The 69,992-nt window shown below is 51.8% G+C and overlaps 1 protein-coding gene across 3 annotated transcripts; it reads left to right on the plus strand.

Annotated features, from left to right (window-relative positions):
* Nucleotides 1–556: 556 nt before the first annotated feature.
* On the plus strand, nucleotides 557–51,658 carry LOC111144826 (HtrA serine peptidase 1). Of its 3 annotated transcripts, XM_022499334.1 has the most exons (10): nucleotides 557–892; nucleotides 941–1,094; nucleotides 27,471–27,570; nucleotides 27,988–28,192; nucleotides 44,320–44,514; nucleotides 45,503–45,535; nucleotides 46,908–47,051; nucleotides 48,111–48,151; nucleotides 49,503–49,598; nucleotides 50,949–51,658. In XM_022499334.1, the coding sequence occupies exons 1-10, from the start codon at nucleotides 617–619 to the stop codon at nucleotides 51,115–51,117; spliced, it is 1,413 nt and encodes a 470-aa protein (XP_022355042.1). In that variant the 5' UTR covers nucleotides 557–616; the 3' UTR covers nucleotides 51,118–51,658. The 3 variants fall into 3 exon arrangements, with proteins under 3 accessions (XP_022355042.1, XP_022355041.1, XP_022355040.1); XM_022499333.1 differs by having other exon boundaries at nucleotides 557–1,094; nucleotides 46,908–47,022; nucleotides 48,094–48,151; XM_022499332.1 differs by having other exon boundaries at nucleotides 557–1,094; nucleotides 46,908–47,022; nucleotides 48,094–48,151; nucleotides 49,500–49,598; nucleotides 50,949–51,653.
* Nucleotides 51,659–69,992: the final 18,334 nt, after the last annotated feature.

Consider the following 69,992-nt stretch of genomic DNA (forward strand, 5'->3'; position numbering starts at 1 on the left):
GGGATACGGGGGTCAATGCCAGAAAGGCGCCCGTCCCCCTCCTCTGGAGCGCGTGACCAGAGCCCGCGTTGGCACCTCCGCCCGCGGTCCGGGCAGCGGCCCCTCCCGCTCCTGGGGCGGGTCCCCAGTGGGTAATTTGGAGAAGTTTCTGGGGCCCGCACGCGCGGGGCCGCCGCAGGTTCCCCCTCGCAGAGTCTTTGGCTCGCGAGGGGCGCGAAAGAAACCGCGAACCGCGGAGAGGAGCGACGCGCAGACCGGGAGCCCGGGCCCCGCGAGAGGGCGGACACGCGCGCCGCCCCGCCCGCGCCGCCTCCCCGGCCGCGCCTTGCCCGGGCGCGCCCGTCCTGCCCCCGCCCTGCCCCTGCCGCGGGCGGTCCCCGCTCCAGCCGTCCCCCCCACCCCCGCCCCGCGCCGCCATCCGGCCGGCCCCCCCGTGGCCCCCCCCAGCCCGGCCGCCGTGCCCGTCCCCAAGGCGGCTCGTCACCGCCGCGAGGCCAATGGGCTGGGCCGCACGGTCGCGCGCACTCTCACCCGCTCCCACTAGTCCCTCCCGCGCTCTCCCCGGCGCCGCTCTCCGGTCCTCGCCCAGCCCGCTGCCGCCGCCGTCGGAGCCGCCATGCAGCCCCCGCGCTCCTCGTGCCTCCCGCTGCTGCCGCTGCTGCTGCTCCTCGCGGCGCCCGCCCAGGCGCTGCCGTCCCGGCCCGGAAGCTCGGCGCCTCCCGCCGCCGGGTGCCCGGAGCGCTGCGAGCCCGCGCGCTGCCCGCCGCCTCCGGGACACTGCGAAGGCGGCCGCGTCCGCGACGCGTGCGGCTGCTGCGAGGTGTGCGGCGCGCCCGAGGGGGCGGCGTGCGGCCTGCAGGAGGGCCCGTGCGGCGAGGGGCTGCAGTGCGTGGTGCCCTTCGGGGTGCCCGCCTCGGCCACGGTGCGGCGGCGCTCGCAGGCCGGCCTCTGCGTGTGCGCCAGCAGCGAGCCGGTGTGCGGCAGCGACGCCAACACCTACGCCAACCTGTGCCAGCTGCGCGCCGCCAGCCGCCGCTCCGAGAGGCTGCACCAGCCGCCGGTCATCGTCCTGCAGCGCGGCGCCTGCGGCCAAGGTACCCGCGCGCCCGAGCTCCCGGGTCTCTCCATCCCGCCCCAAGGGGTCCTGACGGGCGGGCCGGGCGAGCCGAGGGGCGGCGAAGCGTCGCGGGGCGCTCAGGGATCCCGCTCGCCGGGAAAGGGCGGGCACCGGCCCTCGGGGAGCAGCGTTCCGCGGGGGGTCCCCCTCGGAACCCAGCTTTGCGCCCAGCACGGGGCCTGTTCCGCGCCCGGCGGGGCGCCCCGCGCGCTCTGCCCTGCGGCCCCCCGCCGGGATGACGGGGCGTCCCGCCCGGTGCTTACCTGTGGGTGCCCCGCGGGGCGCCTCAGCGCGCCAGGGAGCGGGGGCAAACGAGACGGCGTGTGTGCGGGAGTTGAGAGGGACTGGAAAGGTGCTTTGTGCCGGAGGCGTTGGGACCACAAGGACTCATTTCGGTCACTTTGCTTCCCTTTACTTCCCCACGCCGCACCCCCGCCCCCCGCCATCCCTCCCCGCGCCTCTGGAGTTAACCAGGCGTTCGTTTTCTTCCGGACCCTGTGCGCGGAAACTTTAGGTAATTCGGTGTTTGAAAGGAACGGCGTTGCCCGCGGCTCGGCGGTTCCCGCGATGGTCCCCGCGGGACAGGCGCGGGGGGAGCCGCGCACACTCCGCAGCGCCGTCGCTGCCTGCCCCTTCCCGTGTTTGCAGCCAACCCTACAAAAACGAAAGTGGTTTTTTTGGAATAAGCTGAACGGGACTCCGGAGGGCGGAATCTGAGGCAGAGGGTGGGAGGCGGGTTAGGGATGAAGACGTGAACCCCTTCTCCTCTTTCGCATCTTTTCGGTATCGACAGGACCCGGCTTGGTAGGGGGGCGGCGGGGATGGGGCGAAGGGTGGAGATAGTGTCTCTCTCGCGGGACCTTCCAGGGGATGCTTCTGGTCTCCAGTCGGAGAGACCATGTGGAAAAACAGTACGGAGTTCGGCTGCGGCCAATCCAGCGGTGGAGGGACGGGCCAACCTCGCTTGGCAGAGCTCTTGGCCGCCGCCTCCTGCCGCGGGGCCGTGCACGGAGAGGGAGAGAGGGGGAGCCCAGCGCCAGGAGCTGGTCTAGATTTTCGTACTCAGAACAGGGTCCAGCATGACCATGGAGGGCCTGGCACAGGTTGGCTCACACGGAGAGCAAGGTGCCAGCGCTGTGTAGGAGAAATTCCAGCAACACAGGAGCAGGGAGCCGGACTGCTGCCCTCAGGAAAGAGCCTAGATAGGCGGTGCAGGAGACTTACCTTGGAGAGAAATGATCCAAGGGGGACGGAGGTATGGGTTGACAATGCACAGGTATGTGGGTGTGCTCTGTGCCCCAACCCTGGGGGCCACACGTTTTACCCATGTGACTTCACTCGGCTTCACAGCCTCATGAGGAGGGGGGCTTCTGCTATTATCCCCCCTTCACAGATAGGGGAACTGAGGTTCAGTGACTTGCCCACGGCCACTCAGCCGGAACTTGAACCCAGAAAGCTTTCTTCCCAGCCAGCCTTGTGCTCAACCCAAGACTGAGGAGAAGAGGTCAGGCAGGGTGAAGGAAATTTCTGGAGGGCCGGGAACAGTCTGGGCAAAGCCTGAGGCTTGCTTGGGAGCTGGCGGATAGATTGGTGTGGCTGGGAACATTTGGGGAGGGCAGCGAGAGTGACCCAGGCTGGTGGTACAGAGTCGCCGGCCCGAGGAGGCCAGCTGTGCTCTGATCTCAGAGGTTCTCGGACTGGGCAGCTCCGAGAAATCCCAGGGCAGGACTAACGCAGTGGCGGAGCGCAGAGCGCACCAGGTGTGGCGTTTTGGCGCCCGTGGTCATCTGGGTGTGAGGTGACTGCACGGGGAGAACATATTGCATATTGTTGTCAAAATGAGCCAGCTGTTACGTGTGTCGTCTTGCTGCACCGGGTTCTGAGTAACTGGTACCGTCTGGCTCCTAGTTTATTGCCCACGAGGTGGAGTCACTCAGTGAGCTTTGGACTTGGCAGAGGCATTCCTCGTCGCCGTGGGAAGAGACACAGGTCCTTGCCCATTAGCCATCAGTCCCACAGCAGGCCCCCAGAGAGCCAGCGAGGGGACAGCTGCGGGAGGGTGAGTGTGGCAGCTGAGAGGAGAGACAGAGACAGAGGAGCAAGGCTGTTCTCACCCTTTCCTCTCTCTGCAAATATTTACTGAGCGCCGCAGGGTGTCAGACACCGTGTGTTTCTCTGTCTGCCTGGCCCCCAGGAGCCACCTGATCGCTCCGCGGGTAGCTGATGAATGACCAGAAACCAGAGACACGGGGCCAGCCTGACTTCCCTCCACGGAAGGCTTTGCTTTTGCCCCCCTGCCCCGCCCCCTTCTCATCTAGCACTCCACCCTTGACTTCCCAGAGGTACCTCTGAGGGCCAGAGCCTGAGAGCCAAGACTTCATTCGGTCGCAGCCCGGCCCGTGAGCAGGTCACTTGACGTCATTGTTAAATGAGGTGAATTGGCTGCCGGCTCTGGCGAGACGGTTGGCAGGGATGCTGTTTGTGCTGGGGCGGACGCGGGAGGCCTGGAGCTGGAACGAGCCGTGCAAGGATGTGCAGAAGGAGCTCCCGGGAAAGGAGTGGGCTCCATCATGTCCAAGTTCCTAGGGAGGGTTTGCCCGGGGCAGAGAGCGAGGGGAAGGGAGCAGGAAATTGGAAATGGCCGAGGACCAGAGGCCCTGGGCAGGTGAGCGGGTCTTTGTGGTCATGGTAGATCTTCGGACGGCGGAACATGTCACCATTTAAAAGAAAGCACTTTGGGGGCGTCTGGGTGGCTCGGTCACGGTGGAGCATCTGACTTTGGCTCAAGTCACGATCTCACGGTCCTGGAATCGAGTCCTGCGTTGGGCTCTGCACTCAGCAGGATGTCTGCTTCTCTCTCCCTCCCTCTGTCCCTCCCCACCACTTGTGTGCTCTTTCTCAAATAAATAAATAAATAAATACAATCTTTAAAGAAAAAAGGATAAAAGAAAAGAAAGCACTTTCATCTGTACACCGTTTAATGAAAACTCCAGACAACCTCTCTTAAAAATGGTTCTGGAAATGAAGGCAGATCCTCTACTTCAGAAATCAGTGCTGTTGTCAGGGTTTGGACAGGCAAGGGTCCAATTACACTAGAGAACAAAGATCTCTCCTCTTCCACCATTAGCGGTTTGGATTAGTTTAAAGCAAAAAACTCTCTACTCTCAGGAAATAATAACAAAGAAAGGAATTGCAATGAATATAGCAGTATAAGAATAAAGGCCAACATGGGTTTAGTGCTGACTCCGTGCCAGGCATATGTTAACTCATTGGACCCTCCTAGAATCATATGAGGGGTGTTCTGGAATCTTCCCTGTGTCACAGCTGGGAGACAGAGTCACCGAGAAGTTCCTTGTCCAGGACTTGAACCCGTGTGTCTGGTCCAGGGCCCATTCATAATCACCACGCTGTGCTGTTGACAGAGAAGCTAAGGTTACACGCCAGCGTCTGCTAAGCTGCAGCTCATAGCTGGAATAAACAGTGCTCCAGATGGCCGTGGCCTTGAGATGAAATGTAGGACACCTCCCAGCTCTCATTCCACAGGCACGGGATTTGGAAGACACGGTTGTCCCCGGTTGCCATCGGGCCAGCTCTTGCTGCAGAAAAGCAAAGGGAGCAGAAGGGACTGGAGTAAAGATGTTTCCAAACCAGAGTCCCAGGCCCCAAACGGTTTCTGGGGCGAGAAAGGCCGCTCTGGATTCCCAGATATTACAAAAAACGGGCCAGGATGTCTAGCGCTGCAGACCTTTACCAGAAAATGGACAAGAAGCCAGGAAAGAGGCTGAAAAAGACTTCCCAAAGCAGAAGGCTCCTCCATTTCTGCTCCTAGTACCCCCGACAGAATGGCCCTCCCCACCCGAAACAGAGCGTAGACAAGCCCGGAGCTCTCCCCAATCCTGGTCCTGGTCCCCCTGTCTCCTTATCCACCCACCCCCCGACCTGAGGAGCGAGGGCCTTTGAAGGGGGATCCTGGTGTGCATTCCCGGAGAAGGACCACTGGCTTAGTGGAGAAACTGTGCTTGCAAGTTTACGAGGATTTGCGCTCTCTCGTTGACTGTTTGCTTTTATTCCCTGTTGGTTTTGCTAAAGAGTTAAAATATTAAGATTTCATAAAATTAGCAAGAGTATCAAAAGCCAAGCATTGGAGTAGCATCATTCTGTCCGGAAGAACTGTAAATAGGTTGCATTAGAGCCGAAAAGAACTGCCTTCAGCAGGCAGCTGTGGCGGGGACCATGTGGCCAGACGTCCGACAGCCTCCGGACCGAAAGGCTGGATTCTCAGTCCATTTGGAGCTGTGTGATCCTGGACACCGTTTCGTGCCTTGGACTGAAAAATCAGACTTTCCATGAGCTTATATTTCAAGTGAATAAATAGCTCTGGTGAGGCTTAGTTTGAAGAAGAAATCAAGTTTGGCTCGTGGTTGAGGGCTCCTCGGAAAGCCAGCTGGAGTGGAGGGAGAGGCAGCTGGTCAATTCCCAGGTGGTTACCTGACCAGGTGACCCACCCCTGACGTCTCAGGGCCTCGGAAATGAGGGGATGGGGCCAGATGATCTCTGAGGTCCCTTCTAGCTGGAGTGGTCTGTGAGTTTTGTAAGAAAACTAGTCTGAAAATTGTGGTCACTTCATCCCCATTTTAAAGGCTGGGCTGAGTTCTTTTCTTAAACTGTTGATGAGTAAAGCCTGGGTTGGCATGGGCCCATCTGGCATGTGGCCCATCTTGGGCCTGGATCCCTAGTACTTCAGCTTTTTCTGGCTGTGGAAAACCCCTGGGTGACTGCTGTGGTGACAGGCCCACCCCCCAAGACAGGAGCGCCAGCCAACCTTGTCCTTCTTGCTGCTTCCTGGGGGCTCTGAGACTGAGGGGCACGGGTCCCTGGAGTGAGATCCCTCCTCAGTCATTTCATCTTTCCTTCCCACCTTCTCTGCCATAGGAGGGAAGGAAGGAAGGAAGAAAAAAAGAGAAAAAAAGAAAGGAAGGAGGGAAGGAAGGGAAGGAGGAAAAGAAGGAAGGTAGGAAGAAAGGAAGAAGGAAAGAAAGGAGGGAGGGAAGAAGGAAAGAAAAAGAAAATTGGTATTAGCAGAGAACCTGAGGAGTGGAGCTATTCTAAATGCTTTTGGCAAGACTCCCAGAGGCGGTAGGGAAGATGACAGTGTGACCCAGTGCTGCTGGGTGACGTGTGTCTAGAGCCGCTGACAAACACCAGCTAGTACAATATGGCACAGGGCAGAGATGAGTGGCAGAGACGGGGCGTGTCGCTCGCTGTAGTCAGGGCCCAGAGTTTAGCTCCTGGAATCAGTGACCTGAGTTCTGTTTCTAAGTGTACTCAGAGCATTTATGGAACCCCTACTCTGTACTCAGAAGGCCCGGATGTAGGGGGTCAGAGGGAGTAAGGCCAGGCAGCCCATGGTTTTCAGGAGCTCGTTGTAGGTCACGTGATACCGGGCTGAAGGCGTCAGATCACCACTTTCTAAGTGTGGGATTCTTGAGTGTGACTTAATCTCCATAAGCCTGTTTCCCCATCAGTGAAATCATAATAAAAACATGAGGACTTACGTGCATATCTCCTGGGGTTGTGGGAGGGTGGAAACTCTTAGACGAAGGGTTTGGGAGTGTATGTGATGTATTGCTAGAACCCAGTCGGTATTAGCTGTTGTCATAGTAACTGCCACCATCACTAAGGCATCCAACCAGGCTTCGGCTCAGTGGGGGAAGTGCTAGAATGATCGTGCCCCCCCGCCCCGGGAGTAGGGCTGGGGGTGGGTTAGAGAAGGCCTGGCAGAGAAGGAAGGTTAGGTAAGGGACGTGTGTCCTGCGGGCTGACTTGGAAATTGCCAGTAAATATGTTTAGAGAGTTTCTCCAGGCCCAGGGACTCAGACACCACTTTGCCCGTCACCCCCTGAAACCCCTGGTCCTTGCTGAGGTATCATTGACAAGTGTGTGACTTCTCTAGAAAGAAGAGCTGGAACACCTGGGATTTAACAGATGTGAACCTGTTAACCCTCCGCAAGGTCTGTGGTGCTCAGGAGATAGCAGTAGACAGCCCGGAGGCCCCGAGACCTTCTTGAATAATCCTCGGTTTGCTTTCCATGTTTTAGGAACTCCTCCCATGGAAAGAATGGTCACATCTTAAGGGGGGGAAAAAGCCTGGGAGCCTGTGGGTACCCTGTGATTTGAGATTCCTGGGACAAAATTGTCAACTAAGCACATTTCAGAAACAGCCCTCCACGGCCTCATGTGACAGCAGCTGGTCCCTCACCAGGGGCCAAGCCTGTCCCCTTGGGCGCAAGATGGTTTCGGGGCACGTGTAGTTGTGGCTGGAATTTTTGATATTTTTCAAACTTGAATAAGGCCTGTCTAAATGAGTCAGAGACTTGTGCAAGATTTTCAAGCCTCAGGAAACTTCTTTTTCATGAGTTGTGCAACCAGATCTTGTGAAGAAGACGGTAGATCTGTGTGCATGTGTGTGATGAGCTGTTTGTTTGTTTTTTTTTTTTTCCTTTCCTCGGGGTCTGGCGAGATGTGCAGTAGAGTTCCCTTTCACACAGTTTCGGGTGAGATTTCCCTGGCTCCTCTAGCACTTGAGTCATCCCGCTCCCCGTGGCTAGGAGAGCCCCGTCTTTGGTGTCAGTATTCCTAGTGGCGGCCGCCGCTTGGTGGGGATGGATGGACACAGAGAGCACTGCCTGGCGGGGATCCCCAGGCAGGTGGCCGCCAAATGGATGGAGAGAAGAGAAGCCTCAGTGTAGAGCGGACACATCTGCTTTTCTCTGGCAGAGCGAGCTAGCCGGGGTGGGGGGGACATGGGGTGGGCAGTATGACAGGCAGGGGGTGGGGAACAGCTCCGGCAAAACAGTGACCCGAACAGCTACGGCCACTAGGTGCTCTCCGGGAGGGGGCGCTGTGCTGCCCAAGTTAGGGCCTGCCCGGGTGACCACCCAAGCTGGGGCACATGCTGGACACACCCGGGGAGGGAGGGGCACTGTCCTTGCGGCCTGGCTGAGTGGCAGTCCACTCCCCAGCAGGGAACTGTAACCATCCAAGGCCAGCCAGGAGGGATGAGGCAGGGCCGGGATTGGGACCATGGCTTGAGACTTCTCTGTGTCGAGTGTTATTTGGAAGCATGTGACTTAATCTCCAAGTATTTGGGGGGTTTCCAGCTATCTTTCTGTTAGTGATTTCTAGTTCAGTTCCACTGTGGCCTGAGAACACGCTTCGTATGATTTGTGTTCTTTTAAGTTTGTTAGGGTGTGTGTTCTGGTCTGGAATGCGGTCTGCCGTGGTGAGTGTTCCCTGTGAACAGCAGCATCTTCTGCTGTTGTTGGGTGGGGTGTTCTGCGGGTGCCAGTTGGGTCTGGCAGACTGATAACGTTGCTCAGGTCCGCTCCAGCCTTACTCATTCTCCGCTCGCTCGGCCCGTCAGTTCCCGAAAGAGGGGCGCTGATGTCTCCTGAGTCTATTCTGAAACCCTGATCTGCTCTCTCCTCTCTGACCTGCCAGTGTCCTAGGAAACACACGGTCTAGCCCCCCTCGGACCTTTTGATGGAGTTACTAACTCCCTTCAGTCTCAGTTTCCTTATCTATGACGTGGGGATAAGGATGCCACCTCGGAGACCTCAGAGGGACACTGTGAGGGTCAGGCTGGGAAGGTGTTTTGTCACCTGGGAGTCCTGGAAAGGAGTTAGGACCTCTGACTGGCAATTCCAGACTCTTTGGAACTCCTGGTAGAACCAGCACCAAGCAGTGGAGCCAGAAGGATGGAAAAAGTCATATGCTTCCTGAGTGTCAAGACCCAGGTCTCGGGGGCACCTGGGTAGCTCAGTCGGTCAAGCAACTGCCTTCGGTTCAGGTTGTGATCTCAGGGTCCTGGGATGGAGCCCCGTGTCGAGTTCCCTGCTTAACGGGGAGTCTCCTTCTCCCTCTCCCTCTGCCCCTGGCTCATGTATGTGTGCTTTCTCTCCCCACCAATCTTAGTCTCTCAGATAAATAAATAAAATTGTAAAAAAGAAAAGACACAGGTCTCCTCAGGGAACGTTATCGCACTGAGACACCATAGCTCCTGGCCAAGGTCACTGAATTGTTTGCAAGCACTGATCCTCTATTTCAGAAGGCCAAAGGCAGAGTCCGCTACCATCAGCTCCAAAGGAAGGGCACTTTGGTTCAAAATGCCAGGACCCCAACTATTATGTAGGGCACACCACCGTCTCTTGTGTCTTTAGGGACCCTATGGTCTGCATTCTGATTTCCTCAGCCTGAGTTTCCTTTGAACAACTGCTGGTCAAGGAATGGCCCGAGTTGAGGTTCCTTAGTCCCAGCTCGAAACTTCTTCACCCTCTTGACATTTTGGCTCCGAAAAATATAGCCCCACATGGCTCTGCCCTCATTGGAAAAACCCAGTAGGAGAAATCTGATAACAGAAGGTACAGGAGGAAGGTCAAGCATGTGAGATCATCTAGAAAAGACCCACATGCTCTGATTCCTTTCTGCGCATGGGGTCACGCAGTACGCTCATACACAGCCTGTTCCCTTGGGGTCCCCATCACTGGCCAGCCTGATAATTCTTCATCTTCTGAAAAATATCAGTGTGCCTCAGCAATGGTCTCTGACTATAGCAACCCCCCATTGGCTTGTTTTCGGGGGTCATTTGGACAAGGATGACGCCTTCGCTGCAGTGACACTGGTGGCTGGCCATACTCACTAATGGACTGGTGGAGAGGGCCAAATCCCAGAACAGGAAACCTGGGTGTGGAAGGTCCTGGCAGGTCCTGTAGCCCAACCCTTCACTTTACAGTTGGGGAAACTGAGTCACCCAAAGGGAGCATGCCTCTCACAACATGCCCCACCCATCAGCAGGGGGGCCAACGGAGACTGTGCTGAGGCCCAAGGAAGAGCCCCTGAGGCCTTCCCGCCTCCACCACACCTTCCTGCTGGAGCAGGCGGGAGAGATGGGAGGGCACAGACGAGAAAAATCCAGACGATTTTTCTATGAGGCTGAGAAACGATGGGTACTTTTGCTTAGTCTCCCAAAATGATGCTAAAGAAAACGTCCCCCTCCCCCACCCGCCGACAAGCAGTCTCCTTTGGTTGGAAGATGACCCAAAATCTATTCACGTAATGACTGATTTCTCCTTTCAAGAGTTCCGAGCACATATTATTAATGTCCTTGAACCGTAATTACAGTGCTCTTGCTGAAGGGGAAAAAACAGTACAAATATCGTGGTGAACATGCCAGATAGGTCAGGGTTGAGGTGCTTCCGTGCCTTTTAAGCTGTGGTTAGATTTTCTTTAAGATGAATATACCAAGCTTCCCTTCTCTTGGCATAAACGCTCTTTTTAGTTTCTTTTACCATACTGTGTAGATATCTTGGGAAACGCATTCATACTTTTGATGACATATTTTACTGTATCAGTTTCTTAAAGTTGCAAATATAGTTTAATTACATCAGAAATAACGAAAAACAGAAAAAGAGCCACAATTCCGGCAGCTTCAACGTCTCTGTCCCGAGCATCACCAGTGTCTGGTTGACCAGTCCCGGCCTTGTGTCCATTGATCTGTGGCTGCCGCTGCCATGATACTGAAATGAACCTTTCCATGCTCATCGTTACTTCTGCATCTGGGGTTATTCCCTTGGGTAGATATTAAGAAGTATGACGACTGGAGGCACCTGGGTGGCTCAGTGCGTTAGAGCCTCTGTCTTCAGCTCAGGTCATGATCCCAGGGTCTTGGGATCGATCTCTGCGTTGGGCTCTCTGCTCAGCAGGGAGCCTGCTTCCCCCTCTCTCTCTGCCTGCCTCTCTGCTTGTCATCTCTGTCAAATAAATAAATAAAATCTTAAAAAAAAAAAAGAAGTATGACGACTGCCTGGACGGATATGGATTTTTGATGTCCCTTAGTGTATGTTGCCAGGTTGTTTTCCAAGAGGATTTTACCCATATTTGTTGCCATCAGCTATACAATTATCTCTTAAGTCACTGATGGTTGAGGCAGGCAAAAATAAATTTCCCTGAGAGAAATCCTTCAAGACAAATAGAAAGGAAAGTATGAAAGGAGTCATCCTGCTTAGTGAGTTAATTACCTGGTTGATCTTTATTCTCAGATGCTTTTTTTCTTTAGGATTTTTATCTATTTATTTGAGAGAGAGAGGGATGGGGGAACAAACAAGGGACAGGGTCAGAGGAAGAAGGAGAGAGAAGCGGACTTCCTAGTGTGTTCAGTGAGGAGCCAGGACCAGCCAGGGGATGGGATGGTCCGAGGTCACAAGCCAGACTCTGACTGAGAACATGAGTGTTTGGACACGCAGCCCAGGCCTTTCTACACTGAGCCTCCCGGATACCAAGGCTCCCCAGGATGTAGGAGGAGACCAGAATGTTTTTGTTTGTTTTGAAAAGCGAAGAATATGTTTATTCGACTGTTTTGTACTCATGGACAGAACTATAACATAAACCACATAGATAAAATCCAACTTTCTAGTAGTCATATTAAAAGAGTAAAAAAGGAACAAGTGACATTTTTTCTTTTTTTATTGCAAGTTCTATTGAGACATAATTCACATACCATAAAATTCACCCTCTTAAAGTGTACGGTTCACAGTTTTCCTATATTCACGGAGGGGTGCAGCTATCACCATGATCTAATTCTAGAACATTTTCATCCCTCCCCAAAGAAACCCACTACCCCTTAGCACGCACCCCATACATTCCCCCCTGCCCAGCCCTGGGCACCCACTAATCTGCTTTCCCTCCCTGTGGATTTGCCTGTTCTGGACATCTCATGTTAACGGAGTCACACAATGTGTGGTTTTTGGTGGTGGTTTGTTGCACTTAGCGTCTTGTTTTCAAGGTCCATTCATGTAGCATTCCTGAGCATTCCGTTTTATGACGGCCTCATGTTCTGTTGTGTGGACAGGGGAAGGCCAGACTTTTTATTGTATCTGCTCTTCCTGACGGCGGATTCTAATCCCGGCCGGGAAGGTCACGTTGAAGAGTCTGAACTCAGGCAGCGGCCCTGGCTTGTTCTGTCGGAAGGAACCCGAGCACGGGACATGGGAAGCCAGTGTCGAAAGCGGGAATATTCTATGTGGATGGAATTGATATGCTAAAAGGAAAAGATCAGGGAATGCGTTTTTCAGGTTTATTAGATCATATACCTTTTTTGGGAGCTGGAAAGGATGTCGGAAATGGTGTGGCCTAGCCCCTCCTCATCTCAGCGCTGAGGTAACGGGCCCAGAGAGAGGAAGCGGCTTGTCTGGGGTCTCAGGGCCCAGTTTTCGCGTCTTTCTCGAGCCAAAGATTCCTTCTGGCTTCTGTCAGTTTTACAAGTTACCCTCATTCTCCTCCTCGGATCTGGAGGATCGCACTCATCACGAATGAGTGTGGGGCACGTCTCAGGAGGACCTGTCCCCTTCCTGGACGGAGGGCCTTGGTTCTCTGGTCACATCCCTCCCTGTCCCTTCCTGTTCCTCCAACCAATCCCAGCCACCACTCCCCCGCCCCCTGCCACCAGGGGGCTGTGGGAGGGGACCCAGGACAGCCGAGGAGGGTGTCTCCCGGGCCCCTTGAGCAACTCAACCATCTCCTCCCAGCCTGCTGCTTACGGAGCCTGAACCTTCCCGGCCCCTCCAGACATAACAACCAGGAGAAGTGGGAGCAGGAAGAGAACCCAAATGAGAAATCTGGGAAGGTCGAGACCGGAGCCAGATGCTTATCAAGGGGAACGCTAATAGTGTTTTTGTGAACGGAGCAGTTAGCCGTTTCCCTGATGCTAATAAAAGACACACATGCTGGGCATTCAGGAGACTTCGGGGGAAAAAGAAAAATTGTACGAGGGAATGAATTGGAGACTTTGTTTCCTAATGCATACAATAGGTCAGGAAAGAATGTCCAAGGCAACAAAACTGACCAAACCCAGGCGCTCACCGTGGTGTGCAAGGAAGGACTTTTTCTTGCACCGTGGTGTGCAAGGAAGGCGGGCCATGAAACTGCAAAGTGATTAGCAGTGACAGGCACCATTAAACATAGACACATTGTTCTGCAAAAGGCACATTTTACCATTGAAGCTGAGCCGTGCTTGTGGCTGAATTTATAGGGCTTTGCAGCCAACTGGCCGGGCGCCCCCGAAAGCCTGCAGGGGGTCGGGAGAGACCGTCTCAGCCTTGTTTGGGTCAGAGTCAGGGTTTGTGCTCCTTCGTTTCACCTGCCCTGGTCTTTCCAGCACCATCTGCTGCGGCCTCCGCCCAGCCTCGGCAGACGGCTCCGCGCTCAGGGCACCGTGGACACGGCGGACGGATTCGCAGGCTGAGGTCTGGCGTCAGGAGAGCTTTTCCCACTCTCCGCCGTCTGGGAGCCTGCTCCGGAAAGAGAGGGGCTGCCAGCGCTCGGAAGTGCCAGTGTGGGCTGGAAATCGAGGCCAGGCTCCCGGGCTCCGCCTCCTCTTCCTCCTTTATTCACGATGAGGCGAGAAATAGGTCACACAGAGCCCTCCTGAATTTTCTTTCTTTATTTCTGTGCAGAAGACAGAGAGTCTGGGAGCCCCTCCTTCAATTTAGAATCTTAAAAAAAAGAAAAGGAACAGTTGCTACTTGTGAATTCGGTTTATTTTAACAAGAAGAGGTCCAAGAGCCTTTGGCCTTGGGAAGTCCGACTCCCCAACGGTGTCTTCTGTTTTCTCCACCTGCCTTCGATTTGCTGCCTGGTGCTCCCGTTGGTGGTGCACTTGATGCCCGGGATTTTCAGGTTTATTGTAGAACTCAGCCTGTTGCCTTCGCCACAGCCAAGTGATGCCTCTCTGTCCCTCCTGTGCCTTTTCTCTGCAAGGTTCAGAGAAACCTCACAGCACGGGGGGCCCCCCAGGGGCCTGGAATTTGCAGCCACAGCACTGATTAGAATGGGGGTCTGGTTTCCCGGAATGTGCAAAGTCTTGCTTCTGTTTCTGCTGCCTCCACAGCCCAGACCAGCGCTGGGCCAGCCCCTGGGTTGGAGCGGTGACTGATAAGTGTCCTTGGAATGGGATTGAGTGGGACAGACAGAATGCAGACTGAAAACATGGAGAAAGTGGGGCATCTTTGCTGCTTTCACGGGGTTCCGCTTCTCCCCGCAGCCTCCGCAGGCAACCACTCTCGCAGACTCGAGGCCTCAGCCCCTTTGCACTTCATGACCCCTTCCCCATTAGGAACCTGTTTAGAATGTGTTTTTGGTTTTTTTTTTTTAATTATTTGACAGAGGGAGAGAGAGAGAGAGATCACAAGTAGGCAGAGAGGCAGACAGAGAGAGGGGGGGAAGCAGGCTCCCTGCTGAGCAGAGAGCCCCATGTAGGGCTCGATCCCAGGACCCTGAGATCATGACCTGAGCCGAAAGCAGAGGCTTAACCCACTGAGCCACCCAGGCGCCCCTAGAAACCTGTTTAAATGGATTTCTCTGCTGACCATCAGGGAGAAAGTCGTGAAAGTTCTCTGTTAGAGGAAGAAGCATTCTGTTTTCCTGCCGTCTGGCTCATGCCTGCCTCTCTTTTTCCCCACCTTGGCTGCTCTGGCCTCCCCCCGCCCCGCCCCCGCCCGTCTCACGGTCATTCTCGAATTCATCATGCAACCTCACAAAGAGAGCTTTTCTGAGTGAAAAATCATCCCCCTCGCCCTCCCTGAATGCGGACCAGCTCCCTTCCCAGCTGCTCGGTGTCGGGTTAGTTAACTGCCTGCTTCTTGTTCCCTTCCCCACGCACCTGCACAGGTGGGACCAGTGTCCTGCTCCGGCTTCCGGTGCCCGCGCCTGCGGAGCTATGCAGCCCAGTCCCAGTTCTGACGTCAGAGGGCCGAGGGGGCCAGCAGGGCGGCGGGGCCTGTCACTGAGCGAAAGCGTGCTATTCTTGCCGTCACAGCTATGGGCCAGGGCGGGCGCTCCCTATCGGTTGGCCTCGGCCTGCCGCCCTCCCACACTCTGATTTGTTTGTCCCTCTGCTGTTGCACCCGCAGAAGTGTGGGGGCCTTGGGCTCAGGACAGTGCCGTGCTGGGGAAGTAGGAGGAGCATCGGAGCGCCAAGCATTGGATCCAGCCCCCCTCCCCCTGCGGGGCTCCCTTGGCTTCTCTGTGAAGGTGCCAGACTGAGCAGAGCAGGGCAGCGGGGGAGTAGGTGATGTGCTGGGGGTGTGACTTTTTCTTGGAGATCCCCTCTGGATTTGGGCCCAGATCTATTTACCCAGCAAGTAGCCTGTTGGTAGTTATTTTTAATCTGGCCATGCTAGGGACAAGGAAATGTTAGATGTGCCCCTCGGACCATCTAAAGATGAGAAAGAGGATGGCCTCCAGCACGCACCCCCGTGGCCATACGTTCCGGGCTCTCAGTGGCTTGTGCCCTGAACTGAGGCTGGTACTTGGAGCTCCAGAGGCAGGACCTCACATGGGGGCTCATGCTCCGGGTGTGGGGGCTGTGCGCAGGTGGCTGATGACAGCTGAGGAGTGTGTCCCAGACCCCTTAAGCAAGTGAGCCCTTCCGAAAGACTAAATATTTCAGGACACTCCGCTCGGGACATGCTGTGGATGTTTCTTTGGTTACAGTTTCTGAGCCGGTGGGAGCCCGGCTGGCTGTGCTTCTGCCGGCAGTCTGGGGAAAGCTTTTGGGCTGGACCTCGAGTCTAGAGCAGTGGTCCAAGCTGGCATCTCAGGGGTGGTTATCTCTCCCCATCACCACAGGGTAGGGGGTGGTGGGCTCCTGGCCCTTCAGGTGAAAAGGGGGACATTTTGTCCATTGGCCTTCATGTCCAAATTCTGTGTACTGCATTTTGTGCCTTTGCCTTTGAAGGGATCTTATTTCTTTTGTCACGTGTGCCCATGCAACAGAAGGAAGAGAGGGCTGGAATGGCAGCATGAGGAGGCCGGGGCGAGAGGAGGAGGGCGAGTTGTCCCCAGCCGCCCTCCTGTGGTCCCATGGCCAGCAGGCCCTGGCTGACTCTGGCCTTTTTGGCTGAGTTTCTTCCTTCATGTTTCTTGTCCTTCTCCCCGCATCCTGCCAACTGTGGGAACTGGGCTGTGCTATGATTTGTAGGCTCGAAAAGGGCCCATAGCTTCAGTGGCACTTAAAGTTGTAGCAATTAGGTGAAACATTACAAGTGAGGTCTTTCTTTCTCTTTGAGAGTTGTTGCGGTGGCGGGGGGGGGGGTGGTCTTGGAAGCCACCCAATCGAGCCTCCTTATTTTAAAGTTGAGGAACCTTCAGCCCAAGGGGCTTGCGAGGTCACGTGCCTCCCGCATGTGCGAGCAGTGCCCAAGCTTTGGACCATGGAGGGCGGGGGGCGGGGGGGCTCCTGGCACGTGCAGTGTCCGTCAGCTCCTGAAGACTGCCCGCGGGCTCCTGGGCTTGGCCGGACTCAGCATCCTGGTCAGCCCTGAGCAGCACATGCTGCTTTCCGGTACTTCATCTGCCCCTGGGGTTTTAAATCAAACGAAATTGAAATGCAGGTGTGCAGTCCGTGCGGTCCGTGCGGTCCGTGCTCAGAAGGACCCCTTACCTGGGTTAACGCTCTGCTGTCACCCTCTTGGATTTCTCAGCACTCTGGAACAAGGAGCCCCTGCGGTTTTGTTTTGCACGGGGCCCTGCAAATCATTTCTCCCGTCCTGAATGTAGGACAGTGCATTAAAATGCCAGTGATTTGATCAATCTGCTCTTGCAACTGATTTAAATTTTGGGAACATGCCGTACCCTGTGAATAAAGGGGGATTCATTTCTTTTCCCTCGAAGACACTGTGTTCTGTTTTCCAAATTAGCTCTACTTCTCGATTCTGTTGAGAAACTGGAAGGCACGATTGTTCTTGTTGGAAGCCAAGGTTGGATTGTGAATCTTGAGTTCCGGCCCTGAGCTCTCAGGCATGGAAGTGGGAGGCATTTTCCTACAACTGCGGGAGCTGCAGGGGGCTGGAGGCTGAGTGAAGGACCTGGAGGGGAGGCTCCGGCTGCAGAGCGGAGGGGTAGCCTCCCACCTGTGCCACTTGCCAGCTCCGAGGACATGAGTCACATGTTCCACTCCTCTGCCTTACTTCTCTGATCTTTCATTTTTCCATCTTTCTGTAGACTGCGCATAAGATCCTCCTTATAGTTGCAGGAATAACTAGAGGTAATGTTTATTGAGTGCCTGGCGTTGGGCTTGACACATAGTAGATGCTCAATAAATGAGTAAGATTATGGTTTTATTATTTGATTGCCAACATCGCGGGTTGGGTAGGAATTGGCGAGCTGTCTGGGAGGAGAACAAGGATCCAGGCAGGAAGACAAACAGGGTGAGCGCAAGCATGTAGGGTGGCGCGTGGCGTTTTGGAGGCCAGTGAGAAGTTTGCAGCAATGGAGAGCGGACATCAAGAAGTCATGGGATAGAGAGTTGGGGAATCAGAGGCCCCTCTGGAGGAGGGAGCTGTGCCCAAGTGATGGAGACCAGCATGGGGGTCCTGAGTAAGTTCATGCACCCCAGGTCGTAACTATCATTTTGGGGGAGACACCTGAAAATGGGCCAGGTGTGCCTGAATTACAATGCTGAAACGGGATTCTGAGAAGCCTTAGAAGTGTGGGAAGAGGCACTCGGAGGCCTTGAAATGCACCTGGACAGTGGCACACCTAGTGAGAGCTGGGAGGTGATCATGGCCTCGGGCGCAGGCTTTGTGTCTGTTCTCTCCCTTAGGACTCACCACGGCCTGGAGGAGGTGGTATTATCTCCATCTTGCAGAATGGGAGACTGAGGCTCAGACAGGGTCACTGTGTGAAGTAACATGGCTATGAAGGAGCAGAATCAGGATCTGAGGCCCAGTCTGGCTCGGGCGTCATCCTGGCACCAATGGGAGCCTTGGGACCTTTCCCAGCCTCGCTGACCCTGCTAGGAATCTACTGGGGTTGGAGCTCTGCCTGGCATTCATTCCATCCATCCCTGACACTCCAAGTGTCAGATGGTGGGGTAGGTCTGTCTGGAGAAGGCAGGATGGAGCCCAGAACAGGGGCAAGGTGTCCAGGATCCATTGCTAGGATTCCTGGAGCCAGGTCTGAGGCAGCTGCCGCCACCTGGGGCGGCCCTGGGGTTCTCCTGGGACTGCCAGGGAGGGCCTGGAGGGCTCCCTCGGTCCTTCTAAAGCGGATACTTCCCATTCTGGCCATGCTTTCTGGTCGGTGACTAAGAGTCCTGGCGGCTGAGGCAGTGCACCCTGTAAGTGTAGCTCAGGGTCCCCCCCCCCGCCCCTTATATTGCCAGCTGGTCATGAGCTCCAGAGGGCCTGAGACCCGGGAACCTGTGGGACTCAGGCCTGCTACTTGGGTAGGGTTGGCACTCCTGCCTTCCTGTTGGCAGGTCTGTGTTTTATGGTGTCTGAAAAGCACACAACTTGGAGGACCCTCTTTAAGAAAAAATTCAAAACTATAAATATAACATTAGGCGTGGACATGATCTTTATTTAGATTGAAAAAGCAAACTGCCACAAATTACAAGTTTTTCAAAATAAGAAAATCCTACAGACTCCAAAAACCCAGAAAAATGTCATGATGTTGTCATTAATGCCAAACACACCTTCACCTTTAAAACATCTTCCCTCCCGGGGCACCTGGGGGGCTCAGAAGATTAAGCGTCTGCCTTTGGCTCAGGTCAGCCCCATATCAGTCTCCTTGTTCAGCGGGGAGCCTGCTTCTCCCTCTGTCTCTGCTGCTGCTCCCCCTGCTTATACTCTCTCTCTCCTTGTCAAATAAATAAATAAAATCTTTTTAAAAATTTTAAAAAATAAAATACCTTCCCTTCCCTATATATTTTTGGGGTTATAGACTCAACCACCTTTTCATAGGACAGTGAGTTTGTAATGTTTCCTATGGAGAGAATAGAATGATTTATTATTATTATTATTATTATTATTATTGTTGTTAATTTAGTATTTCCTCTGGCATATTTCCCCACTACTGTGTACTTCCAGGCCAGGTCACCATACCGTGTACAATCTCTGGCTTGCACTAGGAGCCAGGATAGAAATGCAGAAGTGACTTCAAAGCACATAAGTGTATCTAATGAAACCCAAGCAAAATGATTCTACAGTTTGACTTTTTAGGCCCATTCCCCAATGCTACAGCTGCTCTGATAGGACAGGAGATGTGTGGCAGAGGGAAGGAGACAGTCACCTCAACCAACTACAGTTTAAATATTTTTATAAATTTTTTTTTGTTATTTATTAATTATTTTTCAAAAAGTATCTGACAACTGAAAGCTTTGCTAGGGCCCCTCGCAGGGCCAGTGTTTACCTTTACCCTTCACTATCGCTTCTCGGCCTTTTGGCTAAGATCAAGTGTAGTACCTTTACCCTTCACTGTAAATCCACTTTTGCTCTGAATTATTGCAACTATGTTGGGATTCTGGACCTTCTGCTGGAGAGAGCCCAGAGGCGTCAGGCAGAGGTCCCTGGATTTTCATGGTTCGTGACACCCTTAGTGTTTCAGTAATCTTTTCGTGGTACCCCCTCGGCCAAAAGAAATGCCTAACGGTTTTATTCATCAAGTAATTAGGTCCCAACAAATAAATATGTGTTAGTGTCTTTGCAGTATAATTGTCACTTGCAAAGAAAATAAAGGAAAAATGGAATTTTAATTTTGTTACTCAATAACCACACCTGTTTATGGATGGGCTAGGTGTACTGCTGGGTTCCATAGAGGCTCTTAAGCCTTAAAATTAGCTTGGACACTGCCACCCTCATTTCCAAATTCAACATTGATTTTTGTACAGTATTTGCTTTTAATCACAGTGACCACCAGCATCCAAAGTGACAAAGATACAAAAATCATCCAAAGGATTATAGTGCAGTCTGATCTTGAAACTGAGAACTAGCTCATCCCGCAGACATCAAGTATCACAGTGTTTCTGCAGAAAACTTAAACTATCCTGTGAGTTTGCTATGGCACTCCAGGGTGCCTTGGGGCAGAGTTTGAGAACTATGACATTAGAAACATAAACACTTCTCTCTTCTTTCTGTACCACATCTAATCTTTATCTGACATTTTTACCTTAACTATTTTAAAAAAGCACACCTTTTGGGGCGCCTGGGTGGCTCAGTGGGTTGAGGCCTCTGCCTTCGGCTCGGGTCATGGTCTCAGAGTCCTGGGATGGAGCCCCGCATCGGGCTCTCTGCTCGGCGGGGAGCCTGCTTCCTCCTCTCTCTCTGCCTGCCTCTGCCTACTTGTGATCTCTCTGTCAAATGAATAAATAAACAATCTTTAAAAAAAAAAAAACTTTAAAAAAAGCACACCTTTTGATGTTTTTAAAGCACATACCTGATTTCGTGTTAAAGTTTTGCCTAGAAACACAGATAGAGTTTATCTGTTAACTCGTAGTCCCCACCTTGTAGATTTTCATTTCCGCTGCAACACATTCTCTTCACTGTGATAATGTATGTCAAATACTTAACTTAGTGCTCAGCTCTTTTTGGCAAACACTTAATGGAAGTGTCTGTTATGCTAATTTTGATACTAATTAATGAAACTTAGCAACACTGTATCTCTTTTTCCTCCTGTAAGGAAGTTGTTGAAAATAGTTAAAGAAGTATTATCTGTAAAACTCCATGGAACATGGGTTCCAAGGAAGTAATATTTATGAAGTTGTGTGCTTTCTTAGTAGTTTATAAAGAGGAGATAGGAATCATTTATTATTTTTGGATGAAATCCTGGCAATTATAAAACTCTTTAAATTATAAGAAATGTTGGCTACTCTTAATGGGTCATTTGTTGTGTTAAAAATCAGTAATGATAAATATTTATTAGCTAAATGGAAAGGCCTGTCCTGTAAAATGTTGTGACTCATCATTCTACTAATCCTAGTTATTCAGAGTTTTTCAGTCTAAAATAAAATCACATAGTGTAAGTCATTTGATTTTCTCTTTTTGAGAATTGTTTTGGATATCCCATGTTTTTTGCTTTCCCCATAAGTTTCAGAAATAGCTTATCAATTTCTACACAAACACCTGCTGGGATTTTCATTGGGAGTATGCTGACTCTGTAGGTCAATTTTGGGAAAATCGATAACTTCGTAATAGTGAGACTTCGGACTCATGAGTATGGGGTATCTCTTGATTTACTTAGATCTTTTAAAATTTATTTCAGCAAGTAGGAGACAGGGAAACAAACCATAAGAGACACTTAACGATGGAGAACAAACTGAGGGTTGATGGAGAGAGGTGGGCGGGGGATGGGCTAGATAGGTGATGGGTATTAAAGAGGGCACCTGTTGTGGTGAGCACAGGTATTGTATGTAAGTGACAAATCACTGAATTCTGCTCCAGAAACCAATACTGTAATGTTTGTTAACTACCTAACATTTAAATGGAAAAAAAAATAAAATTTATTTCAGCAGTGTTTTACACATACTTTATTAAATATTTACCTACCTATTTAATGTTTTGATGCTATTAGAATTGATATTTTAAAAATGTCAATTTTTCCAAGGGTTAATTATTAATATATAGAACTATGGTTTTGTGTATAGTGACCTGTTAGCCTGTGACAACGAAAAACTCACTTATTCTAGCAGCATATTTACAGATTCCTAAGCAACTTCCATAGCACTATTACGTCATCTTCAAATACTAACAGTTTTACGCTCTCCTTCCTAACCTTTATGCTTTTGATTTCCTCTTCTAGCTTAATTATTCCAGCTAGGACATCAGTAAAATACTGAATGGAAGTCGTAAGAGCAGATGTCCTTGTCTTATTCTCAGTTTTAGAGAGAAAGTATTCAATCTTTTGCTATGAAGTATGATATTAGTTTTAGGTTTCTTATTGATCTCTTTTATCAGGTTGAGGAAGTTCTTTTTCTAGTTTGTTGAGTGTTTTTATTGTGAATGAGTGTTCAATTTTTGTCACATCTCTTTGCATCTGTTGGATAATTGTTTGGGTTTTCTTAGTATTATATTCCAATGTTAAACCTTATTTATGTATTTATTTTAAAATATATTTATTTATTTGAGCGAAAGAGAGAGAGCGCGAGAGCAGGGGAAGGGGCAGAGGGAGAGAATATCCAGGCAGAGTCCTGCTGAGCGCAAAGCCCAATGCAGGGGTCGATCCCATAACCTATGAGATCAGGACCTGAGCCAAAACCAAGAGTGGACACTCAACTGACTGAGCCACCCAGGTGCCCCATGTTAAACCTTATTTATCCTTTGCTGGAATAAATCCTGACTGGTCATGATATATTATTCTTCTTGCTAAATTGCTGAATTCTTTTTTTTTTTCTAAATTGCTGAATTCTGTTTACTAAACATTTAAGGACATTTGATCTGTGCTCATGTTGGATATTAGTCTGTAGTTTTCTTATAATGTCTTTTGTCTGGCTTTATGTTAGAGTAGTGTCGGGTTTATAAAATAAGCTGGGTAGTGTTTTCCCTATTCTATCTTTGGGAAGCATCTGTGAAGTGTTTGTATTGTTTCTTTCCTAAATGTTTGGTAGAATTCACCCATGGAATCATGAGCATGAAACTTACTTTGTGGGAAGGTTTTTAACTGCAAAGACAATTTCTTGTTTGGGTTAACTATATTTTCTTGAATGAGCTTTGGTAAATAAAGTCTTTTAAAGAAATCTGTCCATTTCCCCAAGTTGTAGAATTTATGTGCACAATTTCGTCCAGAGTATTTCCATATCATACTTTTAATGTCTGTAGGATCTATAGTGATGCTTCCTCTTTGATTCATGATGTTGGTCATTTTGTCTTTCCTGTTGTTTTCATTAATCAGGAATGTAAAAAAACACCTTACCCCCACGTTTCTGAATTCTGAATCACCAGCTTTCTGTAAACGGTGGGCTGTCAATGAACTCTAAGCAATTCCAGCTTCTGTACCATAATGGAGCAATGAGAACAGTTAGAAGTGTCAGACCTTGACTCTGCATGAGGCTTCCCATTTTCATCACCTTCTGCCACATTGGTTTGGCCTAACTAAGCAAGACCCTCACTTTGTAGAGGGAGTTACATTTGTCTTCTGGTGCAAGCTGGTTGCTGCTTGTGAGTTTGAGAGTACAGACATGCTGCATTTCAGGTCAGATTATTCTGCTGACCCAGTGCCCTGTTTCCCTTCTGCAGTGGCTGTGGGTTAGATTTGTACACAGGGGAACACATGTAAACCTCAAAGCCAGAAAAATGGGCCTGCCGCACAGCTTCCCCTTGATCTCTGCCTCTGTGGGGGTGGCCACGATGGCCCTGTTAGGAGGAGTTTCCAGGACCTACGCAAATTTGCCAAGGTCAGGAGAGTAGTTCTCTCCCTAATGTATCACTGAGCTGTGTGGCGCTCACACCTGTCCAGAGCGGCCTACTGGATGGCACCTTTATCTATTCTTTTTTTATATTTAATTTTCAACTCTATGCCATGACATGGCCAAGCAGTTCATATACAGAACCTTATAAAATCAGCGTCAAAACCACTCTGAGGTAGGTGCTATTATCATTACATTTTATGGACAAGAGGAGAACTCTTGGGGGAGTAAGGTGACATACCTAGGGTCAGTCCCACAGCAGATAAGTGTTGTGTCATACCCTGATCTGTCTGATACCACGCCTGTGCTCTCAGCCATTTTCTCCATACTGAGCAGCCTGGACGCCCCAACCCGCTGTCTGTCTGCATCACTTAGACACTGGGTCCACCTTATCCATAAATCAAGAGCCAGAGCCAGTCTGGGTCCACCTCTGGGGATTCTCCACCTTGGCTGACCCCTCTGGAAGGAAGACAGTTGGCCGGCAGTTGAGATCAGAGCAAATGGAGCCAGCCGGGGCTTGTAAAGACTAGGGGGCAGTGGCAGTGTCCTCTAGCTTGACGGACAACCTTTTACATGGAGTAGGACTCTGACACGGAGCCACGCTGCTCTTGAAAGATGTTCATCCCTTGTTCTGAAGTAGGATTTTGAGAAGCCAAACACTTCTTTGGTTTGACATCTTGCCCATGTTTTGAACAATTAGTTGGTGTTCCTTATGTTCATCGTTTCTGCTCTATTTCTTGTTCCTGTTGGTGCTGGTCCACTCAGTGGTGGTAATGGAGGTCACTGGTTGCTTTTCATCTAAGCTGCACAATTCAGGCTTATCAGTTGGGCTTTTTATTATGGTCTGTCCTCCTGCTTCTCCTTTCTGTTTACTCATCTGCAGTCTGCAGAGTCCTGTGCCCAGTCTCCGACTCCACAAACTCTTCATGTTGCTTCAGCTTACTGAGAGGGAGAAAAGGGGATTCGATCATAGCATGTTGGAGCTAGACTGGATGGACTTTGCAGCTCATTCTAGAGGCACCTGGCCCCATTTTACAGATGGGGAAATGGAGACCACTCGGCAGACAGGATGGGACCTGGGCCTTCTGGTGCCCAGGCCAGTGTCTTCCCTGCTCTCCATCTTGCTTTCCCGGGGTGCACAGGTCCTGGAGGCTCTCTCGCTAGTTTGTGTGAGAGAGCAAGAGGTTCTCGCACTAGCTGGAAAAACCCATGTTCATTTTTACTCCTGTTGAGGGCAAATTCTCCTATGCCTGCTTTGGGAAGTCAGAGAGAGGAAGTGAGTTAATGATGGTAAGACTCTGGTGATGGCCCTGCTTGAGAGAGTCTCTGAAACTCCATGCGGCCTTGTGGGGTACTGGCCTTTGGGCATTAAACCTCCTTTTGGCCTTTCCCAGGAAGCTGGTCTGAGGAAGCCCAGATGCATGTGTTTACAGCTGTCTCTGGGTGATGTTCATCAGGCTTTGTGGCCAGAGGGAATATTTCTATCACCTTCTTCATAGCTCCCTTCGGTGCACTTGGGGAAACAGACCAATTAATAGAAATCTGGGAGGGTGGTAGATATGTGTGGGGCCAGGATTAAGAAGAAAAGTTGTAGATCTGTCCAGATATTCCTATTATTTATACTCTCTATTAAGAAAATTTAGTATCTATGGAGAAGTCATTTAGGGTCTATGAGCCTCAGTTTCCCTAAATATAATACAAGCACCATATCTGATTTTCCAAATTCTTAGGAAGGAGGAAAATAAAATAGGATCCTGTATGAAAGGGCTTTGAAAGCAAAAATAATAAAATGATGCTACCGTGAACTTGTTGAATTAGTTTTCTTGGTCTAGTAGGTGCTGATCTTTTTCTGACCGTAGAAAACCATGCTCTGCAAAAGGAGAGGGATTCCAGCCCGGAAGGAAAGCAGCTGAGAGCCCGGTAGCCAAGACGGAGAGGGGCCCTTTGCTTGTCGATGGCCTCTCACTTCCCAGAGGAAAAGCTTGGGAGAGGCAGGCTCGTCCCCGAGATGTCCTGGGGTCCAGTGGTATGAGTCGCGTTGCTGATGTCTCTGGTGGGGTCACACAGCTGTGGCAGGGACCGAGGAAAAAATCTGGGCAGCTGCTGTGGGGTTGCCATGGAAGTCTGTGGATATGCAGCTTTGAGGGCCACAGAGGACTTGAAAGGGTCACAGCTTTGACAGCCGGCCCCGAGCCCGGGCAGAGGCCCACAGGGAGGGAGGTGTGGGGGGGTGTGAGTCTCTCTAAGTGTCTGTGAATATACATATGTGTGTGTATGAGTGTAAGTGTGTGTTAGTGCATGTATACATATGAGTATGTGTGTGTGAGTGTGTGTGCAGCTCTGTGTGGATGAGTGCACACGTGTAAGAGTGCACATGTGTGAGCCTGCATATATATGTGAGTGTGTGTGCACATGCATGTGCGCAAGTGTCTATGTGAGTGGGAGAGTATATATATGCACGTGCATGTGTGTGAGAGACAGAGTCTGTATGTGCGCGTGTGCGCGTGTATGTACATGTACAGGTATGTACATGTACGTGTGCATGCTCACAACTGAGCGTGTAGGTGTGGGTGTGTGTGTGCACCTCTGTGCATGCGTGTTGGGGGTGGGGAACAAAGCCCCTTAGGGGAGTCAGGGGCAGTTTTGTAGGCCTGTGGTTTCTTTTTAAACTGCAAAGTTGTGTTGTGAATCCCTCCGAGTGAGCTGTGACAGGGAGCGACAGGGGCGGGGGACAGATCAGTGCTCCTTAGACCATCTGTGGCAAAGGAACAGATTTCCTTTATATCCTATCCATTATGGCTCAATTAAAATATGCTAAAAATGAATTCCTACCAAAATGTCATAAGAAAGACACAAAATATAAACCTCAGCTTAAAATTTTTCGATGCAACAGACAGAAGATGACTCTGTGAAATTGCTCTAACGGTTTCTGGAAGCTGCCTGCCGGTGTCTGCAGGGGACCAATGGGTAGTGAGGCGGGCAGAGCCTGCCTCCCTGAAGCCTGCTTTGTGTAGCTTTAAGCGAGGCGACTGAGCCAAGGGAGACAAGGAGAGAGAAAGGAAAGGGTGTGTGCGTTCTCTGCCGCAGACTAGCCTAGAACCCATCTGGCCTGTGAAGGCAGAGAGAGATGTGTTGAGGGATGTGTGCAGGTGGCACGGATTTGGGACCAGGACTGCAGGCTCGGGTTGCACTTGCGGGGGCCACACTGGCCTCTGCTGCCACCTACGCCCGCAGACTGGGTGTCCTGGGACCTGAGTTCCCAGAAGCTCATTTCTGAACCAGATGCCGTGGTGTGTGCGGCTGGTGGGTGGAAGCCATTTTTTGGCCTTGCTGGGTGAGAGTCCTACCCTGGGATGTGGGATTTCTGTGTGCAAAAGTAGCTTTGAAATGGGGGTTCGCTAATTACTGTGTGTATGTTTATATAGAAATTATGGTCATTTGATTTCCCTCTCTTTCTTTTTTCCCCCCAGTGGTATCAAGGCACCTCTTGTGCCTTCTGGTCTGGGATGTCCCAGGGGGTTGGAATAAACAAGGCATAGTGGACAGCTCTGGGGATAGACGGTGGCCTCTGTTCACCTTGTGGGATCAGTGGGAAGACAGGATCTGTGCCTTTGCCCTAAGGCCTTTTCAGTCTGTAATGTCTAGCGGGCATCTCCTCAAAGCCACCTCAGCTCTCCCCTCGGTGGTGGTGGTAGCGGTGGCATGCTGGGAGTGGCTGCTTCTCTGTGGCACTGTGGGAACTGGCAGGGGCATGGCGGAGGGTGGTGCCGTGACCGTGACCATGACCCCTTGCCTCACCACCTTTGCTGAGGAGCCGCTAGGAGGTCCAGGTATCAGCTGGTGCCTCTGGGTCAGCATTTTTGCAGTGAAACCATTGGGAGGAGAGAAGCAGAGCAAAGAGGTCATCTCTGACGGGTGTTACCTCTTATGTGAGTGGAAGTTCCCTTGGGAGCCCTGAGAACCTTTGCAACGGAGTGCAGGTCTGGGGTCCTGTCCTCACTTGTCTGGGGTTCCAAAGGTCCGGGTGTGTATTTTGGCCTCTTCTCACCCATGTCTTTCTCAGGAGCCACAGTACAGAGCACCGCATCTTGACGTGTCCTGTCTTTGCTTTGTTCTCAGGCCAGGAGGATCCCAACAGTCTGCGCCATAAATACAACTTCATCGCCGACGTGGTGGAGAAGATCGCTCCTGCCGTGGTTCACATCGAGCTGTTTCGCAAGTAAAGAGGGCCTTCTTGTTTTCCCACGGCCTCTGAGGCTCCCACTGGAACGCGCTGCCATTAGCAAAGCATTAGGGATGTTTCTGGGTTCCTTTAAAATGTCCAAGAGCCACCGAATATGTTCCTCCGGGAAGATAACATTTCCCCCTTAGTATGCTTTCCCTTTAGACTGTTTGAATGTACATTCTGACACTTCTAGATCACTTAAGAACCTCTAGCTCTGAATAGAGTCCCTAAGAATATTTTGTTTAAGCGGAATTTTTGCATGCTTGCAAAAATCAGTAGCCTTCCGTTGTCTTGAAGGTTGAATAGACCCGACATGTAAAGTAAATTCCTAGATGTGCGTTGCTGAATCAGTACGTTGAACAGTTGATCTGAAGGTGTTTGGGGCTTAACGGGCTGTCCTCTGGGTTCTAGGCTTCCTTTTTCTAAGAGGGAGGTGCCGGTGGCCAGTGGGTCTGGCTTTATCGTGTCTGAAGATGGACTGATTGTGACAAATGCCCACGTGGTGACCAACAAGCATCGGGTCAAGGTCGAGCTGAAGAACGGTGCAACCTACGAAGCCAAAATCAAGGATGTGGATGAGAAAGCAGACATTGCACTTATCAAAATTGACCACGAGGTAAATGCGCTCCCTGCCTGCAGACCTGAGTTCCCAGGTGGCAAAGCCTGGGAGAAGTTAGAGGTCCAGAGCACCCTGGTTCCTGAGAACCAGTCAAGACTGGACCCCAAGAGGAGAGCATTTAGGAGATACTGAGTGTGGCTTGTGGTGAGGGAAAGCGGGGGGACTCGTGGAATCATCTTTAAGAAGCAGACTGTAAGATCAGAGTTTTAAAAATAGAAGCTTACATTTTTATAACAGAAAGCAATAGTTTTATAAAGAAATTAGTAGGTAAGCAGTGAACATTGAGTCTCCCTTCCATTCCTGAGGCAACTCTTGTTCTTTTGTGTTCATTTTTTTTTAATAACCATTTTTTTAAACTTATTTTCAGCATAGCAGTATTCATTGTTTTTGTACCACACCCAGTGCTCCATGCAATCCGTGCCCTCCCTAATACCCACCACCTGGTTCCCCCAGCCTCCCACCCCCCCACCTCTTCAAACCCTTCAGATTGTTTTTCAGAGTCCATAGTCTCTCATTATTCACCTCCCCTTCCAATATCCCCCAACTCCCTTCTCCTAACTCCCCATATCCTCCATGCTATTTGTTATGTTCCACAAATAAGTGAAACCATATGATAACTGACTCTCTCTGCTTGACTTATTTCACTCAGCATAATCTCTTCCAGTCCCGTCCATGTTGCTACAAAAGTTGGGTATTCATCCTTTCTGATGGAGGCATCATACTCCATAGTGTATATGGACCACATCTTCCTTATCCATTCGTCCGTTGAAGGGCACCTTGGTTCTTTCCACAGTCTGGCAACCGTGGCCATTGCTGCTATGAACATTGGGGTACAGATGGCCCTTCTTTTCACTACATCTGTATCTTTGGGGTAAATACCCAGTAGTGCAATTGCAGGGTCATAGGGAAGTTCTATTTTTAATTTCTTGAGGAATCTCCACACTGTTCTCCAAAGAGGCTGCACCAACTTGCATTCCCACCAACAGTGTAAGAGGGTTCCCCTTTCTCCACATCCCCTCCAACACATGTTGTTTCCTGTCTTGATAATTTTGGCCATTCTGACTGGTGTAAGGTGATATCTCAATGTGGTTTTAATTTGAATCTCCCTGATGGCTAGTGAGGATGAACATTTTTTCATGTTTTGTGTTCATTTTTATTCATTCATGCATTTCACTGGGTTTGAAAACAAGCCATGTCTCCCAAATTGGGGTTTTTCAGGGTTACTGGATGTGTGTGTGTGTGTGTGTGTGTGTGTGTGTGTGTGTGTGTGTAGGCTTTATCTGTGATTTGAGAGAGAGAGAAGAGAGGGGTTGGGGGGAGGGAGAGAGAGAAGCCCAAGCAGACCCTCCACTGAGCAGAGAGCCGGTCGCAGGGCTCGATCCCACGACCCTGAGATCATAGCCCGAACTGAAACCAAGAGTCGGACCCTTAACCCACTGAGCCACCTAGGCGCCCCTCTAGATGTGTTAACAATGCTCCCTTCTTCAAAAAGTTTTGGAAACCTTGAATTAAAGCAGAGCTAATGGATTTCTTTCTTGGAGACTTTCTCAGAACTTTTGATATGCTAATATGCACAGCTGTCTCCCACAAAAGGGTGTACACCCCAGGTGATAAGCATCTGTGCTTGGAACTTTTTTTTTTTTTTTTGCAAAACTGAGACACAGTGAATTCAATCTGAGAAACACTGTATTTGAAAATGGTTTGCTTTCTATTTAAACGTTCTCCTTGTAGTCATTTTTGCTCTGTTTGATTTGTGTACTGAAGACTTCATACCTGAAATTAAATCCAGTTCCTACCAGACCGTCAACAATTCCCACTTGTCGGTAGATGTCGGTAGGCAAGGTTTGGTTTGCAGTGAGATCGCATTTTTTGGTTTCTTCATGTCCTTGTAATTTTCGGGACTTCCTGTGGAAGGAAGGAAGACTCCAGGTAGGCTGGAATCTTCTTGTGGGCCCAGGGAAAGATCCTAGACTGAGAGCCACGAGGGGTCTTTTGACCCAGATCTTTACACACCTTCTCCTGGATGTGGGCCGTGAAGGCAGACCACCGTAGGAGCCCACAGGCTGTTTTTTTCTCTGTCTGCTCTTTATCAGGACAGCAACGGGCTCCGCGGTTGGTGTAGGAAAATGGCCTTCAGCGAGGTCTCAGTCAGATATTACTTCTATTAGGTAACTGTGGAATTTCTAGCAATAACTGTCTTTGAAAATGTGTCTATTGGTCATGACATAATCATAATAACTTCTGCTTGATGAGCTCCAACCGGCTGACCCAGCCTCTGCCTTCACTTATAACTTCCACCTAATCAGCAAGATGGCTCTATCATCCGCATTTTATAGAGGACGAAACAGGGGTCTCAGAGAGCTTAAGTAACCTGCCCGAAGTCACACAGCTATGCTGTGGGGAAACGAACCTGCCTCTGACCCTCAAGTCCCCAAGGCCATGGCCCTTACTGGATGGATGCAACCTGGCCTTTTGGTGGGATGGGATGGCTGGACTTTAAATAGCTCCCCGGGAAGGCTGGTGCTTCCCTGTTTAGGAACGTGCCGCTAGGAAGTGTCCAGGATGTGGTAGTCTCACCGGAAGGAGGCTAGCCAGAATAGCACATCCTGTGGCCACACGCAGGACTTTTCAGCTCCCCCCCACATTCTGAGCCCCTGGAAGGCAGCCAGCAGTGGGGCTCTCTGCAGGCACAGCGCTGGCCCAGATGCTGCGTGAGCTGCTACCACTGAGTAATTCTGCGTTTGGAATGCGTGGGCGGTAATGCGCCTCTGGCCAGGGGGGAGATTCTTTTCAGATTGTGAGCCAAGGTGGAGACTGACTTGTTGTCATCCCCAACATGTCCAGGCAGGGCAAGAAAGATCTCAGCGGACCATCTTTGCCGTGTTTCTGATCCGGCCCTTCCTGCCCGCGGGAGGCCAGCCCTGTGCCGGCGGCATGGCATTTGAGGGCTGTTTCTAGCTCAAGAAAAAGATGCTTAACATTGAAAAGTTGAATTAAATGTGGCTTTTCAAAAAGGAATCGGAAATGAATGGATATTAAATTGCAGACACCCACACAAGAGACTGGTTTCCACTGACTAAACTGCTTTTTTTTTTTTGCTGATAGTAGTTGGAAAGGGGTGGGGGGTAGAGTAAAACCATCTCTTCCAGCTCTTTCCCTTTTGTTTGATGATTGATTATGAGGAGGGGCCGGAGACTGGCTTGGAACGAGGCTCAGTTTGGAAGGAGCCTCTCCTCCCAGCAGATCTGAGTCCGAGTCCGCCTGAGCACAGGGACGAATAAACTGCAGGCTGGGGATGGGTTGTGCACGCGCCTTGCGCTGGGTCACTCTCGGGAACAGCAAAGGACCAGAAACTGGGGGGGGGGGTGACGACTCAGAGCAGCCCAAACAGAACCAACAAAAATTGGGCCTGAGGATCGAAAATCATTCCAAATGCTGCCTTGACACGTGAGGCTGTGACCCAGCCTCCCGGGGCTGTTTTCTCATAACCCAAGGAAATTGATGGGACTGTCCACCGCGTCGGCGAGCTCAGTGGCTAACTTGGTGGCTCCTAGCCTGGGCCCGTTTCCTCCCCCCACCGTCATGATTTCATTCGGAGGCTGTCCCTTACTTTAACAGCTATTGTCCTTCTTGAGTGTGGTATTCTCCATACTTTTTTTTTTTTAAGATTCTTTCTAAAATTTATTTTAGAGAGAGAGAGCACGCGCATGCACTCATCCGCTCCTGCGAGTGGGGGGAGGGGCGGAGGGAGAGGGACAGAGAGAGAGAAGCACACTCCCCGCTGGGTACAGGGTCTGACTCGGGGCTTGATCCCAGGACCCTGAGATGGTGACCTAAGCCGAAGTCAAGAGTTGGATGCTTAACTGACTAAGCCACCCAGGGGTCCCTCGACACTGTTAAGGAATAGAAATTACCCTGGACATCTGTTGTCATGCTTCCTTGTCATCCAGCACCCCCGTCTCCTGAGAACAGCAGCTAGCATTTACACTGGGGGCTACGTCTCCCCCACTGGACAGTCTTGGTGGGACCAGTAGTCATGGTGCCCCACCCTCCTGGGGCCAGGGGGTGGACACAGGACAAGGACCCGTGGATCCAGCCGGCCCTCCCCTCGGAGGCCTCGCAAACCCTGCCGGGGCCCACGGGCAATGCTGGTAGAGCCCCTGCAGCTGAGCAGCCTCCCCAACCCCGCCGGGGTGCTGGGTTCCCGCCCTTTCTGACCTGATCTGTCTACTTTTCTTTCCATTCTTGGAACTCCCCTCGTGTCTCCAGTGAACCCCCGCCCCCCTTGGCCTGAGATTGCCAGCGACATGTCTGGGCTGGGGACCAAAGAACTCTGTTTTTGCTTCTCACTGCTGAGAAGACACATGTGCATTTACTTTCCCTGCTGAGTTTGGAGACGGAAGAGCTTTCAGAAGGAGGCTCATGCGCCAGTGGAGCGGCCTAGTCTGTCCCCCTGCCCCCCACATCCCAAGCTGGGGGAAGAGGGTGCCCCCTGTAGGCCCATCCCCTCCAACCACAGCCCGTTCTGTGCTTCTGCCCTAGGATTTGCACCTCCTCTTTCCTGGGGCTAGCGTCTTGGGAAGAGGGGGAGGGAATGCCAGCAGCAGGAAGGGGGGACAGTGTGCATGCAAACATTTTAATAGAAAGCAGCTTCGAGGGCAGACGAGTTCAGCTTCAGATACAAACTGTTTCCAAATGTGTTCAACATGACACGGGCCGTGTTTGCAGAACATTTAAAAATTTTATCCAAAGGCAGCATTTTGTCTGTGCGGTTTTTCCCCCCTGAGTAGTTCAGGAAGAGAGAGGGGGTAAGAGGGAGAGACATAAAGAGAGTGGGAGGTAAAAGGAGAGTGATTTGGTCTCTCTAGGCTGGCCTCCAGGACAGAAATACGGGCATGTGTTGAAGAAGGTGAGAGGGGAAAGCCACATTTGTTAGTGAGGTGCCCCAGCTGTGTCCGTGAGGAAGCACCAGCAAAAAAGCCTCTGCTTCCCTTGCTGAGTCCAGCTTTTGGACCCTGTGCTGTCTGCCCTTCACACGTGTCCTCGGGGGCCTGGCCTGATGGGGCACCCTTCCTCCTGGCCTCATCTTCTCCCTCCTCCCCTCACCCACTCTGCCTGGCCTCCCCTCCTCTCTGGCCTACCAGCGCCAGAGCTGCTCTCCTGGGGTCCAGGCCATGGCTCCCGGGCTGTGTCCCCACAGCTGTTCCAGAGCTGCCCTTCCCACCCTTCGGGTCCCACCCGAAATTCTGCCCTGGACAGCCCTTCCCCAACCCACTGCCCAGGGCGGCTCCCCACATCCCCACGCCGGACTGGACGGCCACTCTGAGGACAGTCACATTTCACTCTTCACCACCCCCCACCCCCCATCTCCTTAGCCCAGTCAACAGTTGTCTTATTTGCTGATTTAGGTCTCTGGGCGCTGCTGGAGTGTGAGGGACACGCCGGCCTGACGCACTTGTCAGGTAGTCGCTGCGGGACAGAGGGGTCCCAGGACCGGCCCCAGTGCTCTCTGCTCAGGAGGAAGCGAGGCCCACGGCTCTGAGGCACGGCTGAGGGGGGAGGCCCGGGGCCTCTTGTCTGATGAGGGCCTGATGGTGCAGGGGGCCGGCCGCCACCCCACCTCCCCAGCCCGCACTCCGCAGCCCGGCCTCATCCGATCCCCGGGGCCGCCCGCTTTGGACGGATGCCTGGCTTCGCCCGGGCTCCAGCAGCCCTGTGGTCTCGGGCAGTCGGAGTGCGGCCGAGGCAGGGAGGTTTCCTGTGGCAGGGAGATGTGTGCAGGCCGCCAGGTTTAGGCCTGTGAGGTATTTTTCTTCCCTTCCCACCCCAGGCCTGCATCCGCCCCCCGGCCACCTTCGGGCCCCTGGCCACCTCCAGGCCAGAGCCGTTTGAAGTGGCTGAAGAGGAAGACTGCAGGGCGGGGAGCTGCTCTGTTTACACAGGGTCCTTTTACTGCTGAGCCGCTTCTAATCCCTGAAGCTCAGGACAGGGGTCACTCGGGCCGGGGGCTGGGGGGCTGGTGGCCCTGGGCCTTCAAAGCACAGGTGCCAGCAGCTGCTCAGCGGGCTCTGTCTCCTCCAGGCCTGTGTCTCAAGGTCTGGCCCGGTGCGCCGTGACTCTGTCCTGAGTCCTCAGCGAGGAGGGTCCGGGTCGCCCCCCGGACGGTGGCGAGGGCGGGGGTGGTGTGGCGCTCGGCGTGACTCATGCCCGCCCGCCGGCCAGTTCTCCTTAGACAACCTGATTGTCGGAAGCCGCTGACTCAGCCGCCGGAGCCGTCCAGGAGTGAATCAGATAACACAGAGGCTGGGCTGGGACGGCTTCGCATCTCCTGGAGTCCGTCCCGCAGCCTCGTAAAGCGACCGGGAGCCTGGGCTGCGGATGGCACTGCCGTAGTTACCCTCTTATTTTGTTTCTGTGTTTTTCCATTTCGGATTCTTTCCCCCACTGCCTCTGTGCTGGTCATTTGTGGTCTCGTGCTCTGGGTGCCGGAGCTTAGAGGGCTGCCCTTGAATTTGCTTCGGGCGCCCGGGCCCCTGTTGATGTTACAAGGCTTCTGTTACCGTATTGATTTTTACCATTTTCAGGGGGTGGGAATCAATATTTCATCAGGGAATGTAAACCAGGCAGCGGAGCAGCGGCGGCCCTCATTCCTCTGCGCGGCCTTTGTCCAGAGGCCGATGGGGACGTGGCCCCTTCTGCTGGGACTGCAGCTCCTTCTGGAATGTGGAAATGTTTCAGTTCCCCAAACTATCAAAACCGGAGCCCTTGTGTGTTCTCTGGCCTGGGTTCAAGAACTTAGCTGATTGTTAAGGAAATTCTTTGGCTATGTTTTTCTCTTAATATGGTAATGCCTTTTTTCACATTGGCACTCTCTCGTCAGGGAATTAGGTCAAGACTCTTATTTATGGTTCTGACAAAGCGGTTCCCGGGTTGTTGGGACTGAACGTGTAGGTGCCACATCCAGAATGTCTCCATCACTGAGTGGGGAGCGGGGACATACAGACATACACTGCTTCCGTTGGATAGTTTAGCGAGTAGGTAACAATGCGGGAGAGTCCGGGGCTGGTCACCTGTGGCTTGCAGGCCACATCTGGCCCTCCATCTGTTTTTGTAAATAAAGTTTTATTGTGACACAGCCATGCCCGTGATTTAGAATCTGTGGCTGCTTTTGCACTGTATCAGCAGAGTGGAGTCGTTAGGATGGAGACCACATGGCCCATGAAGCCGAGAGTATTTACTTTTGGGCCTTTCATAGATGAAGTTTGCCAGCCCCAGTGTGAGACAATTAACATCTTGTCCTAGAGGAGCTGAGTGTGCTAGAGGCCAAGTACGCTCGTAAGACCCAAGCTCTAGGTGACCAAAGAGGGGAGCACAGAGAGGCTGAATTCACTTGCTCTGTCTCTTGGGGCTGGTGCGTGCGCACGTGTGCGTGTGTGTGCGTGTGTGCGTGTACGTGCGCGCGTGCTCGAACTGTGTTTCTTTGCTGCTGCTGCTGCTGCATCGCTTTTGGTGGATTAAGCAGATTATGTTTACTCATTTCTCTGCATTTTCAGTAGAATTCCAAGATGTTTTGAAAATGATTATCCAATTCCAAATCCAAAAGATCTTTTAAGGTCTTGGTGGTTCATTTTCTTCAGTTACTCTTTATTCATTCATGGATTCTGTAAGGCTTTACTGAGCCTGTGTCTTGGGCAAACACTGTATTAGGTCCTGAGCACGTATCAGCCAAGCACAAGAGCCACGTGACCCCGGGACGACAGGCTAGGGGGGAAACAGAAAAAATGGGATATGAGGGTAACAAGTACAGAAAAGGAACAAACAGAAGAGGCAGGAGGCACGGAGGGCTGGGGAGGCCTCTGTAGGTAGTGTAGGCAGGAAGCTTATGTCTGGGGTGACAGGAAGGACAAGGAAGGACAGAGCCAACCTAGGGGAAGATTAGGGGGCAAGGCTGGACCCCGAATCAAGTGCAAACTTATTTCTCAGTGAGTTTATTAGAGCCCTTCAGAGCCCAAGCTACTGTTTCCGGTTATTAGCTGGTTTCTGTGCATATTGTCTACATTTCTTACTGGCCTTGTTCTCGGGGATTCCTGGTCATATTTTGGAAAGCTCCAGTTTTTTATGTCAATCTCTTGAGAATCTGTAGGTGCAAAGGCTTTGTAATGAACTGGTTACCTCTTTTCATAGCAGTTACATGCAATTTCGCAAAACTGGTTTCCTATAATCACCATGACCACCTTCTGTGGTGTGGGAGAAATAAGACATTCTGGTGAATTAAGGACTGATTATTTAATACATTAATACATTAGCATTTAGTAATGCTTATAAAGTCACTCTTGTTATTTAAGGCACCAGAACCTGATAACGAGAGTGTGTGACTCATGGTATTTCCCTCTTTGCTTTGGCCACTGGGAAGCTCATTGAAACCATTGGTTTTGTGGTGAGAATATTCTCTATGACCCCATTTTATGCCACGAATATATGTTAATTAATGTAACATAGTAGGCCCTGTGTCACCGACCATCTCAGATTATTTTTATGTTGAGGAGGTGATGCATTATACATCTTAAAAAAATTTAAAGCTTAAATTTGAAAGGAAAGATATCTCTTGGGCTCCTCTGCATACAGGATAGCAGGGGCTCTAAGTGGTCATGGGGAGTGAGGAGACAATTCAGTTCAACAGACACTGGGTGGTTGCTGTGCATTGTGCCCTGAATCGACCAGAGAGAGACCACTGCCCATCCCTTCTGGAAGGCGCTTTTAAAATCTGGTTTGTTCATTCTTTCCTTTTCCATTTTCATATTCACCAATTTTTAAAAAATCAATATTTATTGGCCAAAATCTCTTGGAGCAGCATCCATGAAGCTGAAGTCAGTGGATAAAAGTGGAGGGATAAAAAAGAAAAAGTGGAGGGATCAGAGGGGCCGGTGTATACAAAAACCAGAGTGACTCTTGGAGACCATGGTTTGCCTCCTCCGGGTGCCACAGAATTTGTACAGTCACCGGCCGCTGGGCTTCTGCGTAGAACTGTTGACATTTTGTGGTTTAAACAACAAGCGTAAGGGAATTTTCAAGATGCTCATGTTTCTGGATACAGCTGGCAGGAGAAATATTACAGTGGGGTTTGTAAACAGGGAGGACGAAGGTGGTTGTGTTTGCCTTTTCTCTTTCTGCTTGTACACGATCAGACTCTGTTCCTCTTTCTCTCTCCCCCTGACTCCCCCACATCTCCTGTCTCCCCACCCGAGCCCTCCCCAACAGCCGTCGGTGGAACAGCCTTGGAGGCCTAGTCTGCTTTTCCGAGGGAAGCATGCAGGTCTGAGAGCTCTGCTTCTTGCTGGCTATGGGGGATGTGCTATTTTCTCCATCACATATTTTTAAAAGAAAATGAAACGTTAGCATAACTGTTTCCAGAAAGCACGTTGAATCACTCGGTTGAGTCTCTGCCAACTGCTGCAACATTAGTCTTTGAAGCAAGCTTCAAGCGATACCCAGGACCAGCCTGGAAGCCCCGGGCCCTTGACAACGGGCCTGCTGGGTGGCTGGCGGAGGCCGTGGCTCCTGCAGATTCGGCAGCAGAAAATATTTTTGTAACAGGAGTACTTTATACTTTCCAAGGAAGAAAAAGAAGTCATTCACTTGCCTCATTAGGCTAAAAAAAATATTTTTTTCCTTTAGCTTTATTAGTTTGTTTCATTGCCCTTCTCTGCAAGCTTCAGGGAAGGCGGGAGCACTGGAGAGGGGACTCAAGGCCTATTAGGCTAAACCATTGTGGCCAGAAGCTGCAAGACTGATGGGCCTTCACTCTTAGAGCCTCTCTAGCCGACTCCTGGCTAAGTCAGCATCTGGAGAATTCCAAGAGTCCCCTCTCCGCTTGTGGCCCGAGCTTGCGGGCTCATCTGACCCCACTGGGGGGTTGTATGAAAAGCAATCTATTAAGGACGGTGGTGCCTCTTCTGATCTCACCAGTTTAACCATCGTCTGCTAATAGTTTTTTTTGGAAATCATCCAGGTCTTTTGGAAAGGACCTTAATTGTCAGAGCTGAGATGACCTTGGACATCACCATCCTCAACAATCTTATTTTAGAAGTGGTAAAACCAAGACTCAAAGAAGCCAGTCAAATGGCCCAAGGTCATGGCATGAGCTACTACAGGACAAGGTCCAAGCCCAGCTGTCCTGCTGCCTGGGACGTGGTGCTCTTGGGGTCTGCAGGCTTCCTGCAGACATATATGCTGAAGTGGCATATATGTGTGTGCCTGGGTGCATGTGTGTGCGTGTGCACATACGTGTGTATGAGTATGCATATGCGTGTGCATATGGTATGTGTGTGACTTTGTCTGAGTCTTCTCTTCTGCACCAGCCTTGGCTGCTGCTGGAGAAGATGCCTGAAGCAGGCCATCACCCGGGGACCTTACCCAGCACACACCTAGATTTTCTTCCTGGGGGGCTCCGGGGCTTGTGATTCACCTTCAGCGTGAGTCCGGGTCCCATGCAGAGTCCTTGAAGCAGGTGGTGCTGCACAGGCCTGCCTCCATGCCCCAGTCTGGGCTTGTCTGAGGATAATTCAGGCTCCCAGCGTCGGAGGAGCAACACGGCCCAGGCCCTCACCCTGGGGACTTGTGAACTTGGCCTCCTCTGGCTGGTTTCTGTGCTGGTTGTCCTTCGACTCCCCAACTGCCCTGTTGTGTGTCATCTCTGCTGCCCTCACGGGCCGCTGTGCAAAGGTCCTGTGCTCTGAACATCTGGACAGTGAGCAGGGTAGGCTGGAGAGGACACGTGGGTGGGGGCATGGGGAGGACTCTAGTCCTGGTACTGCCACCACCTAACTGGGGGAACGTGGGCAGCAGAACAGGCAAGATGACTGGTCCCACCGCGAAGCCGGCTCTAACAGCAGAAGGAGTGACAGAGCAGGAGGCCCGTAGGGCACGCGGACAAGGGGTGGGTTGGCCAGGCTCTGCTTGGATCACTTGTGTCGTGCACTGATGAACACAGAGACTTCTTGACCATTACTTTTATTTTCCCTAAATTTATTTATTTTAGTGAGAATATTGGGTCATTGGAATAATAACGCCCAGGCCATTACCAGTTTTTTTTAGAGCCTGACATGGGGCTTGATCCCACAACCTGAGATCATAACCTGAGCTGAAACCAAGCATGGGACAGCCAACTGACTGCCACCCAGGCACTCCTCGTGACCGTTACTGTTTTCCGATGAGGATTTTTCCTCTTGCTCCCATCTCTACCCCATAAAAACATGCATCAAGGAGCATCTACTTATCAGAGCCCTTCCCAAATACAGTTAGGTATTAGGATAGCTGCTCTAAAATGAACCACTTTGCCCTAAGCTTTGGTGGACGCTGGTGGCCGCTGCTCTGCAACCTTCCCCCACAGCAGACTCAGCCTTCCTCCTGCTGGTACAGCCCTGGTCCGTCCACTCGTCCCTAACACAGCTGAATCCTGGGGAGGGTAAGGCCATCATGGGGGCCATGTTCCCCTTGCCAAAGAATGGTTGGGGTAACCTTATGACTACTTGCTGGCCGATGACCCAGGAGGAAGAAGGTGCTAGGTCCCACATTCTTTGCTCTTCGAAAGAGACTCATAGGGGAGAAGATATCCTTTGCCCGCCACTGGGCATAGTCCTGTCTATATAAGGCCCGGAATGGAGGTGGCTTAAGTTGATCCGACCTAAGGAAAGATGTCCATGAGTCTTTGATGTGACTGGCCCTCGCGCAACCCTGCCCTTGAACAGCTGGACATTTATTCCATTTGAGTTGGGTTTTCAGTTACTTGCAGCTAAAAATGCCCTCATTGATACACCCAAATCATTTTTAGTGCTGATCTATATTTAGTCCTTACGGAACATTCTGGACTGAGCTGACCGTGGCAATGGAGATTGGGACTTTGTCTCTTTTTGCTACCATGTGACTCCAACCCATCAGACAGTAGGCCTGGAGGCACAGATGGATTGATTGATCTTCTGTGTGCACTGGGCCCGGCTCATCGGAGACGCTCAGTGGATGCTTGTCGAGAAAGTTCTCTTTCATGTTGGTGGTGTTTCACGGGAGCGGTGCTGCCAGGCCTGCTGGTTTTTTGTTGTAATTAAACGAATGGGAGAGCCTTCTTTAATCACACTGTGCACCATCCTCTTCCAAGTTTTCGCATTAAATCTACCGCACAATTAGTATCCTGCCTATGGGTAGTATGTAGTCATTTAACACAGACGTGATAAGTCTGGAGTCTGCACCCAGGACTTCTGACACCCTCCCCTGGGCTCTTCCTCCACCGGCCCGGTGGTAGTGGGCCGGAAACCCAGGTGGTAGGGGGTGTCATGTTTTCTTAAAGCCGCTCTCTGCGGTGGTGGCGTGAGGACGTCCTTTAGCGTTAGTGAGTCCCCTCGCAGAGAGCCACCCCTGCTCTCATCGGCATGAGCGTGGCCTTGAAAACTAGCAGCACAATGGAAACATCTCGAAGGACTTGGGCCAGTCTTGAGCCCCATGCTCTCCATTGTGGAGCCTTGGGGATTTCCTGTGGGCATTTACGAGCTCTCCCAGCCCACTGCCGTGGTGTACACACCCGGTTCACGTTGTCAGCCCCCTGGTGGTTCAAGAGTCTGACGTGGGAGTGGGATCCGCTTACCCCTTGCTTCCTGCCCAGTGGAGGAGAGATGTCTGGGTTTGCCTCACGGGCGTGCTGCGAGCCAGGCTCCACCGAGATGCTGAGGTGTGGGAAGTGGCTGTCGGGAGAGGGGCGCTTCAGAAGGAGACTCGGGCAGAGTGTCTGCTCCGCGAGCCTTGGGGCGCCTCTGATGTGGGTGGCTTGGGGACCAGCCTTCGGACGGCGCTGCGGAGGGGAGCCGGGAGTGCGCGGACCGGTGTTCCCCATCCGGAGGTCAAGCGCGAGATGTGTCTGCGTTTCGTCTCCCCCAGGCCCCCCGTGGAGCTCGTGTCTAGACAGCTGTGGAGTCAGATGCTCAGTTACCGAGTAGGAGTCTGGCCAGCAGAGGTGTAGCTGCATTGAGCAGACAGAGCGGCGGTGAGGACTGAAACCCAGAGGAGCCCCGCTCCGACCTGGGGCAGCCGGAGGGCCTGATGCTCTTGGGGCCGGCAGCCCCTGTGCAGAGCAGGGGGCCAAATGGTCCCGAGGAGACCTGGCGGCTTCCTGGAGAGCTCTAAGTCTGGCCTGACCCACACGTCCATCCCACATCACCCCCTTGCAAGGGTTTCTGCCGACAGTTGGGTTCCAGGTTAACATGTACCTGGAGTGCAGGTCGGCCCGTGAGGAGGCCTGTTCTCTTCTCTAGCCAGGCTGCTCCTTAGCTGGGAGGGGCCGCCCTGTCTCTGAGTCTTGGTTTCCACTTCTGTAAAAGGGGGAACGCCTGCCCTAATGCCCACCCCCTCACCCCCCCGCCCCCGGTTGGCCATGAAAGGCTTAGCCAGCTGGGAGGTGAAAGGTGCCTTCCTCTCACACCCATCAGGTTCTCCTATTAAAAGCCCCACCCCCTGGGATTTGTCCACTTGCTTATTTCTGTCTCCGATCGTCCTTCATGATGTAGGGGTGCTTGAGGGAGAAACAGCTTATACGAGGCAGATCTGATGTTGCCCATGGGGCCCATCGGTGCACATCTGACTGGCCACTTGGGACCCAGATGTCCCCTATTTTGTTCAAGTGAGGACTGGTTCTTGGGGAGACTCCCTGGTGTCCACCTGTCCAGGCCCATGTAGTCCCTTGAGTGTGACACCTTCACAGTGGTCTGGGGATCCCGACCCCTCCCCAGTGAGCGCAGCAGAGCTGCTCGCAGGCCCCGGGCACTCTCCCCTCAGCTGGGTGTCGCTCCTCCGTCCTCACAGCTTCCGTGTCCCAGAAGTGTTTGCCTCCCTGCCTCATCCGCTGGGCCTGAGCTGAGACTTGGGAAAGAAGAGCTCTGGGGGTGCTGTCTTGAGGCCCCTCTGCTTCTGAACTCCGAGAACCAGGAGCCTGCTCTGCGCCTTCCCAGGGTAGGCGAGGACTAATAGGGATCTTTCACAGCCCTGCCCCACGGGACTTTCTGATGTGGTTCCCAGACTGTGGCTGAGCTGATGTGGGCTGGGCCCACCTCTCTGTTTGAACTTGATCTCTTGCCTTGAAGTTGGTGAAAAGCCAGACGTGCCCAGCCCCAGGAGTCTTCCTTGCCATGTCCCCTTGCCCAGCCCTGAAGGAGCAGCTGTGTCCCCAGCAGGCCTCCCCCAGACTGGTTTGGTGCACATCATGGGCCCCCCTCGCCCACCCGCTGTGAATGTTGGATGAAATCATTGCTGGCAGGGGTGGCTGGCACGGGCCCAGGGTAAACAGGCCGAGCTGAGCTCGCCAGCATGCCGCTGGACGCCGAGGAGCTTGGGGAGTGTGGAGCGGCAGGCCTGCCCCTTCCAGAGCAGCACGGGCACTGTGGCCTCAGGTGACCCCAGGGGTCACTGTTAGGGTAGCCCTGTGCCACCAGCCTTTTCCTGGGTGAAAGGCTGGGTGACACGGGCTAGCTTGTGGGAGTTTAGTTGGTGGGGTTCCCTCACTAGGTCTGCACAGATTCCCAAGGCAGCAACAATCACCATCACTTCCGGGACGCTTACCTGTCCCACTAACAGGATGCGTCACACGAGCCAGGCGATATTCAAGGGCTGTTGGGGTCTTGTCACCTCATTCTCACAACCAACTCACGAGAGCAGTGTGCCGTGCGTGGTAGTCCCATTTTCCAGATGTGAATACTGAGACCCAAGTTGTTGTAAACTCGGGCCAGGATCTAATCAGGCAGCCTGGCCGGGGGTCTGTGCTCTTGACAGCTCTCCTGGGCCCCTCACTGGCTGTGCTCAGAGGGGCGTTCCTTCTCAAAGCCAGTTTTAGATCCCTTCTTCAACGTTCCTTCCTCCACGTACTTTTTGGCCCAGTACCTTTCTTATTTGGGGTGGGGAGGGGTCTTTGTGGCACAGTGCTGTGGAGCCGATGAGTCTGTGTTCAGGGTCACAGTCCCAGGCGCGAGTCTCTGCTCTGTCTCAAGTCACCCAGTCTCTTGGAGCCTTAATTTCTTCATCTGTGAAATGGGCCCAGTGATCACCCCACGTCACCTCATCTGCTTTCAGGGTGTCTGCTCTATCCCTCTCAGGGCAGATGCGAAAGTAACGGCTCATTTTGACTCACCCCACCTTCCTGCCCCGCCCCCCACCTCTTCCTTTCTTTTTTGAGGTGGACAAACAGGAGGATTGGAAGTGCTATTTGCAGGAGGTCAGGGCGGGGTCTTGGCTTCCTGGGCCTGGGCCTGGTTGTTTGGGGCAGCTGCTCCTCTTGTTGGGGAACAAAGGCTAGAGGAACTCGGGAGGTTTGCTTGGCTCTGGAAGGAAAGGAAGGGGAGGGCCTCAGGCCTTCCTCATGGACGCCCCAGCCCTGGCCACTCCAGCTGGCTAGATCTGGTCTGAAGACTTGTGTGGAGCCTCTGACTGTGCCTGGCCTCCGAGGGCATCGGGGAAGGGGCTTGTTGGATTAGTCAGTTCAACAGGGCCAGGGAGCAGAGGTGGTTGATGGAGGGTCTTTTCAGGCGAGGGGAGAGCCTACTTCTTGGGTCTTGGTGCTAGTGGAGAGGTGGGGTGGGGGGCTTGCCACCCCAATTCCCCCTCTGCCTGTCACCAGAATTGCCCTATACTCAGCGTGGAGACTCACCCAGTGGGGACCGTGCAGTTCCCGCCCTCAGGGCCCCCGGCTCCACAGGACTCTGGACAGACGTGCCTCTGATAAGTGGGAACTGATCCTTTGCACCCTGGGGGGTGTGAGCTCAGGATCCAGCACGCATCTTCACTCTCTTAGACGGCCTTAGGCAGTCGGGCCCCAAATTCAGACTTTGTCTCCCAGTCTCAAGGTTTCATTAAGTCTGTGCTGATAGCTTCAAGATGTGTGACCCCGAGACGGCCTCCCGTGACCTTCTGTGTTTTCCTTGGCCCCGAGACAGCTTGCAACATGCTGGTGGTAGTGGGTGGGAGGGGCCGTGTGGCCTCGGCCTGGGAAGGGATGACGGGCCTGACCTCGCTTTCCCGCAACGCCTGTCACCGTGTGGCGCGTCGGTCCGTGCTGTTCACTGAGCGCAGTGACGCCCACCTTGTGGTTCCAGGGAAGGCTGCCTGTCCTGCTGCTTGGCCGCTCCTCAGAGCTGAGGCCAGGAGAGTTCGTGGTCGCCATCGGAAGCCCGTTTTCCCTTCAAAACACAGTCACCACCGGGATCGTCAGCACCACCCAGCGAGGCGGCAAAGAGCTGGGGCTCCGGAACTCAGACATGGACTACATCCAGACGGACGCCATCATCAACGTGAGCCCTGCGGGGTCGGGCTGGGCGCTTGGGAAGCCGGGCTTGGGAACCAGGGGTGGAGTCAGGGCCCTCAAGGTGCTGGGCAGGGAGTTCCCGTTGAACCCCTAGAGCAGATGAGGCGAAGGGGCCGTCCTCAGCCTTTGCCATCTCCAGGGGCTCCTGTGAAGGGGCCTTCAGATACGCCAAGGTCCGTAGCCCAGAGGAGCTCCCATCCCACCCGAGGGGCCATGGCTCCTCTGCTTCCAGGCCCCTTGGCGGAGCTGCTTTCAAGGCTTTGTGCAGAAGGGATGCTCACGCAGGTACGGACACTGTTCCCCCTCCCCCCGGCACCCCCAGTTGTTCGCTCTGCCTTGGGGCACAGTCTGAGCCTTAGGCCCTTACTGACCGATGTCTAAGGAGGCCGGGCTTTGCTCCACACCGTCTCATCAATGGGATCCTTTTTAAAGTCACATTTTTTTCCCTTCAGCAGTCATCTTACAGGGTTGGTGCTTCTAAAGAGTAATGCCCCACCCCCCTACATCTGTTTAATAGATAAGACAAAACGTGTTTTACGCACTTGCTGCCTTGAGTAGGTTTTATTCCCAAACTTTCCTGCGATCTGCATGAAGTCATGGAAAAAGAACAAACCATGCGGGTTTCCAGCCCCAGCAGCAAAGCAGGGATCGCAGAGCTGGGAGGTGGTGAAGTCTTGAATACTCGAGCTAGCGAGCAGCCCGGCTGTCGTCACGAGAAGGAAGTAGTGTCGGGTGCTATAGGGAGGTCAGAGTTGGCCTCTGGGCTTCGGAGCCGCCCCCCCCCCACCCAAAATCTCATTTATGGCACATCTAAAACTTCCTGTAAAATTTTAAGATCCCTTTTTTCAGCAAAATATTAGGTTGACAGCAACAAATCTGAGAAAACCTGAACCCAGGGACATGCCAGGCAGGGAAATACTTTGGAGTATGTAAAGATAGGAACTCATAACCTTTTAATTTTTGCTTAATTTCAGTATGGAAACTCGGGAGGCCCATTAGTAAACCTGGTAAGGCCTTTTTTTTTTTTTTTTTTTTTAAAATACCTGCATATGCTTTTTTTTTTTTTTTTTTTTGCTTTCTTTTCAGACTTGAACTTGCCAAAGGACATTATCTAATTCTTTTAAAGTGAAATCTGTGAATGTACTCTATCTTTGCAAATTACCCTTCTTATCTTTTCTGAAAAGAGCAAGGCCCCTGGAGTCTGCCTGAGGACACGCTCGTGTTTCAGGGTTATAAATCAGGCTGGTGGAATTCAGGGCCGATCCAGGAGTAGCGGCAGGAGGAGGCCTTTATTTTGAAGGTGTCAGCACTTCCGGCCTGTTCTAGAAAGTTGTGGCCTCAGAGGAGGTCTCCAGGCTGCTGTAGGAGCTGGCTTGGCTCCTCCACAGTCTTTGTCTTGGCCAGAGGCCCTCCCTCAAGACCTGGCTGGAATGAGGAGTTACACTCCCCTGACTCCCCCCCCCCCCCGCGCCCCCCCCCCCCCCCAGATATCACTTCTGTCTGTATTTAAATACGTGTGCATGAGAAGGGAAGCCTGAGAATCTGTCCAAGTGAGGTGAGTGAGGTCCGCACAGCTCAGGGGTCACCCAGCTCTATTCTCAGGTCCCTCAACGAAATTGAGGCCGTCTTTAGCAAAGCCCAAGGCGGCAGTGCCTCCTGGAAGGTTCTGGATGTCGGGGACCAAATTCCCAGGACTCGCAGGAGGTACCAGGAAGGGACTGATGCTCCCTAGGCAGTTTGCCCTTCTCAGCCTGAGCCGAACAAACCGTGTAACAGGAGGGTTAAGATGATGGTTGAACGGCGTGAAGGGAGTCTGTGCTTTCGTGAGTAGCGTTCACTGAACTGTGAGTCTGTCTTGAACCGAAGCCCATCCCCGCAGATTGGCTTGCTCGGGGATTTCAGGCTGGTCTGTGACACGCAGAGGAGGGGAGGGGGGCGTACCCCGCAGCCCCGGAAGCACCCATGGCTGCTCTTGCCATTTTCCTGGGAACTCTAAGCGCTAAGGTTGTCCTCCCTGCTGTGGGCAGAGGCATGTTAAGATCACTGGAAACGGAAGAAGCAGGAGGGTGTAGACAGCCATCTAAAGGACTCTGAGACCTGTTCCCTGTGGAAGGAGCGGAGGGGCACCTTGAAACTATCTGCTTCAGGCTGCTTTGACGGCATGGCGGACCCTGGGGACTGAGCCTGTGTGTGTCAGGTCTCCCCTTGCTAAGGGTGGGTCCTGCTGCCCAAGTGATGCCTCCCCGCTCCGGCCCTGGGACCCCCCACTACCCCCCTCAACTCATTCATGAGCTCAGAGACTTCCTTCACACCGACGACCTCTTCATCTTCTGCTAAACCTTCGTGCATTCAGAAGGCTGTTTCCATCTCGCTCTTCAGGACGGTGAAGTGATTGGGATTAACACTCTGAAGGTGACCGCCGGCATCTCCTTTGCAATCCCATCTGATAAGATTAAGAAATTCCTCACCGAATCCCATGACCGGCAGGCCAAAGGTAAAACACAGCTCTTCCTGCCGTGGAAGGTTCTGGAGGGGAAGGCCACACACCTGAACATGAGCCAAGGCTTTCAGATCGGAAAGGCAGATGGGATGCACGTTGTTAGGCCCCTGGTATTAGGTCACAGGTTTTGGACCCTTGACTGTGAACGTTTCATACGGTTTAGTCTAATACGTACCAGGTGGGATTGGAGGTGATTTCTAGACATCGTTTTACGTAAGTTCCTTTGCGCTGTCAGGTGGAAAGTATTGGTCCCATTTCTCTGATGAGGAAACTGAGATTCAGGGAGATCATTCATGCCATAAACGGCTATCGATCCATCTGCTTGGGGTGAGGCTGGGGGTTCCGTGGCTCCGCAGGGGCCTGTGTGATATTTACCTTCTGCCGGCGGGAGGAGGAAGGATGGCAACAGACAAACAGGCAGGATTTCAGATACCAGTGATGTTTTCCTGCAAATGAAGCAGGTGGCGAGCTGGGGAGTGACGGGGTTGTGGGGCTGGCATTCCAGACCCAGGAGTAACAGACTCAAGGCCCCCCTGGGGGGGTCTTGTGTCTGGAGTGCGGGAACGTGCCGAGCTGCACAGACAGATGTGGAAAGAGGTCAGCCAGGATCACAGTGGCCAAGGTGAAGGCCTTAGGGCACACGTCCACATGTGCAACAGGGAACAGACAGGTTTATGGTCTGGTGGATGTCTTTGAGAAGTGTTTCTCATGGTGGGTGGAGACTGCCGGAGGGGCTGGGTAGGAGCTGTGGGGCCGGGGAAGAGGCTCTCCCAGCCATCCACACCAGGGTGGGGTCATATTCTGGATTTTTAGGAGGGATAGAACCCTCATCAGATGTCAGGACAAGGACAGAGGAATTAGGTTCTTGGCCCTTCACTGAAAGGACAGGATTTTCCCAGGTCCCGTGGTAGGTGGGGTTCTGAACAAGATACGAACCACAGCCTCAGTGTACCCCGATGGGCCCGACTTTACACTGCCAACCGAGGGATTGACCCTCGTAGTTCCTGGTGTCCCCAGGACAATGGCCACCTGAGTTGACCTCTTGTTCTTTTGCTGCCACACCAGGCAAAGCCATTACCAAGAAGAAGTATATCGGCATCCGAATGACGTCACTCACGTCCAGGTGGGTAAGCAGGACTTCCGTGTCTGTGTCTTAGATTTAAATAAACCTGAACTTTAGAAGGCTCCCACTGGCCCCTTGACAGACAAACCTCATGCTGCCTTAAGCATCTCAGTTTCTGGTTAAAATTAAGAAATATCGGGCACCTGGGTGGCTCAGTCAGTTCAGCATCTGCCTGCGGCACAGGTCATGATCCCAGAGTCCTGGGATCGAGCTCTGCATCGGGTTCCTTGCTTGGGGGTAGTCTGCTTCTCCCTTTCCTGTTTCCCCTTCCCCCTGCTCTCAGGCTCTCTTGCTCTCTCTCAAATAAATAAAGTCTTCAAAAAATAAAAAAATAAATAAAATTGAGAAACATCAGGAAAGAGAGGAAGGGCCATGAACCTAGGCCTCTGGTTTTATCCTTCTTTGTGTGTGTGTGTGTGTGTGTGTGTGTGTGTGTGTGTGTTTGGAGCGGCTCCTTCCTTCTAGAAGATTCTGCCCTCCTTTTTGAAGGCAGCCCTGAACAGTGGGGTGTGCTGGTCACTCTCCTTCATGCCTTACTTTGACCACTTGTTCTGTTGAAACCCGCATTCCAGGAGCGCCCCAAGCACCTCCTCCAGCCCAGAGCGCCCTGCCATTCCTAAGCCTTGCCGCCTGTGGGCTGTGGCTACCGGAATGCTGGGTCAGACCTCGATGGCGGATGGGCTTGTTTTCCCGAGCTAGTGGAAGGTGCAGCGTGTGGCTGCCAGCCTCGTAGCTTACCGGTGTTTTAACCTTGATGAAAAAGTCTGGTGTCATCCCATGAGTCCTGGTGACTAAGGGCATGGCTGAAATGCTTATAGGTCATGTCAGCAAAGAGCAGAACACATTAACATATAACATAGGTATCACTGTATTCATTATCACAATTAATTTATTATTAATCAGTTGTGACTATATTACTGTGATTTAGATGAATATTAAATTTTTGGCCCTCCTGAATATAGACTGAACTGCCAAGACTAAAATGTGAATCAGTTACTTGTCTTGGAACCGTGGGAAATGGAGGTATGGAGAAGGAATCTAGGCCCTGGCATCTGGCTTCCTGAGTTCTTCTCCCAGCTCTGCTACTTCCTGGCTTATGACCTTGGGAATGACTCGACCTCTGTGCCTCAGTTTCCCCCTCTCTAAGACAAGGATAACAGTGCAGGCATTTGGGTGTGTGGTGAGGGCCAGGTGATTGATTGTGTGTCAAGGCAATTTAAAGCAGAATCAAAGCTCCTGGAGACATTTTCTTTTGGAATCCGGGACAGGAGGAGAAGCTAGGTGAGAGTCTCAGCTGAGCGAGTCCCCTTGTTCACTTAATGTTAAAGTCAGTGTGTTTCCTCCCAAGCAGCAAAGCCAAAGAGCTGAAGGACCGCCACCGAGACTTCCCAGATGTGCTTTCAGGAGCGTATATCATTGAAGTCATTCCTGATACCCCAGCAGAAGCGTGAGTTAGAATTATCTTCCCTCTCCTTGATGTCTTTTTGGTTCTTATAGATAGTGGGAAGGAGGCTGTGTTCTTTTCACATCGGCTCAGGTGGTTGTGGGGATCCCTGATGACATGGTTGGAGACCCTTGGCAGTCTCATCAGCCAGGCCTTCTGACCTCCTTCAGCTCAGGACTCATCAGCAAAAGGGTGCTTCCTGTCTTCAAAAGTCCTCGCTTCATGAGGAGTCATTCAGGTGGAAAGAGCGATTATCGAACTCTTCATGGATCTCTGGGGCAGGCCTGGCTGGGGATAGAGGGTTTAAGGAGCTGTGTCCCTGATAACTTGGCAGTGGTCCCATTCTAGGCCCCCAAATGGACATATCTCCTCCCAAAGAAGCCTTCTGTAATTCTGTCTGTTGTCAGTCAGGCCATACCTGTCCACACCTCCAGAAAATAATGCAGGTAACATCCAAGGAACACGCAAGGAAGGAGCTCAACCAGCAGTCCGCGTTTGTTACCTCGACTGACATACTGTGCAGAGAGGAGAGCTAGACCAGGGACCTGCAGACTCTTCCCTGGAGTCTGGGTCTGGCCCACCGCCTGCTCTAATTTTATATGACAATGGGCTAAGAAACAGCCTTTCATTTTTGAACAGTTGAAAAAATTTTAAACGAGTAGTTTTTTACGATACATAAAAATGATAGGGAATTGACATTTCAGTGTCCATAACTGAAGTTGACTGGAGTCCAGCCATGGGTAAACGTGGCCATGGGCCATGCTCAGTAGTCCTACACAGCCCACACTAGGCTGAGTTGTGAAGGATGTCCTATGGCCTGCAAAGCCCCAAATATTTCCTATCTGGCCCTTAAAATTTGCTGGTACTGTGCTAGACCATCAAGGACCGTAATAGCTTATTGGACACTGTCCTATATGAGAGCGGAAGTTACGGCAATAATAACACAAAGGAAGGCCTCATAATAGAACCATTCTACCTGCTCCTCTGGGACCTGCCCTCTGAGTTGTGACACCTGTTACAGGCAGGTTGGCCACGGTCATGGTCCACGGTAGGTGATATATGGCACATCCTTGCCTCCTTTGGGGTCAGTCTATCATCTGACCATACCAGTTCTGGGAAGCATTTCTGCACTGGACATGTTGGATGACTTGGCCTAAAACTCTCAAAGGAAATAGTGCAATCCTTTGGCATTTTGAGCCTTCTTGCATAAGTTAACCACCCTATCCCACTGATTGGCCCTGGGGATTCTAGGTTCTAAGCTGTGTCTCTGTCTACATCCAGTCGAGAACCTTCCCGGGCGGTTAAACCAGGAGGAGTGGAAGCATTAAATGTGTGTTTCCCTTTGTGTTGCAGAGGTGGGCTCAAGGAAAATGATATCATCATCAGCATCAATGGACAGTCTGTGGTCTCTGCCAATGATGTCAGCGATGTCATTAAAAAGGAAAACACCCTGAACATGGTTGTCCGCAGGGGCAATGAAGACATCATGATCACTGTGATCCCCGAAGAAATCGACCCATAGGTAGAGGCATGAGCTGGCTTTCATGTTTCCCTCAAAGACTCTCCAGTGGACGACACATGATGACTCTGGGCTGGTGGCACGGGACAGCCAGGACTTTGGACCACCATGTTGCTTGTCTAGCAGAAACACCTGGCCAACAGAATCCTTCGTGATAGTTTGCAGGCAAAACAAATGTAATGTAGATCCGCAGGCAGAAGCTCACCCTTCTGTATCCTATGTATGCTTTTCCTCGCCAGCTTGGACTGTTCCTGCTTAGACAGTCAACAATTGTCTCTTCCTTTTACCGAGTCATCATCTTAGTCCGACTAAGGCAGTCGATAGAACGCATAGATGGAGGAAGGTCCCATGGGAGCCAGGATGGGTCTGGGCACGTTTATGCTTTTCCTCCCAGTCGGCACCCAGAGGAGGCTGATGCCAGAGACCATGAGTGGGTGAATGTTGGTTTTCAAAATGGCCAGAGTTGCCGCTTTTAGGAAGCTCTTCAAAACGGGGAGCACAATGACTTTGAGTTTGAGCTATTAAAATACTTCTTCATACTCTGCTTCCTGGCGTGCTTCTTTCCCCTTTCCCTGCGAATAGCTTGTTGCCATCTTTTGAAATGATTACAAGGTCAGCAGCGGTTCCTCCTTAAGCCACAGTGTCCATGCGGGGCTGAGCCTAAAGACTTACCAGTTATTCCAAAATCATCACGTGGGGTTTTACCAGTGTTCGTAACAACCGTACTCGCCCATTCTGGCTTCATACAATAGGGTTTGAGGACAGTTGCCCTTGCATCTGGAACTTTCCAAACTGAAGAGAGTTTGTTGACCCCATACATCATGCAGTCAGTCAACAAAGATTTCCTGAGCCTCTGTTCTGTGCCAGACCTGGTGCTGAGTCTAGAAGGGTCAGTGCAGGACAGGATGGAGCCAGACCCTCTGTGACCCAAGAACTCTCCTGTCCTGAGTTCCCAGAAAGCACAGGCTGAAGATGAGTCCTGTTGTCCTCAGTCAGGTGCGGCTTTAAGCAGCTGGAGATACCTCGGTCTCCGTAAGAGCCTCCGGGAGTCTGGGAGGCCGGACCCGGCTAGATTGTTGCAGAAACTTAGCCTGAGGCTCAGTGCAGGCCTTTGTCCCCGTGGGGGCGCACACCAGAGAGGGGGCCCTATACCAGGAGCAGAGGAAAGGCTTTTCACAGGTTCCAGGAAAAGGTGGGGCCTTGGGCCGGGGGGCGTTTCAGTTTTCTAGACTGAGAGCTTAATCCTTCCTCGACCAGTAGATCGCCAAGGTCCAGTTCCTAACTGAAGAGGCTGTGGACAAAGGCCCAAGTTCAGGGTAGGGAACATCCAGTTAAGCAAGGCCCGCGCAGCAGCCGGCCGGGGGGCCTGGCACGCCTGGTACGTCCCTTTGCTCTTGCTCAGATGATCTCGGAAAGGTGGGAGAAGCCGGTTCCTTTACTCCGGGCACGGGTTTTGCATGGCTTTCCTCTCCACCAAAGGTGATGATTCAGAGAATGGCTCCATCTTGAGACATTTTCCCCGTGGGCCTGCTGCTCCGGTGGTCCTCAGGGCCGAGGTGCTGGCCCAGGTGGGGAGGGAGCACCGGATGGCATTGAGGTCAGAGGCAGCCCCGGCCAGAGCCCCCCTGCCTCCAGCTGTCATCCGCTTGGGAGATCACGCAAGCCTCTGCTGGAAGCCGTCAGCCCGGAGACCACAGGCTCAGTCCTCTGTAAACACTCAGCATCCTCTCCTCCTGTGGGGCGCGGGGCTCTGGTGGGGCTGGAGTTTTGCCTGCATATGGGGTCGCATGCAAGGCCACAAAGATGGCAGCTTGGCACATGTTGACGCACTGTGTTTGGTGCCATGGCCACCCTGACCTGTGGCACCCAGGGTCCTGAGCTGGCTGCACCCCACGCTCCCATGGCAGGTTCTCACAGGCCCTCTTAGGACCATTGTTTCCTCTTCTTGCTTTGGGTCCTGATGGAGACTTTTGCAATTAAAGGAGCCTCACAGCCTGGGAGGCAGACTTGAGTTGAAAGCATAACTCTTGGAGTTACACACACATGGGTCCAAGTCCATGGTCTGTGGGCGCCTGGGCGGCTCCGTGAGTTAAGCATCTGACTCTTCGATTTTGGCTCACCAGCCCCGCGTCAGGCTCTGCAGTGGGTGTGGAACCCATTTGGGATTCTCTCTCTCCCTCTCTCTGTCTCCCTCCCACCCTAAAAAATACAAAAAACAAAAACAAAACCCCAAACATGGCCTGCATCTTACTGGCTGTGCAACCTTTGAACAAGTTAATTAACTTCTCTGTGCCTGTTTTCCATCTGTACTACTTCTTATGGCTGTTGCAGAGAGTGAATGAGTTAATACACGGTGCGTGGTGAGCATTTGATGAATATTAGTGACATGGATGTTCACTGACGTCTTTGAGCCTCAGTTTCCCCCTCAGTAAAGGAGGGACTGATAAGTGTCCCCCCTCGCCCTGGAGCTGTGAAGGCTGACCCCGAGGGCGCAGGCTGGAGAGACGTGCAGCTGCATTGTTTCTGCTGCTATCAGCCTGCTCTCATTCCTCCGCCGGCAGGCTCAATAGGAACGTCTGTGGGGCCTTGCCGCACGTCAGACGTCACGCCGAGCGTTTTACATTTCTTCGCTGTTCCATTCTCTGATCAGCCCTGAGCTGGATGCTATATTTATCCCCTTTGACAGGTGAAGAAATTGATGCTCAGAAATTAAGCGTCTTGCTCAAGTCACAGAGCTGATAAGCGGGGGCTGGGACATCAGCCCATGAGGTCTGAGCGCCTGGCCTGTGTGCAGGGCTGGCAGCCCCTCTTTCAGGATGGTAACTCCCAGCCTGTCCACCTCTGAGCCAGTGTCGGTCCATCCCACTTCGAGAAGCTGGTTATGGGAGCCTGCAGCCTGCCCAGTGTGTGGTTCCTCCAGACCCTTTCAGATGTATCCATAGCTGGTGCGGGGCTGGGCGGGGGCAGCGGCCCCTTCTCTGTCTCCCGCAGAACTCCTGCTCACCCACACTTCTCCCAGTCTCGGCTACACGGCTCCAGTCCCTGCTTCCAGCTTTTGTGAAACCTTGAGTGATACCTGTCGGCACATGTACATGGCTTGGCTGGTCCCCCATCCAGCCCCTACCAGATGCTTCTCTAGATGCGTGGGCCAGGAGAGAGGCCACAGCACGAAGGGGGCTCCTTGCCATATCTTCTGGGGCCCAGCTGAGCAGGTGCTGTGCCCAGAAACCATACAGTGTCCTAGTCTTTTCTGGCTCCATTTCTGCATCTGCAAATTTTGAGGAAGGCTCACGTCTGGTGGGTGTGGTGAGGAGCAGCTGCGTTTTTGGTAGAACGTGCGCCATGCTTGTCTTCACCCAGTCAGCACCTCCGACAGGCCCGAGACTTGGACAGTGGTATGTTGACTGACTAGTGAAGTCACCGGCCCATTTCGGCAAACGTCCCTAAAGGGAGCCGGCCTGAGTCTGTGCAAAAAGGCGTGTATATATGGGCAAATGGCCCAGTGCAGGTTCAAGGTCACTATTAGAAAGCTGGCCTCTCCTCGAAGGTGGTTCCAGGAGAGGTGAGAGGTAGGACAGCACCGGGTTGGCACACAAGTTTCTACTGTGTTCTGCCAGCGTGGGGCAATGGGGAGGAACTGCCCGCAGCCCTGGGATGAGCAGCTGGTAAGACCTGTGTCTGGGTGTGACCCTGGGCCATCCTGGGGAATGGCTGGAGGGCGAGCTTTCTCTCTCAGCTGCTCTCTGCCCCATGCCTCTCACCTCCAGGCAGCTCCTCCTCACCCCGAGACCGCCTGGCCTCCATACTCACCTCTGCAGCTGGCTCCCAAGGCCAGCGCTGGCCGCACGCCCTTCCTTGGCCCTCCTGCTGGGACCAGATCCCACCTAGTTCTAAAGAACTCTCGCTCCAACTGACTCATGAGACATGACTGCCACCTGGGATCTGAGAGGACCATCAGGATGCTGGCTTGCAGAGCCAGGTCCGTTTTAAAACACGTGTTGTGTGTTGTGGGCTGCATTTCAGAGGCCCCCCCGGCACCCCCCACATGCCCCTGTCCACCCCCCACCCCCATGCGCTCAGGTACAGCTCATGGAGGGGAGTCTGGCTGCTAAGCAGGAGGCCAGTTCTTGGAATCAAGCAATGCCTGCATGTTAGAAGCTCTGACCAGAGGGCCCAGGACTTTGCAGGGCACGAGGCCCAGTCCCGCAGGAGCCGCAGGAGCCACACAAGCCACCAACCCTGTCCGTGTCCTGCATCCGGGGCCCGGTTGGGCGGACTCATGGCTGTCCACACGGGCTCCCCCAGGGGGCTGGCCGTGGCCCTCGGCCCTTCCATCACCCCGTGGGTGGAGCGCACAGCGCGGCCTTCCTGCCATCGGGCAGGAGTTTTACTTAGCACTTTTCAAAGTGGTGTCCTTGGTGTGGTGCCTGCCAAGAAGCAGCTAAGGCCAGATGAAGTAAACACTAACGACAGCATTTTTAGTTAAAAACAAATAAAAGGTAATTCGGACTCTCGATGGAAACAAGTTTCTGTCAAATGGGTCTCACTGAGCCCCATAAGCTCTTGTGGACATGCTGTCTGCTCCCCCCTCGGGCTATCCCCTCCCCCTCCTCCTGCTCCTGCCCCCCCTCCTCGTGCACCCCCATGTTCTTCACTGCCACCCCGACCCCACCTGCCACAGGACTCTGCCGTATGCGTCTCGCTTCCCAGCACCCTGAGGAGGCCGTTGTTGCTCCAATCCCCATTTTACAGACTAGGACACTGAGGCCCAGAGCATCAAGTAGCAGCCGGGGGTCACACAGAGAAGGGAGGTGAAGCCCGTGAGTCGGAGCTCGGGCTTCTAGCTCCGGAATCCTCTCTTCTCACCACGAGGCCTTTACCCACTTCTGCTGAGGATGCCCAGTAACCTGCGACAGGTTTCCATGGGGCCGTCTCTGAAGCGGTGAAGAAAACTTGGCCCCGCGCGGGCTCCGTGGCTGGTTGGTAAGCAGCACTTTGCAAACCGAGAAAGCTCGGCCCCTGGTTCATGGGCAGCGCCCCCACAACAAGGTCATAAACGCTGTGAGGAGGAAGCGAGACTGCGGGGGCCCCATCTCCTTACGCCCGCGGATTGCCCAGACCCCGCAGGCTCCCCCAGGCCTGCCTGTCTCGGTGCTTTTCGCTCCGTGCTGTCTCCCAGTGAGCCGTGAGAGCTGGACACAAGGGCTGAGGCAGTTCCCAGGGTAAAAGCGTGCTTCGCTGTCGAAGGCTCTGCCTTGATACGGAGCATCAAGAGTACATCCTAGAGGGGCGCCTGGGTGGCTCAGTGGGTTAAAGCCTCTGCTTTCGGCTCAGGTCATGATCCCAGGGTCCTGGAATCGAGCCCCGCATCGGGCTCTCCGCTCAGCGGGGAGCCTGCTTCCTCCTCTCTCTCTGCCTGCCTCTCTGCCTACTTGTGATCTCTGTCTGTCAAATAAATAAAATCTTTAAAAAAAAAAAAAAGAGTACATCCTAGAAACCTCAGGGAAGGGAAGGCTAGTGCATCATGTACGTAGGACTCAAACCTCTTCAGAAATCCCAACAATCAAGAATCCTCAATTTTTTTTTAAAAAGATTTATTTATTTATTTGACAGACAGAGATCACAGGCAGGCAGAGAGGGAGGGGGAAGCAGGCTCCCTGCTGAGCAGAGAGCCCGATGTGGGGCTCCATCCCAGGACCCCGGGATCACGATCCGAGCTGAAGGCAGAGGCTTTAACCCACTGAGCCACCCAGGCGCCCCAAGAATCCTCAATTTTTAAAGCTATTTTCCGGCTTGTTATATCCTGTTTCCTTCATAAATTAATTGCACTGACATTTAATGAATGCGATCAAAAGAGGCGGCGTCGGCATGGAAGGTTCTGAGCTGCTCTCTCTCGCCAGTGAAAGTAGACTGAAGCACATGGAAGCTTCCAGAGAATGTTCTGTTGGATTATGACAACTGAGCGAGGGGCTTATCAACTCAGCTTATTTTAATCTTGGCTGAGACTTTTCTCCTGCACTGGTTTTGTGCCTGGCACTGTATGAAGGCTTTGCAGCCACCGTCCCAAGGAATTCTGAACGGCTGACCATTGCTGCCCCTCCTTTCGGAGGAGGAAACCAAAGCTCAGAGAGGCAGCTTTCCCTGTTCCATAACACACAGTAACAAAAGTCAGAGCAGAGGGCTCCTGGGTGACTCAGTGGGTTAAGCCTCTGCCTTCGGCTCAGGTCATGATCTCAGGGTTCTGGGATCGAGCCCCACATAGGGCTCTCTGCTCAGCTGGGAGCCTGCTTCCCCCTCTCTCTTTGCCTGCCTCTCTGCCTACTTGTGATCTCTCTTTCTCTGCCAAATAAATAAAATCTTTAAAAAAGATAAAAAAAAAAGTCAAAGCAGAGAGTGAAAACCAGGATTCTGCTTCCAGAGCCCCCGAGCTGGTTCCCACAGCAGCGGCCACAACACATCCTCTTTGTGGCACCCGAAAGGTCTTGTCATGGCTGCTTCGGTGGTCTGAGCCCTGAGCCTGGTCCCCACGCTGGATTTAGGTGGGGAAGGGGGCAAACATTTGTCAGCCACGGTTTTCTCAACACAAATGACTTAAAACGTGTGAAACTGGAAACCCACAAAGAGTAAAAGCATTGAAAAGCATCTGGAAATAAAACTCATCCACACAAAATCTTGCACACAGATGTTTATAGCAGCTTTATTCATGATTGCCAAAACTTGGAAGCAACCAAGATGTCTGTTGGAGGTCAGACAGATAAATATACTGTGGTCCACCCAGACAACAAAATTTTATTCAGTGCCCAAAGAGATGAGCAATTGAACAATGAGAAGACATGGAGGAACTTCAAATGAGTATTTTCGAGGGAAAGAAGCCAATTTGTGAAGGCTGCATACTGTAGGGTTCCAGCTGTATGACATTCTGGAAGGGCAAAATTCTTTGGAAATAGGAAAAATTAGCCAGTGGCTGCCAGGAGTTAGTGGGTAGAGAGAGATGAGTGATTTTTAGGGCCATGAATAAGAGACCCGCACATCTTTCCAAACCCATCGAATCTACAACAGGGAGTGTGAACTCTAATATAAACTATGAATTCTGGGTGATAACAATGTGTCTGCATCAGTTGTAACAATGTACCAGTCTAGTGGGAGATACTGATAATAGGGGAGCTGGGGGTTGGGGGGGGTGAGGTACTTAGGAACTCTGTACTTCCTGTTTAATTTTGCTGTGGGCCTAAAACTGCTCTAAAAAAAATAAGGTCTATTAATTAAAATTAAAAAGCAAACTTCGGAACCATATGAGGTTCTAGATCAAGCCCTAGAGCCAAAGGAAGCACCTGTCTGATTCAGGAAAATGCTTCAGATTCAGCGCACTCCCACCAGCCTCCAGAGTGGCCCCCCTCTGCTTCCCTTGGCCCAGACTGCAGACCCAGGACAGGTGTCCTGGGCAAAGGTGAGAGGGGAGTGTCCTTCAGAGAAGAACTTCTGGAAGCAGCAGTCTTTCCCATCAGGTTCAAGCCTGCAGAGTTGACCTTAAAACAAAAATGAAAAACCCAGTCTAACTGCTGCAGGTGTGGCCCCAGGCTCCTCCATATGGTTCTAAGCCCTGCTCCTTACAACCTGACCAGCCCCAGCTTCTCACAACCTGACTAGCCCCAGCTTCCCGATCCAACATTTTCCCAGGACGGAAACATGTGTTCTGAGGGGAAAATAATCTGTTCCTGACCCCTGAGGCCTGGGAACGCTATGCCTTGGGCTGGAGTGGTGCTGTGAGGTGCTTGGGGGCTGGGGGTGGGGGGAACCATTGCGGGAGTTTCTCCGCCCTGGTGCAGATCCCTCTCCTGGGGGAGTGCCCTGTCCTCATGACAAATTCCTTACAACCCAGAAAGGACGAGGAGGCTCTTGATGACCAGAGCTGGCTCTACTCCCCAAAGCCACTCTCATGTCCCTCTTGGGCTTTCGGATCATGCCCTTCACCCCCGCGTTGTGCACCTGCCGGGCCCACATGCTCTCTTCCCTTCAGGCATCGCCCCTTCTGCACTGTGTGGGGCTCCTTGGTTTGGGACCACTTGGTCTCTGCTCAGACAGGGTCCCTCTCCTCCCAAATGTTCTCATAACGTCCTCTTGATCTGTGAGGTGGGCACACTGCATCTGAGCCCCAGAACCCTTGAGTAATTCCTTACTAGGCTAGCAGAGGCGCAGTTTCCCTTGAACACCTTGGCTGGGGTGACGGCAGAGGTGTGTCCACTAGGGGGCGAGGTGGCTTCAGGAAACTCCGGGGAGGTGTCCCGAGACCTGGAGGTGAAGGGGAAGGACGCCAGGAGGAAGCCGCCGAGAGAGCAGGAAGCTGCGGACAGGAGCCAGCAGCTTCCTCCCGCCCCGCCTGTGCCGTGCACGGTCCTGGGCAGAGGCTTTGAGCCCCGCCCCCCACGCTTTTCTGCTCCCTTCTGCCCTCTGGTCGCCGCGGACCTTTCTCATGCACGGTGCTCCTGGACCCCATTGACTTGTTTATTGCTTGTTTCTCTGGCTGAAATGTCAACCGTGTCAGGGCAGGGACCTTGAGCCACAGCCCCATAGGAGGAGGAGAGCGTGGTAGGAGAGGAATGCCGGAGGAGACACGTCTGCGACATCCTGCCTGTTCTCTGGAAGGCGTCCTGCAGCCTCTGGCAGCCTGCGCTTTGGAAGCTGGGACTATTTTAGGGGCAGGGGAGCACCGCTTGGCCCTGGGAGCACCTCTCTGATCTTCCATTTGGGTGGCTTCTTCTCCCTCCTGCTGTATTTAGCTTGCCTTGATGGCTAAGCATTTCTCCCAATTTTGAAAATTAGCGGGATTTAGGTGCCCCCCTGGCACTGGGCTGCGATCTGGTTTAAGCCACTGTGCATTTGCTCGTGGGGACACTCCTGGCCCGAGGACCCCCTCCACCATGGGTGCCTGACCCCACACACCCACCCAGAGCAGAGCCTGGGAACGTGCCTGCTAACGGGCACTCCAGCTGAGAATCCCTGCCTGCAGAGACCAGACAAGGTGTCTCCTTGTCACACTGGGCCAGAAACACCGGGAACCAAGGCGACAAGTGGGTCTTCTCCAGGATGGCAAGTTGTCAGACTGGGAACGTTTATTCACAGCCATGTCTGCCTTCCTCTGTGCCCACTCCCTGCCCCCGAGGGCCCCAGGTCCCTGCCATTATCGGATACTTTCTCGGGCTCTGATGTCCGTCACTTGCCCCTTTCTAGGTGCTCAGCAAGCAGTTCCTCCTCCCTGGACCTGTGGAGCCCTCACTGGTATTACCGGTTGAGGCTGCTGGGGTTCCAGGCAGAGGATGGGGAGAGAGGGGACAAGTAAGGAGGAGGAGCCAGCAGGCATGATGGGTCCAGCTTGGGGCGAGGCAAAGGCAGGAGCTGAGCAGAACTGGGTCAGAACGCACTTGCTGCTGGTCCACAGCCGGGAGCGTGTTTTCACCAGCATCTCAGGGACGCTGGAAACATTCTTCAGCTGCCTCTGGCCTTGGGCTTCGGTTTCTTCCTGTGTCTGACTCTGAGCAAGCAAACACCCCTTCTCCGTCCAACCAGGCTTAACAATTGTTTACACTTTGCTCTACTTCCTGTTGATAAATAAAAAAAGAAACACCCTGAAAACCTATCTGAGCTCTCCTTCGACTGCCTTTGTGCAATCCCACTCTCCCTACCCCTCACCCCCTTTTTATTAGTTCTGTGTGTCATTTTTTTCCTACACGTGTATGTTACGTACCTATGGGCAGTGTGTATCGGTTTATGTGGCTTTAGGAATTTTGTTAATGATATCTAGTGTGTACCATTCTACAACTTGTTTTTTTGTAACTCAACTTTGTCTTTTGAGATCTACCCTGTGTGTGTGTGTGTGTGTGTGTGTATCCACACACATCTACATTTACATATATTTGTAAAATTTGTGTATATATATGTAAAATGTATATATGATATGTATATAGAAAGGAAGCATATATATTATATATAATATAGAATACAATAATGTATATTATAAAATAAGTATACACACACATATTTCTATTTCGCTCCATGTTAGTATTCCATCATATGAACATGTCCCAATCGATTTTTCCATTTCCTGAATGATTGGACCCTTATGGCAACGGGGTTCGGCCGCTTGATCTGCAGAGCGGGAATTGCTACACCTCTGTCACGCACTGTAGAACTCATGTGAGGGGGCGCAGGGGACAGTACCTTGCATGGCAATTGGCCACAGAAACTTCTCAAGACCTTCCAGGGGGAGTGGTTTTCAGCTCCCAGGATAAGTGCTGGTGCAGGACACTCTATGTCCAGTGTCTTCTCCAATGTCCAGTGATGGCGGCCTCTCAGGTTGACCCCACGAAAGGGGGGCTTGTGACCCAGCGAGTAAGGTCAATACTAGGCTCCATCTGACACTGGAAGAAACGTTAGGAGTCACGTAACCCAATTTCCTCCACAAGGGACCACCACGGGCTGCCTACCCCTTGCGTGCAACCCCTGCCCTCCCCCAGGAATGGGGACCCTCTAGCCCCAAAGGCAGCTCAGGCTTGTATTGGGTCAGAAATCTGTGTGTCATGGTGAGTTCCCCTTTTCTGTCTGGGGCTCCACGGTACATGGCATATTTAGCAGCGGCTAGTGTACCAGTCCCGACCCCGGTCTTTCATTCTCCAGGCTAACGTCACACTTCAGAAAGGAGATGCGACTCTCCGAGGACACCTTCTCTCACGCCCCTGCCTCCTGCTCATCCTCTGAATGTGCTCCTGTTCCCAGTCGTCGGTGGCAAATTCCCGGCTGAGCTGAGAGCCGGCTGGAGTGTTGGGGTCTGCAGGACACACCAGCGAGGGCATGAGGCGCCCTCTGCGGCTGCTTTCTGCCTTTGTACAAACAACCTCGTCCTGAACGCCTGGGGCTTTTCTGCCCTCGCGTCTTCTTCCCATTCATCACTTTGCTTGGAAGTGACCCTTCACCCAATTAGCAAGGAAATCCAGACGGGTGTCTAGGTAGGCTCTTAATCTGTGCGTCCTCTCTCCTGGCACGGTGAGGGGACCAAGGGGCTGGCGGCTCTGCGAGCCTAGACCCTTCCTTCCCGGGCCTCTGAAGCCCACTCCCATGGGCCCCCATTCTTTGATGAAGACAAGTGATGCTCAACCTTGGATAACTTGCACTTGAAAGAAGCGTCGAGCGCTGCCTTTTCACTTGTCTTTTCAGTGAGAACCAAGAGCTTCTGGGCTCCAGGTTGTGGGTCTCTTGGAAGGAGCACATGCAGATGCGAGAGCTGTTGGCTGCCCGAGGTTTCCTTGAGAAGCAGAGAAAATGCAACGAATGAGATGAAGGGCAGCGAGAGCAACAGAGAGAAGGACGTGGACGGGCAGAGTGAAGGAGGGGGTCCTGGTGCGTCCAAGCCCTGGTTCCCAACCACTCATGGGGCCCACCAGATGCCCCGGGTGCTCATAATGAGTCTTCCTTCGGCATGAGCCAGTTTCAAAACTGTGCAGTATCTGTTCCTTGCAACTGTGTGAGCCTTGATTGACGCAAACACAAAGCCGAGACAACTTTCTTGCGCAAACCAGCCACTTGACCCACTCCAGAGCCACTCCTGCCCCCTCTCTGCCCCTGTGCCCATGGCCTCTCGGCTGCTGTCCTCCCATGTGCACTTTTGCAATGTGTTTTTATGGTGAGCCATGCCTATTGCCTTGGATGGTGGGAGGACACAACACTGGAATTAATAAAACGTGGGAACACAAGAGGAAACTCCGCATTAAAAGGGCCAATCTGGACTTTGTTAGGGACCCCGTTCCCTCAGTTCATCTGGCTTGGAGAGAGGAAAACAGCTTCCAGATGGAAAACACCTGGGCTTAGAACCAACCTTTCAGTTTACGCAAGCAGAACCGTCCAGCCCGAGGCCACCGGAAGTGCTCGGCTGTCTGGGCCTGGTTCAACGTCAGTCACACCAAGTTGTTAGAAAAATCGCGTTACCTAAGGAGAAAGTCCGCCCCCATCCCTGGCCCACTTCGGGCCACCGAGTGTGGCATCTCAGAGCCTTGAGTTCCGCAGCAGCTCTGGTGGGACGCAGGGGCCGCCTTGGTTCTGGCCTGAGCTCAGCCACTCAGCTGGGCCACCTTGGCCAAGGGAACCTTCATTTCTGTGGGTTGTTGTTGTTGTTGTTTTTGATGGTTGTAATGAATCCTGGGCCCGCCTATTTCACAGAGTTTTAGGAGAATGAAATGGTAAGAACAAGGAGTGAAGGAGTTTTTGCCAAGCAGCCATACGCATGACAAGAATGGCTGCCATGTCTACTGAACGTGGAAGTGTGTGGACTCTCGTATTTCGTCCTCCAACACCTGCAGAAGATGAGATGAATTTGGATTTTTCCTGGGCAGCCCGGAGAGAAAGGTCAGCAGGCTCAGAAAAACCAAGGGCAGAGGGGGCAAGGGGCACAGCATGTGACAGGCAAGCAATAGGAAATTCTTGAAGGTGTGAAGAACCGAAGGAAGGATTTCTCCTCGGTGTTCTGGCTCTTCTGTAAACTCCCTTTCTTGCCCCTAGACTTCAGTGCAGGTTTGCTCATGGGTCAATGCTTGGCAGAGAAGAGCAATGGGGGAGGTGGTAGTACCATGGCAAGACCAGCTGTGGAGCTCAGTGGGCACAGGAAGCTTGAGCTACAGTGACCTTGAATATGAGCTACAGAAATCATGGGGATTGTGTCGATGCCCTCAGCAGGTGGCAGAGGAGCGGGAGCCCTTTCTACATAAATCTTATAGACCTGGGCGACTGTCATGGAGAAGGGCTTGAAGAGTCATGGGCACCCAACACCTCCATGAGGTGTCACCTCTGCTTTCTACTTCCCCTCCCGTGTTCTGATGTCACCTCTCCATAGCACATCCAGAGGATACTGGGTGTCTATCTGTGACTTTCTTGTTCCTGTTAATTTATTCCCTCCCTGAGCTAGGATTCTGGCACACAGAGAGGAAGAACATGAGCTTCCCATGCTCCAAACTCACTGGCTTTGCACTTTTTTTTTTTTAATCTTATTTATTTATTCAACACACACAGAGAGAGAGATCACAAGCAGGCAGAGAGGCAGGCAGAGAGAGAGGAGGAAGCAGGCTACCCGCTGTGCAGAGAGCCTGATGCGGGGCTCAATCCCAGGACCCTGAGATCATGACCTGAGCCGAAGGCTGACGTTTAACACGCTGAGCCACCCAGGCGCCCCTGGCTTTGCACTTTTAAGAATCTTAGAGACATATGGCTGAGTCAGCTGCCAGGATCATTACCCACAGTCCCCATCAGACTGATTTGTTTGCTCACAAACACAACCCAATGCTTTAAAGGAAAACCTTCTTGGAGGAAAGCTGAGGATAGAGCATTTCCCTTGGTGGGTGCAGACAATACCCAGCATGCAGGCACAGCCCAAGATGGCGCTGCCCAGGGGCAGTGTGGTGCTGGGTTGTTATGGAAATGGTTTCCTCACTGGAGCCAAGGGCATTTCCTTTGGCTTGACCACACCCTCAGCTTCTTTTTATTTTGGATGAAAATAGCCAAGCAATTTGGCAGGAGACCTTGACCACTGGATGTGGAACTTGTAACTTCTGGGAAAGAGAGTAGCACCGTAAGTTGTTTATATGGTGACTGTTAGGATGCTACATTTTCATGGACAATTTCTCTTCTGTTGTGTTCTTTCAGCCTCGAGGGGACCCAGTCCATAATGAGTTAAGGTAGGTGTCATCTCTGATGTTTGCAAATGTTCTGTAGATTAGTTCCATGGCTTAGCTAGGCCCTTTACATATATCATCTTATTTAATCTTACCATAAATGAAATAAGTATTATTTTAGTCTACGTAGAAGAAAACTGAAGCTTCAGGTTTGCCTGGCTCCAAAACTCTTCTCCTCTCCCCCAGCCTGATGTGTCCTTCCAAGCTCAGCTGGAAAGCCAATTGTTCTAGACAGCCAATCCCTACGACTGCCACCTGGGGACTCCCCCAGCCCCAGCCCTCTTTCCTGGATTCCTAGATCTGTGCTTGTGTGATGTTGGCTGAGCACTCCTACCTCACACCACCCCCATGTCTTCATCCCAGTTCCTGAAATCTGTCAATATGCTACCCTAGATGGCAAAACAGATTTTTGCAGGTGTGATTAAATGAAGTATCTTGAGATGTGAGAATTATTCTGGACTATCTGGGTGGGTCTAGTGTGACCACAAGGGTCCTCAAAAGAAGGAGGCAGGAGGGACAGAAGGAAAGAAAGGAGATGTCACTAGAGAAGCCAAGGTTTGAGGGATGCACTTTGAAGGCAGAGGAGGGGGCACGAACCAAGGAGTCTGAGTATCTCCAGAAACTGGGAAAGGCAAGGAAACGGCCCCACCCCTAGCACCTCCCGAAGGAATATACAGCCCAGCTGACACCTGGATCTTAAACTGTGAAGCCCATTTTGCTCTTCTGCCCTCCCAAACTCTAAGATGATAACTTTGTGTTGTTTTGAACTACCCAGTTGGTGGCACTTTGTTATGAGAACAATCAGAAATGAATACAGTCTGTGTTGGGATTTCTTTTCCCTGCACTTACATCCACCTCCCTGTCAGGATGTACGTTTCTGAAGGCTGGAACCACTTAAGTCAGTAGCTATATTTTGAGCAATCACTCTATTTTTGAGCATCCTGGAAAGCAAGGCAGACGTGAGTGACACATGTCTCTGTCCTCAAGAGAGAGAGGTTCGTAAAAATACAAGCTTTGTATTTTTAGAGGTCCCACTCAAAACCTTGCACAAAAGAGATGGGCGGTAATTAGTGACTGAGGGTCCCCATGATACAAAGAAAAAATTTTGATAATACGGAAGAAAACACAAATATATTTAGTAAGCTTTTATAAACGAAACTAGAAATAGGGGTCCTCTGATTTTTAAATTAACAGCCATGAAAGTAAAAATGTCCTTAAGCTTAATTTAATTCCAAATGAAAGAGAACAAGAAGGGGAGGCAGCTGGAACCTTGGCCATGTGAAGGAGGGGGGAAATTTGTGAGAGGCTGGTGGAAATTAGCTGAAGGCTGTGAAGGTTGAAGGGCTGGGATGTTCTGGAAGGAGGAGGGGCTTGGTAAACTCCTCTAATTAAGTCTGCCTTTATGACCTGTAACTGCTTATTCTTGACTTTGAATTACTAACTAAACAAATTAGACCATTTGCCCAAGGTTAGAGTGGCCTTTATCTTTACACCTTAGTTCTTACCTCTGAAAAAATTGCGGGGAGCAAGAACTGGAATTGTTAGCTTCTGCTCCCTGCACCAGGTGTGCCTTGACCCCTATGTCAAGGACAGGCATCCACCCTGGGAGGGAGGGAGACCTCCTTGTACACAGATAGATCAACTGCTTCAATGTGCAATTCTCAAAGATCACCTGTATCAGAATTACATGATTCATATTAGGGTTTCTGAACCCTTCCTTTCCCAGACCACTTGATTCTTTTTTTTTTTTTTTATTGTGGGGGGTGGGGTGGAGAAAGAAAGGGAGTGGGGAGGGGCAGAGGGACAGAATCCTCAAGCAAACTCCCTGCTGAGCACAGGGCCCCACTTGGGGCTGAATCTCAGGATCCTTGGGATCGTGTCCTGAGCCCAAACCAAGAGTTGAACCCTTAACCAACCGAATCACCCAACGGAACCCTTATCCAGTTGAGGCACCACCCAGACCTCTTGATTCTGATGTTACCTAACATTTGAGAACAGTGCAACTTTACAAAATAACAATCTTGGTAACTTTATGAGCATTAGCATAAAGTTTGGGGCCTTATTACACTTGGACTGGACCAACTGATTTTTGTGATTGATTTTCCTTTTAATCTCTAGAGAATTGGACAGTTGGATAACATACCTCATAATTGCCCTCTATTAAACCATTATTAGGTGTAACAACAGTAGACATTTTATGGCCATTTCCAGCATATGCCAGTTGCACGAAATAAAAATTTATTACTCTACCCGTTCGACATGTCCCATCAGATCAGTACACTACTCAATAGCATGATACATGGCTCTTAGAAGCCCGATGCTTGAAAAAATAGAGGATGGTGGACTTTGCCTAGAATACTTTTGGGGGGGCGCCTGGGTGGCTCAGTGGGTTAAAGCCTCTGCCTTCGGCTCAGGTGATGATCCCAGGGTCCTGGGATGGAGCCCCGCATCGGGCTCTCTGCTCGGCAGGAAGCCTGCTTCCCTTCCTCTCTCTGCCTGCCTCTCTGCCTACTTGTGATCTCTGTCTGTCAAATAAATAAATAAATCTTTAGAATACTTTTGGGAATCAGTGCTATCCATAAGAGTAAAGCCACTGTTGGGAAAAAGTATATTCCCACACTCCAAGTGTTTGATGGCCTGGATGTCGGTAATCTGGTTGTTTTACAACATGATGAAGCAATGAATATTAATCTTTCTGGCAGATTATTTCATCACTCTTCATTACTGGCATTGTCTAAGCTATAAATGATTAACGGCCACGTAGAGATGGACACACTGGGTAATGTCCCTGCATGCAATGCGAGGAGGCTGGTAGGATTCCTTGTTCTCATTTTCATGCACAAGGAACCAGTTTGATCAGCTAAGGTCGGGCAGCTCCCCAGCAGGTGGGCTTCTACACACTAGCCCTGGGCTTGTGGTTGGAGATATGAGTTACTCATGATAAAATGATTGGAGAATGGTGAATGGTAGATTTCTTAAAAATGGTATTGAAAAGGAAGGTCAACACAAGGGCTTTAATTTTTCCTAGATCATGGGTGCATGTCATGTGGTGTTCACGTTTAGAATTACACCGCTTTTTTTTTTTTTTTTTAAAGGGAAGGTAGGGGGAGGAGCAGAAGGGAAGAGATTGAATCTAGGCAGGCTCCACGCCCAGCATGGAGCCCGATGCAGGGCTTGAACTCGTGACCCTGAGATCATGACCTGAGCTGAAATCAGGAGTCAAACGCTTAACCGACTGAGCCACCCAGGCACCCTACGCCGTATTTTTTAAATTGCTATTTTAAATATGCTTCCTGGAAAATCAAATATGTAAAAAAGATGAGCCAGAGGGAGTGTTCACATTACAGCAAAAGTTTTGCAGCAGGAGCCAGTGGAAAGCAAGCTGGGCTCTGGAGGTGGATAGAATTGGGGTTCAGCTGTTGCTCAGCTAACTTAGTTACTAGCTGTGTGTCATTGGGCATTTTTCTCAACTTTATTTCATCTCTAAAATGGGCCAACAAAGTCTACCTTATAGAACTCTGGTGGGGTTTTGAGACACTTCATATAACATGGCAGCCCTGAGGTCGATCCTCGCTAAATGGGGGTGACAGTGGTGATCTTCAACCCCATTACCACTCTTCAATCTGACCCCTTAAAATATGTGAAACAATAATTCGTGCCTAATTTTTAGAACAGTATTGATTACAGAAAATGTATTCTGCCTGTTTTTCCCCCCCAGAGGGATATATGAAATGTTTTATTCATCTTTGTGATCACCTTCCCTCCCACAGTTACCTGGGGCCTATGGCCTTGTTAAGAGATGCACGCTACTTAGACTGTGGTTGAATTGGGCTGGCAAAGCAGTCTTGACAGGGGGTGGGGAACTTGGGTTTCTCACTCTGTAAGCAGACCATAATTAAACAGCTAGACCTGAGAAGAGTCAACAGAGACTATTATGTCCATATATTTACCTGTAATTAAGATGCACAATGGTTCTTTGAAATAGGTGTGCACTGGGCGTCACAGCTCCTAGCACTGCGAGATCTTGGGAACCTGTCTGGATTTCCTTTTTTTCTAAATTCGATTTTGCTCGAGACATCTTTGGGGCCTTCTGGCCCCTAGCTCTGGATCCAGTTTTAACAGCAAAGGGAATAAGCTAGAGTCTCTTTGTAATCATAAGCTCCTTGGCTGCCATGGGCCCCCATGGGAGGTGGCAAGCATTTCTGACCATAGGAAGAGCAAATGCAAGGTCAGGGTTAAGCATAAGTCCCAGCACCACTTCATTGTTCTGTGAAGAGGGTGTGATCATCGTTGTACTTGTCTTGGAAACTCTGTGAGGACACATGAGATGCTTGCTGCCACCGTTCTCAGCATGAGGCACTGAGCCAGACAGAGCTTACTGCTATCATGTCGTCTGGTCTTCCAGGCCGGCTGGGTGCCCTCCTGTGGGTGACCATGACAGCAGAGCATGGATTTCTGCATGCCAGGCAACAGCCGGTACAGCTCAGACCCTCCTGAGAATTGGAGGAAAGCCATGAATTCCACCCGTGTCTAGCAAACGCACACCCCCCCACCTCACTAAGTGTCCATGGGGCCCTCGATTCCATAAGTCTGTGGGACTGGGTTTTGGAACATGCGGCTCAAAGGAAATTACCAGTAGAAGTATGGAGCACTTACTGTGAACTGTCCTTGAAGTCCATCAGGATGCAAAATGGCAATGGCATTTACTACTTTTCACCAGCACTTTCTTCTTCTTCTTTTTTTTTTTAATATATGTATTATTTATTTGACACAGAGAGAAAGAGAGAGAGAGAGATCACAAGTAGGCAGAGAGAGAGGGGGAAGCAGGCTCCCTGCTGAGCAGAGAGCCTGATACAGGGCTCAATCCCAGGACCCTGAGATCATGACCTGAGCTGAAGGCAGAGGCTTAACCCACTGAGCCACCCAGGCACCCCCCCTCCCCTTTCTTCTTTTTGAAGCTGATTGTCCAGTGGGCTGACCCCAGTCTTCTTCCTTGAATCTCAAATTTGATCAAGGTCAGAATCTGGATCTCCATGGAGGAAATGTCTTTCCCAGGGAAAGGTCTAAACGCTCAGATGAGAACATCCTTACTAATGAGAATTGCCTTTATGGCTCTTCACTCACGTTAGAAGTATTTTTATGGTCAAGTTCAAGCAAGCTGTCCCA

This window comes from Enhydra lutris, unplaced genomic scaffold, assembly GCF_002288905.1.
Source record: "Enhydra lutris kenyoni isolate GAN:26980312 unplaced genomic scaffold, ASM228890v2 scaffoldscaffold12, whole genome shotgun sequence".
NCBI classification, from domain to species: domain Eukaryota; kingdom Metazoa; phylum Chordata; class Mammalia; order Carnivora; family Mustelidae; genus Enhydra; species Enhydra lutris.

What these genes read in the sequence shown, in the direction of transcription:
- LOC111144826 (XM_022499332.1), top strand. Translation starts at nt 617, where the DNA reads ATGCAGCCCCCGCGCTCCTCGTGCCTCCCGCTGCTGCCGCTGCTGCTG. An exon ending in CACATCGAGCTGTTTCGCAA is followed by an intron (nt 27,571 to 27,987) that starts GTAAAGAGGGCC and finishes TCTGGGTTCTAG; the next exon opens with GCTTCCTTTTTCTAAGAGGG. An exon ending in AGACGGACGCCATCATCAAC is followed by an intron (nt 44,515 to 45,502) that starts GTGAGCCCTGCG and finishes GCTTAATTTCAG; the next exon opens with TATGGAAACTCGGGAGGCCC.